At 35.1% G+C, this 72,089-nt stretch overlaps 5 protein-coding genes and 1 long non-coding RNA gene across 7 annotated transcripts; 1 reads left to right on the forward strand and 5 right to left on the reverse strand.

The window, feature by feature from the left end:
* Positions 1–8,158: 8,158 nt before the first annotated feature.
* Positions 8,159–12,405, reverse strand: LOC132606779 (pyruvate decarboxylase 1-like). The gene is made up of 6 exons (XM_060320414.1): positions 11,808–12,405; positions 10,902–11,065; positions 9,750–10,400; positions 9,535–9,652; positions 8,692–8,880; positions 8,159–8,608 (listed from the first exon to the last, which is right to left on the reverse strand). Exons 1-6 carry the CDS (start codon positions 12,324–12,326, stop codon positions 8,438–8,440), a joined length of 1,812 nt encoding a protein of 603 aa, XP_060176397.1. The 5' UTR covers positions 12,327–12,405; the 3' UTR covers positions 8,159–8,437.
* Positions 12,406–22,867: 10,462 nt separating this feature from the next.
* Positions 22,868–23,890, reverse strand: LOC132608158 (uncharacterized). Its single transcript, XM_060322235.1, has one exon. It carries the CDS (start codon positions 23,888–23,890, stop codon positions 22,868–22,870), a length of 1,023 nt encoding a protein of 340 aa, XP_060178218.1.
* A 232-nt stretch (positions 23,891–24,122) lies between these two features.
* Positions 24,123–27,333, reverse strand: LOC132606780 (uncharacterized). Of its 2 annotated transcripts, XR_009570068.1 has the most exons (3): positions 26,289–27,333; positions 24,856–25,067; positions 24,123–24,772 (listed from the first exon to the last, which is right to left on the reverse strand). It is a non-coding gene; the product is annotated as an uncharacterized LOC132606780 (long non-coding RNA). The 2 variants fall into 2 exon arrangements; XR_009570069.1 differs by having other exon boundaries at positions 24,123–25,067.
* Positions 27,334–38,383: 11,050 nt separating this feature from the next.
* Positions 38,384–38,704, reverse strand: LOC132608159 (uncharacterized). Its single transcript, XM_060322236.1, has one exon. It carries the CDS (start codon positions 38,702–38,704, stop codon positions 38,384–38,386), a length of 321 nt encoding a protein of 106 aa, XP_060178219.1.
* An 8,516-nt stretch (positions 38,705–47,220) lies between these two features.
* Positions 47,221–47,574, forward strand: LOC132608160 (uncharacterized). The gene has a single exon (XM_060322237.1). It carries the CDS (start codon positions 47,221–47,223, stop codon positions 47,572–47,574), a length of 354 nt encoding a protein of 117 aa, XP_060178220.1.
* Positions 47,575–52,029: 4,455 nt separating this feature from the next.
* On the reverse strand, positions 52,030–56,607 carry LOC132606783 (putative wall-associated receptor kinase-like 16). The gene is made up of 3 exons (XM_060320415.1): positions 55,649–56,607; positions 54,796–54,966; positions 52,030–53,823 (listed from the first exon to the last, which is right to left on the reverse strand). The coding sequence occupies exons 1-3, from the start codon at positions 56,565–56,567 to the stop codon at positions 52,634–52,636; spliced, it is 2,280 nt and encodes a 759-aa protein (XP_060176398.1). The 5' UTR covers positions 56,568–56,607; the 3' UTR covers positions 52,030–52,633.
* Positions 56,608–72,089: the final 15,482 nt, after the last annotated feature.

The raw sequence follows: 72,089 nt of genomic DNA on the forward strand, positions 1-72,089 counted from the left end.
CGAAATCGGGTTAGTCTCTCTCTCTCTCTCTCTCTCTCTCTTCCTCTGCTATCATATAATAATCTTGCATTAATTCGCGTGATGAAGCAGGGGTTAAATATTTATCCCCAAGGCAAAGAGGTTCCAGAATGGTGCAGAAATCAAGTAACAACTTCATCTATTTGCTTTACTATGCCGCCCACACACAATAAGGAGTATCAGTTTTTAGGAATGATTGCTTGGTGTGCTCGCAAGTTTGTCAAAACAGTCTCTCTAGGCGGCTTTAGTTTTGCTAAAAATGAGTCTTCAAGAAGATACTACTGGCCTTATGATCGTGCAATACCTGGCGGAAATGTAGAGTTATCATGTGTACAATACATATCTTCCTTACAGACACTTTTTTATGGGCACATCAAAGCTGGAGACAAGATACAAATTAGTGAGTGGGGTACAGAAATTACAGTAAAGAAGATATGGGTTCATCTGTTATATTTAGACAAACAAGGTAAAGTTACATCTCAAAATTGCAATAAGCTCAGTCACAGTACTCAATACAACCCAAATTCTAATAGTTCGACTAAAATAGACTATAACAACTACTAATTTAGCTCAATTAATCAACTTAGCCATTCCAGCTCCATTAGATAACATACTTGAAATGGAAAGCAAATTGAAGCTTAGAACACGATCTGTAACTTGATAATGGTTTCCAGTCACTTAGAAAAGATACGAAGTAACAGAAGGGAATGTAGAAGAGAGAGAGAGAGAGAGAAAGAAGAAATTGGGGTTTTAGGAGAGTAGAAGAACACGAGATAAGGGTGAGAGATTTACCGAATTTTCACATTTTCCTCATCTGTATTTTGGGAGTACTTATACTTGGCTCCATCAAGCAATCTGCACCCTCCATTCTCTTCTAATCTGAGCCGCACGATCACTTAACTAGCTTTTGAATGATGTCCTTAATTTCGTTAATGAGCTGATTAATTAAAATACCAAACAATGTCGTTTCTAGTCCAATTTATTATTAATGACTCAGAGGTCATTACAAGGATCTTATGTTAGCCCCAAGACATTAGCCTGTAACTAGAAAGTAAAGCGCTTGAGCTTGAGAAGCTTCTAGTCCAGCAGGTCCATTAAATTCACTAGAATTACATACCAAGTCGGCCCTTGGGTTTTGTTCTAGTGGTAAGAGCATAGTGCTTGATGTGTGAATTCAACGCATGTCACATGTTCGAATTTAGCTACAGACGAAAGCTGGATATTTAGGTAGAGAAGGATATAGACGGACGAACCCATTTTTGTCGAGTTTTAGACCATGAGTTACTGACCATATCGTGGATTTCTTGATTAAACGATAATAAGTGGGACTTGGTCGCTGACTTGAAAGAAAAATTACCTAGATAAATTTTTCAGCCACTCTTAAATGTCGTATGCATGGCCTAGACGAGAAAAATGGGGAACACTGGAAAACATACAAAGTTTATAATTGGAAAAATTTCAGAGACCTCCCTCTAAAGTTGTCTTCGTAACACACACCTCTATTGTAGTTTGAAATACTACGTTTACCTCCCTTCTATTGATTTTTTTTTTTTGTAACAAAAGTTGATTTAAATGGTAAAATTACGTAATGTTCCAAAATTGCCCCTCGGTGACATTAATTGTCAAATACTTCATCCATCCCAATTTATATGACACACTTTCCTTTTTAGTCAATCTAAAAAAGAATGACACCTTTCGAAAATTATAAACAACTTGACTTTAAAATATTTCTTTTACCCTTATTAAAATGATTTCTGACCATAAAACTTTTGTTGGCTTGTTTTAGACCACAAGACCACAAGACTAAAAACTATTCTTTTTTTTCTTAAACTTCGTGCCAAGTCAAACGCCCTTATATAAATTGGGACGGACGGAGTAGTAAGTTCTATAACGCATAATTTTTTCTGCTACCAAATGGAACTAATATCTATGAGCTACACGTCAGTTATAAAAAATGGAACTATTTTCAGTCTTAAAGTTATACAAAAATTCGGGTTTCTCAACCTCGGGTTTTATCGGATTTTTGGTTTTCTCGGCTTTTCCGGTAAAGTTTTCATACAAGACATATAACTTGTGCTTCAAATATTTCTTTAGTGTTAGTAAGATACAACTATCTAATTAAAGTAATTTTAAAATAACAAAATGTGTGATGAATAATGACATTGTACTAAAATATTCAACAACAAAAAAAATAATGAAATCGCATAAAACATATATTGCTAATTAATAAGCCATAATGAAAATGATCATAATCTAAAAGTGCTAAGTCATGATAAAATAAGTACGACTAATTACATGACTGACTAAATATTAAAGAAAAATAAAATTAAGTTATGCATTTTCATTGTTAAATGAATGCAAACTAAAGAATAGATATTCAAGATTATTGTCATTCGTAGTATTAGAATTCATTTTCTTTTGTTAGCATTAGTATTGATTTGGTTTAGATGTTGAACTTTATTTGAGTTACTAATATCTATGATCTATAAACTTATTGGACCATTCAAAATTCTAAGTTCAAGCTTGAAATAATATATTAATAGACAAAAGGAACTATGAACAAGTTTGAGAAATTATAAATTACATTACAAATAAATACCTTTATGTATAATTTTTTTTTTAAAAAAATTGTATACATGTATTATCGGGTTGGTTTGGTTCGGTTTGACTTTTTTTAGTTAAAACCAAACCAAACCAATTATGACTTCAAATATCAAACCAAGTCAATCTAAATCACTAGTCGAGTTTCTTTTCCGGCTTAACTCGGATTGTCGATTTAGTGCGGTCTGTCGGTTTTCTTGAACACACCTATTTTAGGGGTCATTTGGTTGGGGAACAAGTTATCTAAAATTAATTATTTGAGGATTAGTTATTCTAGAATTAGTATTCCATCCCCAACGGGGATAAAAATAACACTACAATCTCAGGATAACTAATCCAGGGATTAGTAATTTCGCGATTTTATTCTAACCAAACGTGAAATAAATTCATCTCAAATTTAATCCCGGAATTATTTATCTCTTATCCTCAGTACAAAACAAGGGCTTATAATTCATACTTTAATATTGCATTTCAATTCCTAATCCAGCAAGTGGAGAAAAGAAGAACAAACAAATGCTACTCCACTAATAGCACAGCCAATCCCACGCATAACAAGCTACAGTGAATTCAGACAAAGTAAACTTTTGAGAAAGATAGTGTCATTTGGGTTCAAGAAAACCATCAGTTCAACTTGTTTAGGCCCCATCAAGAAGAAAAAGGAAAAGTAGAAAGACAAGTGTCCACTCAAGTTAACAGAAAATTAAGTAGTAACGAGAGAATATTTAACCAAGAAATATTCTGAAGTAGGACCTCACTGGAAAAAATGGTGGTGCTGTCTTTATCTTTTGATAAACCAAAAGTGGATCTTTTAATTAGTTGCGTATTCCATGTCTTTGTGTTGCCTTTCATTGGACTCTTTCAATTCCCTCAAATTTCTATGTGGATAATGTGATACTTACCTCGTTTAAATATCAAACGTTGGGATTTATTTAATTAAATGTGTCCTAAATTATGGTCAAAACTCAAAATGATGAATATATGTTTCCATTTTAGCCAATCAGTCCTAAATATGGTCTCCTAAAATTTTCACACCAAATAAATTCCTTTAAATAAGGATTAGCCTGATTTGGCAAAAATTCGAACTAATAATACAAAGAAGAAATCAAATGGACTAGGCTAGTTTTACAGCCTTAAAATGAATATTTTAAATTCATTTTGTGATTAATACTTTTATTTTTCATGAAATAAATAAATGAAATTTATCTTTTGGTAACCATATATGGAACCATGGAAAATTGAAAGAAAGAGAAATAGAGAGAAAGTACACCAAATAGAAACAATTGGGAAAATGAAAAAGGAGATCAAAATATTGCAATTGATTGTTTTTAAATAGAGGCAATTTAGTAAATTATATTTTCTATTTATTATTTTCTTGAAGAAGTGAAAAGTGCTGAAACGACAATTTAAATAGGGCGGACAGAGTAATTACTTTAGTATGTATAAATTGTTGAATCCTCTAGACAGCCAAGTATACATATGCACTCTAAGTATATGTATTCACTTTCTGTGAAATTTTACATTTTTTGAATTTTCTTATTAAAATTACTGATTTCGTCACTGAGACTGTTGAATCTGCCGAAAGACCAAAGAGGAAAGAAGAATATTAATTAGATACATACATCCACATGTACAACTCAAGTCAATAGAAAAAATTACAGAGAAACCAAATTAAGGGTTTATCTTGTTGGAGAATAATTAAAGGCACTTCAACCACCCCACGCATAAAAGAAATTTCAGAAACATCAAACATGACATCAATATTGTTTGGACTTCAAACCTTTCGAAATTAGGACCTCATAAGACAAATATGAGATTCGGTCGTTGACACATTTTGATAAATTGTAAGTGGAGCTTTTGTATTATAAGTTGCTTATTCCTTGTTTTACTTCAATTTCCTTACCGAATGCCTACCAACATTATCTATGGAACCCATGTCCGGTCCTAAACATATGTTTTACTCCATTCATCTCAATTTATGTGACTCTTTCCTTTTTAGTCAGTCTAAAAAAAATTATACATTTCTATATTTAGCAATAATTCAACTTGAAATTTACCTATTTACCTTTAATAAAATAATTTCTAGTCACACAAATTTTTATGATTTGTTTTTGGCAAAAAATATGAACTAAATATACAAAGAAGCAATCAAATGGACTAGGCCAGCTTTACATCCTTAAAATGAATATCATATTTTCTTTATTGATTAATACTTTTTATTTTTCATGAAATAAATAAATGAATTTTATCTTTTGGTAAGCCTATATGGAACCTTGGAAAATGAAAGAAGGAGAAATAGAGAGAAAGTACACCAAATTGGAACAATTGGGAAAATGAAAAAGGAGATCAAATATTGCAATTTATTGTTTTTAAATAGAGGCAATTTAGTAAATTATATTTTGTATTTATTATTTTTCTTAAAGAAATAAAAAGTGCTAAAATGACAGTTAAAGTAGGATGGACGGAGTAGTTAATTTAGTTTATATAGATTGTTGAATCCTTTTGAAAGCAAAATATACATATTCACTTTACTATATATATATATTCATTCTTTGAGCAATTTTACATTTTTCGAATTTTCTTCTTAAAATTACTGATTTCGTCACTGGTCATGACACTTCTTAAATTTCAACATAGATGTAGTAAGACTCTTGAATCTATCGAAAGACCAAAGAGGAAAGAAGAATATTAATTAGAGAGAGACTTCCGCATGCACGACTCTAGTCAATAGAAAAAACTGTAGAGGAACCAAATTGAGGGTTTGTCTTGCTGGAGACTAATTAATTAAAGGCACCTCAACCATGCAAACATCGTTAGGTATCAACATTGTTTGAACTTCAAACCTTTTGAAATTAGGACCTCATGAGACAAAAATGGGATTCGGCCTTGACACATTTTGATAAATTGTAAGCGGAGTTGTTATATTATAAGTTGCTTAATCCTTGTTTTCCTTTAATTTTCTTACTAAATGCCTGCCAATATTATCTGCGGAACCGCATGTCCTGTCCTAATCATAATGTGTTACTCTCTCCGTCTCAATTTATGTGACACTCTTTCCTTTTTAGTCAGTCCAAAAAAAATGATACCTTTTTATATTTGGTAATAATCTAACTTTAAATTTACATATGTAGCCTTAATGAAATAATTTCTAGCCACACAAATTTCTAGGTTTATTTTATGCAAAAATATGAACTAATAATACAAAGAAGTAATCAAATAGACTAGGCTAGCTTTACATCCTTAACATGAATATCATATTTTCTTTCGAGATTAATACTTTTTATTTTTCATGAATAAATAAATAAATTTGATCTTTTGGTATTCATATATGGAACTTCGGAAAATGGAAAGAAGGAGAAATAGAGAGAAAGCACACCAAATAGGAACAATTGGGAAAATGAAAAAGGAGATCAAATATTGCAATTGATTGTTTTTAAATAGACGCAATTTAGTAAATCATATTTTGTATATTAATTTTCTTAAAGAAGTGAAAAATACTAGAACAACAGTTAATATAGGACGGATGGGGTAGTTACTTTAGTAAATATAAATTTTTGAATCCTCTTGATAGCCAAGTATAAATATTCGCTCAATATATGTATTCACTGATTTCACTCTTTGTGCAATTTTACATTTTTTTTTATTTTTCTTATTAAAATTACTGATTTCGTCATTGAGCATGACACTCCTTAAATTTGCACTGTCGAAAGACCAAAGAGGAAAGAAGAATATTAATTAGAGAGACTTCCACATGCACGACTCCAGTCAATAGAAAAAATTATAGAGGAACCAAATTGAGGGTTTGTTTTGTTGGAGACTATAATTAAAGGCACCTCAACCACCCCACGCATAAAAGAAATTTCAGAAAGATCAAACATCATCAGACAGCAAAATTGTTTGGACTTCAAACCTTTAGAAATTAGGACCTCATACGACAAATATGAGATTCGGTCTTGACATATTTAAATAAATTATAAGTGGGGCTTTTGTATTATAAGTTGCTTATTCCTTGTTTTACTTCATTTTCCTTACCGAATTCCTACCAATATTATCTATGGAACCCCATGTCCGGTCCTAATCATGATGTTTTATTCCATCCGTCTCAATTTATGTGATACTTTTTTCTTTTTAGTCAATTCATAAAAGAATGATACATTTCTATATTTAGTAATAGTTCAACTTTAAATTTACCTATTTATCCCTTAATGAAATGATTTCTAGCCATACAAATTTTTATGATTTGTTTTTGGCAAAAAATATGAACTAATAATACCAAGAAGCAATCAAATGGACTAGGCTAGCTTTACAGCCTTAAAATGAATATCATATTTTCTTTATTGATTAATACTTTTATTTTTCATGAAATAAATAAATGAATTTTATCTTTTGGTATCGCTAGGAATCTTGGAAAATGGAAAGGAGGAGAAATATAGAGAGAGTACACCAAATTGGAACAATAGGGAAAATGAAAAAGGAGATCAAATTAATGTTGCAATTGATTGTTTTAAATAGAGTCAATTTAGTAAATTATATTTTGTATTTATTATTTTTCTTAAATAAGTGAAAAGTGCTAAAACGACAGTTAAAGTAGGATGGATGAAGTAGTGACTTTAGTTTATATAAATTGTTGGATCCTCTTGATAGCCAAATATACAAATTCACTTTACTATATGCATTCGTTCTTTGAGCAATTTTACGTTTCTCGAATTTTCTTATTAAAAGTACTGATTTCGTCACTGATAGCATCAAGAGGCTTCCACATGCACGACTTTACATTGGAGATAATGAATGTCCCACGCTATGATGTATTCTCATAAGCTTTTTCTATGGGGTTTCTTTAATCTGAGATTCTCTCAATTCTCAATTTGTCATCCATCCATTTGATGTACATGCAATTTTGAAGTGATTCTTCAAAAATCGAAATCATTCAATATATACATGGTCTCTTTGGTTATAACACATGTCCAGCAATTATAAATTTGCTTCTGGATATATATATTTGGTTACATGTTTAGTTTACGCAAAACCAAAGCAATCGGAAGCAAGGCGAAATATAATTAAGGGATAATCGTCAAATATATTTCTCTACTTTTGTTTATTAGTCAACTTTGCCCTCTAGAGGAAGTGAGCAAATATCTCTCTACTTTAGTTTGTTAGTCAACTTTGCCCTCTATTAGAGGAAGTGAGCAAATATCTCTCTACTTTAGTTTGTTAGTCAACTTTACCTCTGTTAGCGAAAGTGGACAAATACCTCCCTACTAATATATATGACGTTTTTCGTTTCTCAAAATTCAAACTATGTGAACTTGACCAACATTTTAAAAAGTATTATATAATTTTTTAAATTGAGATTTTAATTTTAAAATATTGAGCTAAATCTAATCAATCACTTGACTCTCGAGAAACGTAAAACGAGCAATTAAGATTGATTACAATTTGGTTCGAGTTCTGCATAAGATTAAAAATATGATTTCGGTTCGTTTCAAATCCCTAATAAATCAACGAAATGTAGTTTAATTGAATATATGGTAACACAGCAACATAACAAAATAGAACTCATATAGTCATACTTTGGGTTCACCCAGATCATTATCACATAACAAGGTCGCAAAGCTTCATAGAAGGCATCATGTTAAACAAAAACTTCGTGAAAAGAGACAACATTCCCAAAATTGACAATCTTATGAACAAGCAACACTAGCAGAATACCCTCATGTGATACGAACTACTAGAAACTAAAAATGAGAAATAACGTGGGAACTTGCCAACTCGCAGAACAGTCACGCAGTGACCTGAAATTTGCTATGAACATTCAGAAATTTTACTGTGGATTTGGCGGACGACTATTAGCTGCGGAGACTCTAGAACCCCATTCAAGCAGCTCTTTGCTGGTGTCATCCTTGTGAACAATCACTTCAATGAAGCACAGGCAGTCTTTCTTGGCTCCAGTTGCTGTTTCAATTGCTTCCACAAGCTCCTCTTCACAACGAACCTACACAAGAATGCAAACACCGATGAAATAAAATTACTTAGTTGAAATCTTTTAACTCAACCAATGGTGGCGAAATTCCTCACCTTTGTTGTCCAACATTTTCCTTCCCCGTTGTGGATTGCATCGACAAGTCCAGTGTAATTCCAGTTCTTGATAACATTGTAAGGTCCGTCGTGGATCTCAACTTCAATTGTGTAACCACCATTGTTTATCAAGAAGATGATGGTCCTCTGCCCGCATCCTAGCATCGTTGATATATCCTGAGCAGTCACCTGCGAGTATTTTGCCATACAGAATGATTAGACCACAATGGAATTGATAAACACAACCAATTCATTGTGTTGAATTCAGTTCACAGCACAATCGTTTTTGGAATTTTTTTCATTTGGCCTGTCGGCCGAAATCAATTACAGCTAGCTAGCCAAATAAACAAACACATATACATCGATTATTATGTCCTTATTAGTAGGCGCATTAGCGCATTATAATTTCTTGTGCTCTGATTTATGTTATTATTTGCTACTTTCTGTACTTTGATTACTCTATTTTACCTGTGCCGCTTTCGTTATTTGCATTTCCATATCGCTTTGAATTCCTTGATTATCCTGTTTTACTGTGTCGCTTGCATTATTTCATTGCAATATCGTTTTGAATCTTTTAACCTTAACTGACTCCCTTTTTATGCTTCTATTGAGCCGAGGGTCTCTCGGAAACAGCCATCCTACCTTGGTAGGAGTAAGGTCTGCATACATTCTACCCTCCCCAGACCCCAAGATGTGGGATTTCACTGGGTTGTTGTTGTTGTTGTTGTATATACATCGATTATGTATATTATATGTATATTTATACTTAATATACAAAACCTAAAATTTGTTGGCTATTGTTTTTTTAAGCGGTCGAAAAATGTAATTATCCCATCTTATTACCTGAAAGCTACCATCACCGATGAAAGCAATCACCCTCTTTTCTTGTGCTGCTTGTGCATAACCAAGAGTTGCCCCAACAGACCAACCAATAGATCCATACTGCATTTGGAACTCATACCTGAAAGAAAGCCAAAGAATAACAAGTCATTATGATGAACACGAAAGGCATTACACACGAAATACTTGGCATTTCACTTTGTTATTTTTGAGCTTACCCGCATCCCTCAGGCAGTTTAAGCTTCTGGCAATTGAACCATGAATCCCCTGTCTCAGCAATCACAGCAGTGTCACCAGACAGCAACCTCTGAATGTGCTCAAAGAGAACATTGACTCTCAATGCCTCTTTAGGCTCACACTTGAGAGGATGTCCCTCAGGAACATAAATCCTTCGATAATTCTCGTGTGCAGTCGGGTTGTGCTTTAGCCTCTTGGCCAATGCCGAAAGGAAATCCTTCATTAGGACACAACCAAATGCAGGCCCATTCGCAATAGTCACACGATCTGGCTGGACAATGATTGCTTTCTCTTTCTTGAGAAGCAGAGAATACCCAACAGAGCTATAGTCATTAAAAATAGGTCCAGCAAACAAGTAAGCATCAGCAGATTCCACAATTTCAGCGCAGAAGGCCGTGCTCACTGCACCCCAATAAGTTCCAATGAAACGAGGGTGGTGTTCTGGAACCATCCCCTTAGCAGATGGCATCACTGCAACAGCATATCCACTTACATTCGCTAATTCAACAAATGCATCAGATGCCTTTGCGACGCGCAATTTTGGTCCTCCCACAATGACTGGTTTCACAGCTTTGTTTAAGAACTCTGCAGCTGCCTCCACTGCTGCTTCCAAACCCATCTTGTTACTCAATCTAATACCAGGAAAAGAAACCATACAAGTAAACACCTTGACCACATTAATTGCAAAACAGAACAAACACCAAAGAAGATGCTCATATGTCACAACTCACAACTTATATGACGCTGTTGTAATTCTAAAACAATCTACTCCTATATGATACTCTTTTTATTTTAAGACATTTAAAAGCTTGATGACATTCCATTGTACAACTCGTACGATATGAACACTAGATTGGAGTTTAACAAAGCCCCTTAATGGATTTAACCAATGACGCATGCCTTACCGTATTCAAAGATGAATTTGGATAGGACATTTTAAACTAAATATTTTCCACCGATAAAACACACAAATCAAATTAAATTAAAATCTTAAAGTTTCTGCGTAGTCAAATTTTATGTTGTCATTCAAAATGAACTGGAAGGAGTAATTTCCTTCATACAAAAGACCCCAACATACATGTGGAAAACAGAGCATATTAAGTGAATAAAATGAAATTCTAAAATATACATACCTGGGAGAGATGCAAAATGGAACAGGTTCACGGCTAAAAGTTGGGTGTGGAATCCCTGGCAAGTTACAGCTTACGCTTATATAAACCGGCTTACTCTCTTTCAACGACGTAGATATTGCTGTATCGATCATTTCGTGTGCATCCTCTAAGTTATTCACCACAGCCTGAAAACCCAAAACACAAAAACTAATAAATAAAAAGATGGAAACTTAATGTACCCTTCGGCACATCTAGTTTACCAACATGGTCGAAATATACACTAACTATACACTGTGTACATATTTTGTAAACTAGATGTCCGAATGGTATTTGGCCGTAACTTTCCCTAAAAAGATTATACTCATCAATCCACCAATCAACTAGTCTTCAATACCAAACATTTATATCAATTTTTCTCTATTACGACCCATTTCATTCAAATGCGAAGTACTCCCTCTGTCCCAATTTATGCGACATTTTTTGCTTCCCAAGATTCAAACTTCATGAACATTGACCAACCTTTTAAGATGTATTTTTTCACAAAATTAATATGAGAAAACTTGCAATTTATAATACTTTTCATGTAGTTTTTAAATACATAAATTTTAATCTAAAATTTTAAGTTAATCTAATTCAGTTCAGCTTCAAAGCTTAAGTATCACGTAAATTGAGACGAAGGGAGTATGTTATATGTATATTTAGAACAAAGTATACACTATCTACATACTGTGTACCTATTCTGTAAACTAAGACTGTGTACACTTTTTGTAACTAGATGGCCGAATTGGCTGTAACTTTCCCTAAAAAGATTATACTCATTCAATCAATCAACTAGTCAATACCAAACATTCATATCAACTTTGCTCTATTACGACCCATTTCACTCAAATCAGAAATACCCAAACATGTAACAAGCTAAGATTTTACCTGGTAACAAGTGACAGTTTGAAAGCAACGAAGTTCTTGACTGAAATCAGGCAACCCAATAGTATGATGAAGTACTCTATTAGTCCCATAATCATTAGAATTAGGTCCACCAACAATACAAATCAAAGGTAGATTCTCACTGTAAGCACCAGCAATAGCATTTAACACACTTAATCCACCAACAGTAAATGTCACAACACATGCACCAACACCCCGTGATCTAGCATAACCATCAGCAGCATATCCAGCATTTAATTCATTACAACAACCAATGAATTTAAGACCTGGTTCAGCTATAAGGTGATCTAGTAATGTTAGGTTGAAGTCACCCGGCACACCGAATATGTCGGTTACGCCTACTTGGACTAAACGGCGTGCTAAGTGACGACCTAAAGTGGAGTCTGATGAGTTGAATGGGATGGTTGGGGTGTGGATTGTAACGGCGTTAGTGGATGGTAAACAGCCTACGTCGTTGTGAGTGGGTGGACACGTGTCAATTGAACCGATCTTTGCATCCATGAGTACAACTTGAGTGTTTGAGAGAGTGGTGGAAATGAATGATGATTGATGAGTCTGACTACTTTTGGGTAATGTTCTTGGGTTTTATATGAGAGGAAAAGAAATGTTTAGGAGAAAAACAGGGGGCGGATTTGGGATTTTGCTGGTCTCGGTTAGTATTCCTCGGGGGCTGGTTAGTGGAAAATCGTTTCCACAGTTGAATGTCTGCTAACTTTTTTGCTATGAGAATTTTTCATTTTTTCCGAAATATTTATTTTATTTTATTTAAAAATTAGCGTTTAATTGTGAAAATTTTAAATACAATTTCATGTATTTGGAATTATGGCAATATTTAAAATTTTATTTTCACTTTTTTCACGTTTAATATATTCAAATAATTAAATATTCTTTGTAAAAATTTAAACACAACACAACTACAATTTCAAAATTTCAAATAAAATGAAAAATATTTAGTTTTTCATAGCCAAACGCCTACTTTGAAGGGACTAGAAAAAGTTGACTTGAGTTTTAGCAAATGAAAAGATATTTATTTGTATTATGAAAAAGAGATTCCAAGGACTAGGGAAAGTATCTGTCAAACGAAAAATCAAATTAGAGGACTAGGAATTGACGTTGTACACATCAGTAGTTTTTCAACTATAAGAGTATATTTATAATTATATTCACATGAAGACTAAATTTATTTTATTTCTCGCAGTTGAAGGGCAAATTTGAACCGTTCGCACTAACGAAACATGGAGTATTTAGAATCAAATTCAAGCGAAAGGTAGACTTGTTTTATCAGCCCATAATTGAGTGACATTTTTAACGCCTTTTCCATTGTTTTTTGTAGAGTAAATGTAAATTTTAACAAAGTGTGGTAGGAGCAATTGTTCTCCTTTACATTTTTACATGATGTGTATCTTGACAATTTTTTTTAACAAATGTGTTTGGATGTGAACCTTTATTGTAACAAATATTTTATCTTTTGTCAGTGCGATATGGAATGATTATATTCACCGAGAATCAAAAAAGAAAAACAAAAATGTCTCAAGCGGGAGAATCACTTAAAGGTAGAAAAAATAAATTAAAAATGGTAGGAAAAAAAAAAAACTTAAAGGTTATTTACCCTAGGCCAATTTTTTCACCATAGAAGAAGAATCTTGCGTTTTGTTCGTATTTAGTATTGAAAACCTTTACGTTTTATTCTCTTTGCTCCGATTTATGTGATATAGTTTAACTAGACACGCGTTTAGAAAGTATAGAAATACTCTAAAACTTGTGATCTAAAATAGGTCATAGTTGTGTGACTGAAAATCATTTCATTAAGGTAAAAGAAATGTTTTGAGTTAAAATATCTTTAAAAATAAAAATATATCATTTTTTTATATATATTAACAAAAAAAGTGCATCACATAAATTTGAACGGAGCGACTAGTAACCTAAAAAAAATACTAAATGGTGAATTGGTGATTGTCATCATTCCCCTAGAATTGGCTCGCCCAATAAACGCAATGTACTGCAAATCAGTATGCAAATAATGGGAGCTAGCCTTGGGTTAGCTTAATGGTTTTTGGTTAGGAGAAAACAGACAAATGAGATTCAGCCTGCTTGCTGCATACGTTGATGCACTTGGCAGCTACACGTATTCATTTCCTAGATTAAAGTTCACGAGTGACCTTCTTTCTTTATTCAAAAAAAAAAAGAAAAGTTTAAGAAAAGGAGGCTTTTTTTATTCAATTTAGTTTGATCTTTGGATCGCTAAAGATACCTTTTACCCAAAACCAATCACAGTTTGCTTTCTGTTCTATTCCTTTTTCTTTAATTGGACCATTGTCCTACCATCGTGGTTGGTTTTGTAGCCGTAAGATATTCATTTAATGTTATGCTCTTCTAGACTATTCGTCCTTGCACCCCAAGTCTCCAAGACAAACATGATGCAAACGCAAGTGCAGGAGTCACTCGCAGTGCCAATACGTTTGTGCAGGAGTGTTCATGAAAATTTTAAAAATTCGATTTATATTCAATTTTAACTAAAAATCGAACTAATATTACGTAAAATTATAGTTACTCACTTCTTCCTAATTTATGTGGTATTTTTTCGAATTTTGAGAATCAAATAAATTCTTTGACCGCGATCTTTTTATATGTTTTTCAAATATTTTAAATTATTACTCCTTTCGTCCATTTTTACTTGTCATGTATTGACTTGACACGTCTATTAAGGAGTCAAAAATAAAATGACAATTTTAGTATATCGCCCTAATTATTGTTAAGTAACCTAATGATTAAAATCAATAAAACATATTTTAAAAGTTGTGCATCGCTAAGAATTCCTTAAATTTGCAAACCCAATCATTAATAATAACGGTAAAATAGGTTCTCTCTCCCACCTAATTTAATTGTCTTAGATTGATTAGGTACAAAGTTTAAGAAAAAATGAGACTTTTGAATCTTGTAGCCCTAAATTAAATATGTGCGTAATGTACTAAAATGTCCTTTAAATCTTGTGGTTTTAAATTTGTCATTTAGGATGTTTGAATTGTCAACTTACTAAATGTAGAGAGAGGCACTCTTTTTGGGGACTGATCAAAAAGGAAAATAAGATACTTAATTTGAGACGGAGATAGTATGACATATATAGTAACTTATGTCTTGATTTTCTAAACTGGACAAATAAAATGGACAACTATTTTTAATATACAGGACAAATAAAAATGGACGTAGGGAGTAATTATTATGACTTATAGTTCTTTACTTTTTATGTAGTTTTCAAATATATAAATATTTTTTTTTAACTTAAAAATCTCGTATTATAGACGATTAAACTTAAAAAATCTAACTCTCGAAATCCAAAAGATGCGTAAAATTGGAGAGAAGAGTACTGAAGAATTAAATCAAACACACAATTTACAGGATCATTGAATTCGTTTCACCAGTCAAATAGTGCAATCACATGTTTTATGAAATGCGAACTACACCGAAATAGTGCCTTATAATCCAATTGTTTAGCTGCTTCACCAGTCAATATTGCGTCTTCTGGGGTTTCCACGAATCCTTTATCAATAATGGACCGTAGTCCAACAACTTTGAAAAAAATTCTTCATCTGTTGATACCAACTCTCAAAATTATTTTTACCATCAAATACAAAAAAGAGACATTTTGGTAAATATGAAATATCCTTATATATATATATATATATATATATATATATATATATATATATATATATATATATATATATATATATGACCGATCTCACACGAAAATTTGGTCGGATCTCACACAGGCTCTGATATCAATTTGAAGGAAATAAAAATACTTAAAGGAATAATATAAGCACACGTGAAAGACTCAACAATGGTTATATAGAAGAAATTTATCAAACTAAAGAAAAAAGGTAGGAGGCTTTACTTAACAACTCAAAACTCTTGAATCTCACTACAATGAAAATATGTGACACAGCATCCCTATATATAATACTAGAAACCAAAATAGACTAGCACCAGAAAACCTATTCCAATATGGATTTGATAAATAAATCCTAACTAGACATGAACTGAATAAACTAAATTCTAAACAACTTAGGTTTCCTACTGGTTTATTTCCAACACCACATGCACGACTCCAGTTGATAGAAAAATTATAGAGGAACCAAATTGAGGGTTTGTCTTGTTAGAGACTATAATTAAAGGCACCTCAACCACTTCACGCGTAAAAGAAATTTAAGAAAGATCAAGCATCATTAGACATCAACATTGTTTGGACTTCAAACCTTTTGAAATTAGGACCTCATAAGACAAATATGAGATTCGGTCTTGACACATTTTAACAAACTAGTTTTGGGCACGTGTGTTGCACGTGTGGCCCATGTTTATTTTGAACGATTTATACACATTACATGAAGACATTTGTGTTAAGTAATAAAAAACGTAACTGCACAAATTAGCAGCTCTATTTGCGGAACATTTTGGGTGTTTCATTGTGATTTCAACGATAATGTTAAAATTTGAATGTGTGCAATAAGCAATAGAAAATGTTGCTGCAAAAATTTGAAGATCAGTTTGACGAATATGCAGTGTGCATATAATGAGTTGCTCATCAATGCTTAGGTGTGTCGTTGTCACACCCCCAATCCTGATAGGGCATGATGGGCACCCGACCCTTACTTAGAGCCGAGTGAACCCGCTGCTTCTCGTTATACTCATAAATCTCACAGGACTCTTAAGTCATGAAATGAAATGCATAATGGAAGCTTTTCGAAAAACATTCTTTTCGTCTTTCTTGAGTCAAATAACATCTGTAATCATATGAATCTGTAAAGTAATGCATAATGATACATCAGCTTAAATAGCCGCTTACAAGACTGGCATACTGTATACGTGACTCTGTCTGCAAAGTCTCTAACACAAATCAATATACCATAACACACATACTCTGACTCGGCAACACTCCAGAAAGAAATGGAGCTCGCCAATCCAGCTGGAGCATCTTCTAGAAATATCCTCTACTCATCCGTATACACATGTGTGGCATGAAACGCAGCGTCCACAAGAAGGGACGTCAGTACGAATAATGTACTGAGTACGTAAGGCATGAGTAACAACATGACACAAATATGAAGAGTAACAAGGAATAAGAGAGATAACTTGTACATCTGAATGCCTCGTAGGGCGGATGTCATGTATGCTTAGCTTTTAAAAAAAAAACATTTCCATATATATACATAGTACCATGCCCGGCCATTAAGGCTCGGTGTCATATATATAGTATCATGCCTGGCCATTAAGGCTCGATGTTATCATCATTAGCCTGCGTCCAGGCCTCCCGTGTCCGAGACAATATCATAACATGCCCACTGCAGTGGTGTGCACATCTACGTGCCTGCCCGGCCGACTATAGCGCGGCGCGGTGTGAGAAAATACATACTTAAATATATAAAGCATGCATGAGAGCCAAATAAAAGCTATGAGTACATCGGAGTGACGTAAGGTCGGTAACCTCCGATTATATTATGGAATAATCATCGTCGCTTTGTCTCACATTGAAGGAAAAATTATTATAAGGTGAGACCAACAACAATGAATAAAATTAAGAAAGGTCAAAAGATAGCTCAATATTTTTATATTGTCATTGAAATCATAAACTTGGAACCTTTGAACATAAAATCGTTCTCATCATAGTCATCATAATAATGTAAAGCTCATGTACATGGAAATCTCAATGAATAAAATCATCTCATAAAAGCATTGATCTCATAACTTGAGACTTTTAGCCATAAAATCATCATCATCATAATCATCATTGAAAATATCCTCATTTTTGACATTATCATTATCATCATAAAAACATGCTCATGATGTTATCATAAGAGCTCACAGAATCATAAATCTCTGATTCGAAAAATATGGCATTTTGGGAAAACATCTATGAATTATTAGGAAATAAATTATGCCTTGGAGTCGTAAACATTTAACTTTTGAAAACGAGGAAGATATGGAAACATTTATGAAGCCATATTATCAGAATCATGCCTTTAGAAGCTCAATAAGATTATAAGGATCACAAAATTCGAAGACTTCTAGAATTTGCGGAACCAATGATATTATGAGTACGACACAAAGATTTATAACGAAAGGATCATGCCTTTAGAAAGAAGGGGACTAGCTTTAACATACCTGGAAGATAATTTCTCGACTTCCAACTTACTTCCTGTCTCGCAATTCACTTAATATTATTCGTAGCCTCGTACTCTACATATACAACCATTCATAGCATTGTTAGGTTCGTCATCATTCTTGTCTCAAGACTTTAATTAAAATCCTTCTAAATTCTGTCGAAATTTGGGTAGCACCTCCCCTGTTTATATGCCTAGCCCGAAATTATTATACCAACAACCAATCAATAACAGCAATACCAATATACTTCCTAAAACATCTCACACGATGTCTTCTAAATTTCTCAACTCCCCCATGTTGCTGAATTTTCTGGAAATTTTGAGAGCTTTTTTATGACCAAAAAAGAGGGATTTTGACCCTTTTATAAGTGGCAAAGTCGGTAGTACTGTAGCACCCTGTTTCTGCGTTGACAGTTCAGTTTGTAACGTCTATAATTCTCTACTCCAATGTCCTATTGATGAGCGGTTTGTTGCATTATAAACTAGACTCAACGAACTTCATTTTAGGCTTTTGTTTTGCCTTAAAACTGTTACGTCCCGTATTTTTATACATTGGGACAACCCGGATTAACTATGATAATTTAAGGCCAAGACTATTCCGGGATTTGAAGTCGGGACTTTTGACCTTTAATTTTATTTTGAGACATAAGTTATATATATGAAATTGTGGGCATTGAATACTTAGGAAAAATTGGGACCACAATTCATAAAATTAGAATTAAAAATGTTGTACAAGATGCCATTGTGGCCGTGTAAAGGAGAGGGGTCCCACATATTGTGTGGCCAATTTTAATTGGTCCAACACATTGTGTGGGCCAAAGACAAATAAGAGATATTTTGTGGGCAATTAAAAGATGAAAACCAAGTCATCTTTTCTCATTTCTACTTCAACACTTAGAGAAAAAGAAGAGCAAGAACTTGGAGGGCACAACTCCCCCATATCTCTCGGATAGCACCAAGAAAAACCAACCCCATTTTTTTTAGCTTCTCTAAAATTATTTCCTTGGTGTTAACCCACTAATTAGAGGTCCCTAAGTGGCGTGGAAGTATTGTTTGGGTCATCCAACCATCCGTTGTGTCAAATAGCAAACCCTAGCCACTTGTACAATTGAAGGAGAAAGGTAAGTTTGCTCTTGTTTTATGTGTTGTGAACATTTTTTTCATGTTATGGTATGTTAATATGGATGGAAATCATGAAATATAGCATGTTGGAAGTGGGTTGTGTGATGGGTGTTCTAGCCGTGTGTATGGGTGTGGTTATGTAAATGGGTGTTGTGATAAAATTGATGAATTAATTGTTTGTAGCATATTTGATTGTTGTAGGATGGAGAAGATAATAAAAATCATCAATACATGTATATATGTAGGTAATGTAGCCGTGTATAGCTCACAAATGTTTGGCCAAGAATGAATTAGCATCGCTTAGCATTTTAATGGTTGTTGTGATGACTTTTGTGTTGGAAATGGGAGTTTAATGTCCCAAATTGATATAGTAAGTGTTGCGGACTGATTTGGAGAACTTTGTGCATTTAATGCAATCTTTATTTATGAGAACCATCAACCTATGTATATGTATAGTGTGGATGAATGTGGGTCATAGAATATGTCGAAGATCGCATTAATATTGCTTAACGTTTTAATTGTCGTCGTTATGAATTCTAGTTGGAATTGAGCATCTAATGACTCAAGAATTATGTTGAGATGGTATGGGCTGATCTAAGGCTTATTGTGCGTTTGATGTAATTCGTTTATCTATGAAAATTATGTCGTTATATTGTGGATTGTGATACAAAACATGACTTGAAAATGAGGAATGTAAATAGGGGGCTGCTCACGGTTTAGGGGGCTGTTTTCGGCCACTTTTGGAGCAAATTGTTGGATTGTTGGAAATATTATGTGAATTGTTTAGAATGCCCTTGAATATTGTGGTAAGGATTTGGGTTGATAATTAAATGTGTGAGCGATATTGTGGCTTGAATGTAAGCCGTTGAATTGAATATTTGGAAAGTTGTCGAATGGTGTAAAAGAGAGCTATTAATGTTGTTTTGCCTTTCGAATTGATTATCGATGTTACTAGGTTGGTTATTGTTGTTGATTTTGAGCGAGTTAAATTCTCGGGATGGCCTATTTACAGGGGAAATGCTGCCGAATTTTTCGTAGAATTTAATGATTAGTTTGGAATGAATGGCTTAAGTGCCCTTAGCTAATGTTTGGTGTTCATTGGCATATTTGTAGACCTTGGGGAGCCCGAGGCGTAGTTGGGATTAACTTTAGATTGGCTAGCTTGGAATGCGTACGAGGTATGTAAAGCTTAGCCCTTCTTTCGTTTGGCATGCTTTAGTTAATAATAGGCTAGACTACTAGCCTTAAGGAAATCCTAAATTCGAAATCCGAGTTCGCTATGATCCTTACATATATTCTTTGGCATCCTTATGTATGATATGACGAAATATGAACTATTATGCCTTTGAAGGAATTGATTTCCAAATGTTGCACAATAAGTTGTTTTAAAGAATTCCGAACTATAAATGCCATATCTTCCTCCGAAAGATTCGGATTGCTTTAATACTTTTGTAAGAGTTTATATGGCATATGATGAATATAGGCGGGCCCGATTCGGGTAAATATCCTTCTTTGGGTCCCGCGACTTTCCTTTATGAAATTCGGAAATTTTTTTGAAAGAATTTGATATGACTACTATTCGATTTCCAAGTATGATTATTTTGCTTATGTTTGAATTTATGATAATGATTTTATGCATATGACTACTCACGACTCTACTCGTGCATTCTGTTATTCCTTTCGCCGAGTTCCGGGCCGGTTCTGTTATCGTGCGCATTTTGATATACTCCGGAGTTATGCTGTGTTTATGGTTCACCGAGCTACTCGCAAAAGAGGGTCGGGTTCCACTTATATTTGGTGTTATGCTGTGTATGGCGTTATGCTGTGATGTGATATGTGACGGGGATACGGAGATTTGAGACTTTCTGGTGTTATGCTGTGTTATGGCGCCATCGACGGGCGGGCGACCATATTCTTCTGTACCCTATGCATGACTTACATATTTGAAACTAAACATTTTGATATGATTGGATTTGCACATATGTTCGACACTTCTGTTTCGTTTATGTCTCAGGTTTGTTTTATGTATATTCTGCTTTGCATACTCAGTACATATTTCGTACTGACCCCCTTTCTTCGGGGGCTGCGTTTCATGCCCGCAGGTACAGACGCACAGTTCGGTGATCCCCCAGTTTAGGATATCCCTTTCAGCTGTTTGGAGTGCTCTTCTCATTTAAGAGCATACACTTTTGGTATACTTTTGGTTCGCTATGTATGTATATTTTCGTTCAGGGGTACGGCGGGGCCCTGGCCCGCCATATGATTCGTTTGGTCTGTTTAGAGGTCTGTAGACGTATTTGTGGGTGTGTGTGCCTACTTCTGTATAGATGTGTTTATATGATTCCATTCGTTATGGCAGCCTCGTCGGTGTGCATTTCGTATATGTTTATGGCAGCCTCGTCGGCGTGCATTTGTATATGTGTTTTGGGCCATTGTGCCATTTGATAGCCTTGTCGGCTTTTGATATATTTGACAGCCTTGTCGGCTTTTTGATATATGTGCACATGTTCGGCGATGTATATTCCGCCGCCTTTTCTGATTCTGATATAATGTTTTGTACGTGCAATCGCGCAAGATAATATTCGTTCTCAACTCTGTTTAAAAATGATGAATATGAAATCTGTATTTAGCTTTGCTATGATGATTTAGTTTGTATGTCCGTTTGGGTGCCCAAGTAGGGCACCAGTCGCGGCCCACGGGGCTGGGTCGTGACAAAAACTCCAAATATACATGGAGATATACCCCTCCAAAGTTGACTAAAAATCTGCCCACCATTCCTCAAATTTTCTTCAAATTTATTTTCTGAAATTTGCTTGACCTCGAAACCTTCCGAAACTCTCCATCCATGATATTTATCATTTATTATACATGATAATGGCCATGTTCTTGTGTTCCAAAATAGTCTTTCCTGATTACGAATTACGAGATCATAATCATCCTTTACTTAAACAATATACTTAATAATGCCTCGTTCCTCATACTCCAAAGTTGTTTTACTTAGTCGTAACTCGACATACTTACATTCAAATTTAACCAGTGCTTCTCCGAGGTACGGGGTGTAATAGTTGTTGTTCTCTAAACCTGAAAATTGTAACCATTGAATTTAGTTAGGGTTGGCCGATAAGTAAGTAGTGAATTTTTTTGTGGTATTAGGTGCAAACATGTTATATGAGTGTATCATACCTAAGACTTCCAGACGATGTTCTTTGTGTATGTCCCGCTTCGATGTTTTGGCTGCTCTGTCAGGACCAGAACTTTGGTCGTGGACATTGATATCCCTCTTGAAAGTGCAACGTACAATTGCCATGCGAGAATACATGTTGGGGCAAATACAAGCCAACGTTGGGAATTGTTTGACCTTGCCCTTTATTTATTGTCATTGCAAAGCAAAGTCGTACTGGAAACTGCTTCCTAATGAATTTGAAAGGATATCCTTCATTTTTCGGGGGATGACAGTTGAATTCGTGGAAGGAACACATGCTTAGTTGCGCAATGGCCACTTGTAATTTCTGCATGCAAGATATTCTTGTCGAAGCCTCTACATATCAGTCTTGTGTCATTGCATAATCCGTTTGAAGGGTCTAAATTCCTTAGTAGCATGATTAGTGCATTCTCCTTCAGAACTAACCTGTAGAAAAAAGGAAACTTTAAATTATATTCCTTTGTAACTGCATCTTTGGTATTATAATATGTATTCTATTTGTTTGAATACCTATGTGGGGAGAGACCATTTGGTGTTAAAGTATTTAGATATTCTTCTTGCTAATAGTTGTTGGTGTCATCTTCTGCAGAGTCAAAACTAATGAACCTTTTGCTTTCACCCGGGAACATTGTTATCAACTTCTCATTTATTTTATTAACATGCTCATTTCTGCTTGCTAGGATAGCCCGCGCTGTTACATATTTTGCAGCGCTTGCATTTTGTTGCAGCGATGGGAATATTTCGTTTATTAAGCTTTGTTCAGCGTTTCCATCACTACCATACTTGACAGTCAATTGTTCTGGGAGGGGGATCAAATTGTCTCTTATTGTTGGCTCTTCTCCGTTACCAACACGAAGTAAGAAGTCACTAAATGTTGGATCAGTTCTTGCTCTCATATTTCTAGTAAACTGGATCTTTTCCATCAAAGGCCAGAGATATGATTTCACCAAGCTTGCGTTAACTGTTTCTGCTTTTGTAGATTTTGGTACAACAGGTAATACCTGACAGAAATCTCCTCCAAAAACAATGTCTTTCCCGCCACAAGGCTTATCAATGTCCATTATATCTCTAAATCTTCTGTCAACTGTTTCTATTGTTTGTCGCTTGGGCATTGACACTTCATCCCATATAAGTAGTTTTGCTTTTCTAATCAATTTGGCAGCACCACTTTGTTTTGACATATTTGTCATGGATGATTCATTTGTTTGAAGGGGAATCTCAAACATCGAGTGAGCTATACGTTCTCTCGGTAAAATTGAAGCTGCTACGCCACTGGATGCTGTTGCCAAGGCAATCATACATCTTGATCTAACGTTGGCCAGCAATGCACGGTAAAGGAATGTTTTTCCAGTTCCTCCACGTCCATCGACAAAGAATAATCCAGCCCTTCCACAACCCACTGCCCGCAATATTATTTTGAAATCACGCTCTTGTTCAGGATTTAGACTTGATTGTGCGTCTAAATCTTCTTTCGGTATTTGCACGGACATTTCTTCAGCCACTTCTCTACATTCTGATGGGGCAACTTCGGCCAACTGTTGCTGAAGGCGGGGTAGGTCATATACGTTGATGCTTTTGCCCATACTTTCCAAATAGTAATTAATATCCTGTAGCATGCATTGAAGTATAGCGTCGGGTGAGTTGTTATGTATCCTGCTAAAGTCCTGACATATCCTCAATATAACTATCCCATAGTTTTCTGACATCGGTGGGGTTACAGTGAACCAGAATTATTGCAAACAAACTTCGTAGTGTGAAAAATTAAAGTTAATTTTTTGGAAGAATAAATATCATAGATATTTAGAAGAATATCTAGAAAGTTATAATGTAATATCTTTGATAGATATTGTATTAGGAAATGTCTAGAAATTCTAGACAATTAGATATTTATAGTTGAGGATAGAATTATCTAGAATAGTCTAGTGTAGGATCTTGGATAATTATCCTAAAGAAAAATCTAGATATTCTAGAGTAGTGGTAGGAGATAAAGATGATTAGATTTTTCTTATGGATATATCTAGAATAATATCTAGAAGCATCCCTAGACAAGTATAAATAGGAGTGACATTAGGCATTTGTAACCCAAGCCAAACCTAATTGTAAGTCATTCAAGCCAATTCAATAAAGTCTTCTTCAACCAAATTCTCCTTTTCATAACTTCCTCTTCTTTAGTTGAATCTTCCAATCTTAGTAACGATCTTGGGCTAGCAGAAGGTTTCTCCGATTTACTTTTCTTGTGCTATATTTCTCTACACGTAGGGCTGATGGCATTTTGAATAGAACAGCCTCTCCCAAGCATTCTGATATGTTGTTGTCCGATTCTAATAACCCTCTTTCTCTGGCTGCTTCTTTAAAGGTCTGACATTACCTTCCACTGATAGTGAGTAAGTCCTTAAATGATAATGGTCCTCTTACATGGTTTAATAATAACCGCTCATAATACCTTTCGCCTTTCTTAGGATTAGCTGCAGTATGTAATGAATGTTAATAAAGTAGTTTAATGGTAGATGTTGTGTATAAAGGTACATAGTGGTACTATATGCCTTACCAGTTGCAATGCGACCAATTATAGATCTAGTTTTTCTTTTTGTCCAAGCCTTTCCCTGTGGATTCCACACAAGTACTTAGGGAATTCTCTATAAAGGTATGTACATGCTTCAAGGTCTTTGGAGCACATCTTGAAATACTCGATCATCATGGTTTGCCTGACGCTATCCCACGGGATAATGTTTTGCAAATTTTGCTTCTTCCAATAAAACACTACATATTGTTAAACAGTTAGATATTGTATATTTAGCTTTGTTGTGTCTATTTTTGAAACAACTATTCGGCAACCAAAAATGATATCACATAAACTATTTCTGTGTATTGTCACTGAATACTAAACATTGGAAGTTACAAAGGAGAAAATAAACTTCCCTGTTAATTTACATCTGTAATGGTTTCTCCAAAAAATCATGTATGCGGTTCTATTGAAGTATTTCTAGTGCACATGAAACTCATAGCACAGTGCATTGTTTTAACTTTCACATTGAAGTGTGAATTTAGGTAACAATTGTCAATTAATTCAAGAGAGTTAACTTGAACTTCTGAAGATGGTGGATAAAACTCTACTCTGCTTACTATCCTAAACAAATATATATGTTAATTTTGTATGCCGGTTATGCGCAAACGGAACCAACATTTTCATTATATGGCCCAACATAATCATTCTTTGAGTCTAGCAGAAGATGTAGACATAACGTGAGAATCCATACACTTTAAATTTTTATTCAATTGCCCATGCACTTTAACTTTAATGAAAATCACATGCTTAAATTATGGTATGTGTCAAAATATATAAAAATTAATTGAAGATAGAATTTCATAATAATAGAAAGACTTCACCAGGAATTTAAGCATAAGTATCTGCATATATTGTTGGAGTTAATTAGTTTCAAGGCAAACCAAGCATTAGCATAAAAGTAATCCCATCCCAATTAAAGGAAATCTATATCAATTTACCAACCAAAGTAGGATAAATTTGTGATTGCTTGCTTTTAAAACTACTTGTATTTGGGGGAAAAGTGACCGGCTAGGAAATTTCGAACAACGCTTTCTGTGGTTGGTGACTTGGTGACCATATTGGGAAAATCTCTCCCAGATGATAATAGCTTTGCATTATGCGTTTATAAATACCATAACTTCATCTGTTCTTGCAAATGAACAGATTTTGTCAGTCTTAGACATTTTATACTGTCGTTTTGAATTATTCCTTCAAATTAAAATAGCACAAATTCAAATAACTGAGGTTGTGAATAACGTTTGCTCTAACTAATATTGATAACCAAGGGTATTGAACATGCCGTAGTTATGGAATGAAAGTGGAGGACTTCTAATTATATACCTTTACCTAAAGAAAATATGTCTATTTAATTAGATATTTTTAATAAATTTTGATTTTTATGAATCTCCATATTTGTGCCGCATAAATATGTGTACCTGAGTGTTTTCCAGGGAGATGTAGTTGTAGGCTGATGACTGGAGGTTGCATTTCACTCAAGTTGAATTCATAAATTCTCCAAAGAGCTTAGGGAGGGGAAGCCCACCGGGCACCTTGGAAAGTTTGTATCTCATCAATTACTTTTGCTCCATTATCAGACTCAACATAAACGACACACCTATCATGACCTTTATCTATATACTTGTAAAGATACTTTATTGCTTTTACTCCAGAGCAGACCTCGACATTAATGTGACAATTGTATCTTGTAAGCAAGTAAGGGCTATAAGTGTTATAGCCCGTATTTTGTACGTTTGAATATTTTAAAGTCGTCGTGGAAAGTTAAGGGCGAGACTATTTTCAAAAATTATATTAATGTACAAGTTGTTAGGAATATTATTTATGACTATTATTAGTATGAAAATATTATGAGAGGCTAAGGGCAAGAAGAGAAATTCGCAAAATGGGTCATGGAAATAATATGGAAGGCTAGAGGCAAAATGGTAATATTGAGGAAAGTCGAGGGGCAAAACGAGAATTTCACATAAGTTTCTTGAAAGTTCAAAAAGGGCCATATTGGCCATGTGAGAAAAAAGAAAAGAAAGAAAAAGAAAATAAAGACAAATAAGTCATCTTTGCTAGAATTTTTAAGAAAATTCTGGAAATGGGGCATTTGCCCCTCACATGCCTACAATAACTATATATATAGATAAGTGGGGGCAAACAAGACATATCATTCATTCATTTTCCAACTCTAGAACCTTGAAGAAAAAAAAAAAAAAAGGAGAAAGAAGAGGAAAGGGATTCGGCCATATCCCCAAAAAAATCCATCCCTTGAAAGATTGATCAAAAAATTATTTCTTCTAGCCTTTCTACTAATTTGAAGGTCCTAAGTAACATGGAGTAGTTGTTGGAACAAGCAAACCATTCTTTGTGCAATTTCAACCCCTAGCCGAAAAGAAGATGAGTGGACAGGAAAATATGTGTTCAATCCTCTTTTACACATGTTATAGATGATTTATGCATGTTGAAGTATATAGAAATGGATGGAATTCATGGTATATGTGTGTGTTGGTGTTGTAGCCGAATGGAATGGTGTTGTGTAGAAAAAAATGAATTGATTTTATTTAGTAGTTGATTGTTGTTGTGTGGATTCTATGATGAAAATTGAAGTCGGAATCGTTTGTAGGTTGTTGGAGAAGATAATGTAATTTTCATATAGTTCTTGAATTATTGTGGTTAATGTTGTTAACATGTGGAAGGTTGATGTAGTTAATAAATTTGGAAGAAGGAAATGGGTTGTCATTGGTTTTGTTAAATTTGGAAGGTGTTGGATGGAGTAGTATGTGTCACACCCCATTTTAACCCGTGAGAGTTAAATTTAGAAGTATGACGTATTGGAGATTCCTGTTTTTCGCGCAATGAACTGGGATGTCGAAGCCTCGAATCTACGCTCGAACTCGAACGAACCCAAAACAGAATGGAATTTAAACAAGAATCCCAGATTTAGAGTAGGTAAAGTAGAAAATGTTGAAGGTAGTAAAGTATCCCTTCTTTGATGAATCAAGCCAGATATATTAAAAAAAGGAGTAGGGATTCCTTTTCTTCGAAAACGTTCAGTCCTCAAAAATCTGAAAAATCCCCTTTATACTCGAACTCGAAATAAAAGAAACCAAACAGAAATAATGTTTTGAGATTACAAACTGAGGTCAAGAAAAACGAAAAATGGTATTCCCCCTTTTCCAAAACTAAAAAAAAATCAGTAGAGATAGCACAAAGATGAGACTAAAACGTAGTGGAAAGGTCAAGAATCCCCCTGAAAACCTTCAAGACCAGCCTCCTTATAAGGTTTAGATTCGGGTTTAGGAAAGGAGGTATGGAGCGTGTGGGAGCAGATGGTGAGTGGAAGGAGGCAAGGAGCAGAGGACAAGGAAAGGTGGAGGGAGCGTGAGAGAAAGGGGTGTGCAGCTGTGAGGGATGGAGAGAAGGAGAAGATGACAAAGAAGAGGGAAAAGAAAGAGAAAGAGGATTCTGTCGTTTGAATTGGGGAAGAATGAGCAATTTAGGGAAAATGAAGTCAAAAAGGAGGAAACATGTGGAGCCCCAAAAAGAAAAGAAGGAAGAAATTAAGATGAAAAGTTACGTGTGGAACCCAAAAAATAGGAAAAAGGAGAAAGAAATCAGATGGAAACTTTGAGAAGGATTTTTAAATTTTTTTATTTTATTTTTTATGGAATAGGGAAAAAAGGTAAATAGAATTATCAAGAATTTGTCCCTTTTAAAATAATATTTTGACGAAATAAAAATTATAGCGCGTCGTTTTAAAATACGAGCTTCAAAATGAGTCCAATATTGATATACTTCCGAGAAATTGTTTATGAGGTGAAAATTGTTGATCCTTTCTCCTCTATTTAATTATTCTTGGGCTTCTAATTTAATGCAACATATACTATGTAAAGACAATTAATAATTAATATGTAGAAAAAATAAAGATTTTATAAAGTATTGTCTTGTAATTAATTTAACAATTCCAAACCCAAAAAATGAAACGATGATGGACATTTAAAATCTGCGATAAAGTAATGCTCGCGATGTTGAAAATAACAGTAGCAATAATAATAAATAAGAAAGAAAAAAAAATAGTGAAAATAAAGTATTTAGCTTGTCAGTAAATTTAGAAATCCGAGTAAGCTAAAAATAAAAGAGGGACAAAATTGGGTGTCAACAGATGCCCCTCTTCGACCGAAGATGATGTAAGAATCTCCGGGCGAAGAAGTTGACGTAGTAGCCAATTTTGTTTGGACCAATGAATATGAATTTGTAAGAAAGTACGGTTTAGGAAAATTGATGGAAAATATTGTGAGGACCGAAGGAATTATGGAAAATTATGGCCGAATCTCAATTTCGAGTTGCCTACATATCTCGGGCTGCACGAGAATCAGGTCATGTGTAGTTCGAAAGTTTTTGTGGATTCATAATCTAGCAGGGGGTTGTAGACAAGTGACGAGACGTTCAAAAATGGGACACGTGTTTATAGCCTCCTAATTATAAATGTGCTGCACAACACACCCATAAGTAGGACTCTACTAGACACGGTGTAAATTCTTCAAAGATGCCCCAGTGTTAAGTTATGGAAACACTGGGGATGTAGAAAGGAATATGAGATGGTGAGAAGAGTAGATTTAGTAGAGTTTTAGCGGTGGATGTGAAAGAGAATTTTAACCTACATATCACGTGTTTGTTGACATAGGCGGAATTGAGTTCGGGAGTAGATTCGTGACCTTTGCTTGTGAGTTTGGTATTCCTCTTTAGCAAATTTGCCCCAGTTCACTGCGTAAGATAAAGTTCCACGTTGTGCTATGTCCCTGCAGGTTGTATTTTCTGCCAAAACTGGAATTCATGTCAAAATTAGTAATAAAGTTAAAAAATGTAAAACTATAAAGAGTGTAAATGATAGTAAATATGATTGGGGGAATGAAAAATGAAGCCGTGTGGCCAATGTTGTCTCTGGTTGTCTTCAGGGACTTGAATGAATGCGTGATGCGTATGCTGAGGATGCGATAATATCTCTAGTTGCAGTTGAAGATGATAGTGATAAGGCCTCCGGCTGTCTTCCGGGACTCGATGATAAATGATATCTGCGAAATTTAAGGTGAATTCGTTAAAGTAGGTAAAGTAGATGATGAAATAAAGAAATGAATTAAGGAGTGAAGTAAGTGCATAGCCGTTTGGCTTATGCGAGTGAGGCCGTATAGCCATGCGATGTCTCCGGTTGTCTTCGGGGACTTGGTGATGCGTCTCCGGTTGTCTTCGGGGACTTGATGCTGTGTCTCCGGTTGTCTTCGGGGACTTGATGCTGTGTCTCCGGTTGTCTTCGGGGACTTGATGCTGTGTCTCTGGTTATCTTCGGGGACTTGATGCTGTGTCTCTGGTTGTCTTCGGGGACTTGATGTTGTGTCTCCGGTTGTCTTCGGGGACTTGATGCTGTGTCTCCGGTTGTCTTCGGGGACTTGATGATATTCCTGTAAAGTTCAAGATAAAATCGTTAGAGTTGATGATGTGTAGCCGTCTGGCATATGCATATGAGGCAGTATAGCCAAGTGATGCCCGGTTGTCTTCGGGACTTGATGATCTGTCTCTGTTTGTCTTCAGAGACTTGAATGAACATCTCCGGTTGTCTTCAGAGATTTGATGATGTGTCTCCGGTTGTCTTCGGGGACTTGATGATACTTCTCCGGTTGTCTTCAGAGATTTGATGATGTGTCTCCGGTTGTCTTCGGGGACTTGACAATAATTCTAATGACGTGCGATTCTGATTTAATTCGCCTCCAACTTCGTCAACCTACAAAACAGGTATATAAAGTCATAAAGTTATTGTGATAAAATAAAAATTAAAGATAGGGTTAGAAATAAAGCCGTTTGGCTTTTTAGGCGAGGCCATATTGAGCCAGATGATGCTTTTCTGCCATGATTGATAGACTTGACTGTTGATCTCGCGGTCTTAAGTTCCTGCACTCAAAGAAAAATTCTTAGTTTGGGAGGGGGAAGTTGATTCGTGTTGACTCGAAGCTTGACGTGGTTGGCGCTCCATTCGTCTTGTTTGTTTGGATCTTGTGATCTCTGTTTAAGCCTCGGTAGATGAACAGTAGTGAAAGTATTGAAAGAAAGTTTTCAATTTGAAAAATATATACGTGAGTGTAAGCATGCAAGTTGTAAAATATTCTGCCAACTTCGGATTGTGACACTTCTAAAGTAATTGGTTCATAATGCTTATTGTCTGGTAGCCTTAATCTTGTCGATGCACAACTGTTCTTTCGTCTATATTTTTCCAAAATATGCCCCAGTTTTGGGTTCAGAAAAGCATGCTAAATTTATGATGCGGTGCGACCGAACCTTGTATAGGTTGCCTACGTATCCCTCCAAGGAATCAGGTCAGAACGTAGTTCGTAAAATACATAAAGTGGTCTGAAGTTTTCTAATAAAGGGACCGAACCCGACGTGGATTGCCTACGTATCCCACCAAGGGAATCAGGTCAGCGTAGTTCTGTTATATAAATGGTAAAAGATTTGTTGGATTTTATCTAGGTGTGACGGATCTATATGTTGATAGTGTACGAATCCCGCCGAGGGAATCAGGCCCTGTGTGGTTTTCTTTGATTTTTCTGTTATAGCGTAACCGAACTTTATGTGGGCTGCCTACGTATCCCCCATGGGAATCAGGTCAGCGTAGTTCGTACGGATAAGATATTTTTTGGTTTTTTTTTTTTTTTTTTTTGTTGTAAAGCAACCGAACCCTTTGTGGGCTGCCTACGTATCCCACCAAAGGAATCAGGTCAGCGTAGTTCGTATGCATGCCAATGGGAAAAATTCTAACCTAGTATGACTGAGTCCCTATGTGAGCTGCCTACGTATCCACCGAGGAATCAGGTCAAGCGTAGTTCGCATGCATGCCAATGGGAAAAATTCTAACCTAGTATGACCGAGTCCCTATGTGGGCTGCCTACGTATCCACCGAGGAATCAGGTCAAGCGTAGTTCGCATGCATGCCAATGGGAAAAATTCTAACCTAGTATGACCGAGTCCCTATGTGGGCTGCCTACGTATCCACCGAGGAATCAGGTCAAGCGTAGTTCGCACCTAAAGGAAAGGTTGCAAACTAGGTTGTCTAACCTAATGTCGTACTTTGATTTCTTCTTGAATTGCTAGCTTTTAGGCTTATGTTATCACCTATCGGCTATTTCAATTCTTTTGAGTGGAATCTTGTCTTGTCCCCTAGCTTCTTTGTTACTCTCTCGGGATGTATGTTGTCTTATTCGTACATTTTATGTCACAATCGTAGAGTTGACAGTTTTGATAAATAAAGTAGAAAATAGATGATTAAGGAAAATCAGAAATGCATTCATAGTTTTTGCAATTCAAGCCTCCACAAGATGAAGCAAAACAAACAAAATCTTGGGTACGGTTCAAGCATCAATAAAAGAAAACAAGTTCACTACATGTTCAGTCTACCAAGACTCCTGGCGAGTCAGGGACGGAGTACAAGTCCAGTTCCTCAGAGTCTCTCCTGGTTCTGCACCCTGGATGGTTGGTGTCTCAGTAGTTGTTGCAGCAATCTTCACTGGCACTTGTTTTCGGATCATCCCCACAGGCACAACGAACATTGATGAGATGCCTCTCTCCATCTTTTCCAATTGGCGCAACGGTCTCCTTCCGATTCTTAACTTTTCGATAATTATCATGTTCACGTTGGCGTTTTCGTGAGTAGGCAAAGGGATGGGGATCCATATCGGGTCGAGCTCCAGTGAGCTGGATCGCTCCTTCCTTAATCAAGGTTTCGATTTTGTTTTTGAGGCCATAGCAATCCTCAGTGGCGTGCCCAGGAACTCCAGAATGATATGCACAATGCTTGGAACTATCAAACCATTTTGGAATAGGATTGAGAATTTTTCCTTCAATAGGTTGTACCACGCCTGCCGCTTTCAGTCTTTCAAATAGTTGAGCCAAAGGTTCAGCAAACCGAGTATAATTACGGGTGTTTTTTATGACAGGATTTGGACGGACTTTATGTGTGGTATGTGGTCGATTTTGGTAAGTGGGAGCTTGGAAAAGTGGGTTTTGATAGTGAGGTGCTCTAGGTTGGCAATAGTTTGCTTGGGTGTTGTAGACAGGGTAATGGAATAGTGGAACTTGGTAGGGTTTGGCGTAGTGGTAAGGATAGAAAGGCTGTTGTGGATGGTCAGAGTATGTAATGGCTTGTTTTAGCGGAGTAATTGTAGGTGGTGGGTTAGTGTTGATGGGTAAAGGAATGTAAGGAGTATGACCTAGTGATTGGTTTGGTGGGTTGACGGGTGGTGGATCAGGAGTAGCATGGGTAGTGCAGGTTGGAGGTAAGTTGTTGTGGGTAGGTATAGTGTTTTGCGGAGGAAAATGTTCAGGGGCTGGAGATTCAAGTGATGGAAAACGAGGCGGGTTTGGTGTGACGTTCCTAGGTTCAGGAGGCGGACTTTGGAGTGTAATAGATGAGTTGATCATGTTTCTAACCCGATTCAGTTCTCTGCGTAGATCCTCAATCTCTTGAGTTAGGCGGGCGATATGTTCATCCTGTTGGATAGTATTGCTATGTTCAGAAGTCTCAGGGGGATCATTAGAAACCATGATGTTTTCCGGACCAGTCGAAATAGGTGCGGTAATATTTGCCTTTCCTTGAACAACCCAGCTGCGTTGAGGTAACGATGATGTTTTTGACCTTGTGATGTAAGGATGGTCGGCCATTGAGTGTCAACACGAATCAACTCTCTGTTTTGGGAATAAGATAAAATAAACATACAGTATAGATGATGTTAGTTTCATGAACATATCTAGGTAAAGTCATGATCACGTAAAGTCAAGTAAGGCATGTAGCAAATAATTTATCAAAGAGAGTCAAACGAGTTGTCAAACAGATGTAAACGATTATATAAAAAAATAAAAAAAATAAAAAAAAAACGCGTCCTAATATGCATCTGACCTCTTTGTGCCAGAGGTAGGCCTAACGTTTGTTTGAAGGGTAAAGTGTGCCATAATATGTCATCCTGTTGCTTTGATTAATTAAACAGATTCTATTTCCCCAAAAATAAAGTACAAAAAATTGTGTAACATTTATTACATATCAAATGAATACAACAAGAAGTGTTTCCTAATCTAAGTAAAGTAAATAAAATTTCTGTGCCTAACTTCTAGTTTCTATTTTTGATGTCCTTGATCTTCATCATTTGTTGTACTCCAATGCAAATCCATACCTGTCATAGAAACGTTAATCATCCTTCCCTCCTAAAGTTTAATTAATTAAAGCAAATAGTCAATATTTAGGCACAGTTATCCTTCAAACATGCACATAAAGTATGATTGGTGTCACTTGGGGTCGTGAACCCGCTTGGACGTTTGGGTAAAGTCATCTAATGGATTTAATACACCAAGGGTATTAAACCTCCTAGGTCATGAAATGTATGTTCTTAATAAAGGGTGTTGGTTTAGCTCTATCTTAGGCTGACTAAGAGTTGGCTTCCTATGACACAAGGTTCTCCCAAGCGGACAACTTGGGAGTGGAAAGTCCGTGGCCGTCGACTGCACCGCTGATCGACTAAATCCACAAGATCAATCCAACTAAAGGGGTAATTTAGTAGTGAACGGGCGCGAACCGCGAAGCCGTTTTGAGTGTGTGAATATGTGTGAGTTTTCCAGGAGTGGAAGAAATATGAACGGAATGACAGTTTATCAAAGCAATAACACATAAACAGTATATATCAAACAAACAGTTTATATCAAGCAAACAATTAATAGCATGTAAAAACAGTTAACAAAACAAATAAAGTAATTAAAATAAGCACACAAAACCTATTTAAACTAAGTCCGTTATGGTTAGAACCTAAGTGAGTCCCCAGCAGAGTCGCCAAGCTGTCACACCCCATTTTAACCCGTGAGAGTTAAATTTAGAAGTATGACGTATTGGAGATTCCTGTTTTTCGCGCAATGAACTGGGATGTCGAAGCCTCGAATCTACGCTCGAACTCGAACGAACCCAAAACAGAATGGAATTTAAACAAGAATCCCAGATTTAGAGTAGGTAAAGTAGAAAATGTTGAAGGTAGTAAAGTATCCCTTCTTTGATGAATCAAGCCAGATATATTAAAAAAAGGAGTAGGGATTCCTTTTCTTCGAAAACGTTCAGTCCTCAAAAATCTGAAAAATCCCCTTTATACTCGAACTCGAAATAAAAGAAACCAAACAGAAATAATGTTTTGAGATTACAAACTGAGGTCAAGAAAAACGAAAAATGGTATTCCCCCTTTTCCAAAACTAAAAAAAAATCAGTAGAGATAGCACAAAGATGAGACTAAAACGTAGTGGAAAGGTCAAGAATCCCCCTGAAAACCTTCAAGACCAGCCTCCTTATAAGGTTTAGATTCGGGTTTAGGAAAGGAGGTATGGAGCGTGTGGGAGCAGATGGTGAGTGGAAGGAGGCAAGGAGCAGAGGACAAGGAAAGGTGGAGGGAGCGTGAGAGAAAGGGGTGTGCAGCTGTGAGGGATGGAGAGAAGGAGAAGATGACAAAGAAGAGGGAAAAGAAAGAGAAAGAGGATTCTGTCGTTTGAATTGGGGAAGAATGAGCAATTTAGGGAAAATGAAGTCAAAAAGGAGGAAACATGTGGAGCCCCAAAAAGAAAAGAAGGAAGAAATTAAGATGAAAAGTTACGTGTGGAACCCAAAAAATAGGAAAAAGGAGAAAGAAATCAGATGGAAACTTTGAGAAGGATTTTTAAATTTTTTTATTTTATTTTTTATGGAATAGGGAAAAAAGGTAAATAGAATTATCAAGAATTTGTCCCTTTTAAAATAATATTTTGACGAAATAAAAATTATAGCGCGTCGTTTTAAAATACGAGCTTCAAAATGAGTCCAATATTGATATACTTCCGAGAAATTGTTTATGAGGTGAAAATTGCTGATCCTTTCTCCTCTATTTAATTATTCTTGGGCTTCTAATTTAATGCAACATATACTATGTAAAGACAATTAATAATTAATATGTAGAAAAAATAAAGATTTTATAAAGTATTGTCTTGTAATTAATTTAACAATTCCAAACCCAAAAAATGAAACGATGATGGACATTTAAAATCTGCGATAAAGTAATGCTCGCGATGTTGAAAATAACAGTAGCAATAATAATAAATAAGAAAGAAAAAAAATAGTGAAAATAAAGTATTTAGCTTGTCAGTAAATTTAGAAATCCGAGTAAGCTAAAAATAAAAGAGGGACAAAATTGGGTGTCAACAGTATGTTGATTAAATTGTTTTGAAAGTTATTGAATTGAATTGAATTGGATGTTGAAGTGTTGCTAGAATAATTGCTAGTATTGTTGATAGTTTGGCCGGGTTGAATTCCCGGATTGTTGTTGATTTAAAGTTGGCCGAGTTGGAATCTCGGGGATGGTGTATTTACAGGGGAGGTGCTGCCGAAATTTCGGCAGACCATAAGTGAATGTACTTGAAAGGTTAAGACAAGTATATGTCAATGAATCTAACGATAATGTCAATCTTCTTGCATGTAGATTAACAAGTTGGACGAATAAGCGTAGCTAGTAAGGCGTGGCACAGGTATGTTAAGGCTTGTCCCTTTTCTTCCAAAGGCATGATCCTCAAGTCGTAATGTCTCAAATGTTTTTTTTATATATTTTCTTTACTTGCAAAAGCTATAAGTCTATGACTTCAAGGTATAAGTCTTTTCCTAAAAGTTCATAATTGTTTTTCTTCAAAATGCCCATATTTTCCGAAAACCAAGTTTTAAGAGATAGGAAACTCTTATGACTAAGATGATGAATATGATGTTATAATGACAACGATGAAGTCAAATATGAGAAAATGTCTATGATAAATATGTTAACGATATGTTCCTACCATGAATATGACAATATGAAAAGGTTAAACTATTTCTTGACATCTCAACTCTATTATGGATAATGACTACTTTAAAGGTTCCAAGTATATGAAACGATGCCTTATGATCCTGTTTTATGTTTTCTCATGATGACACTCTTCATTGATAGTCTCGCCTTATAATACTAGTCCCTTCAAGGTGAGACACGACACCCATGACCATTCCATAATATAATCGGAGGTTACCGACCTTACGTCACTCCGATGGATACATGATTTTCTTTGGGCTCTCATGCATGCTATATATATGTATATGGGGAAGATGGGAAAAAGGGCAGAGCGCTATAGACGTTGATATATGTATATGTATATGTATATGTATATGTATATGGAGAAGATGGGAAAAGGGCAGAGCGCTATAGACGCTATTCACCTGATCAGTTGGCACTGTATGACATGATATCGTCCCGGATGCGGGATGCCCGGACGCGGGATATATGGGCGAGCCGACGTATTTCGGCGCTATGACATGATATGATACGATATGATATGATACGATACGATATGATACGATATGATATGATATGATACGATATGATATGATATGATATGATACGCTACGATATGATATGATATGATACGATACGATATGATATGATATGACATGATATGACATGATATGATATGATATGATATGATATGATATGCTATGACTAGATAAGCATGCATGACATCCGCCCTAAGGGGCACTCACATGTACAGGTTACTCCTTTATCTTATGATATGCACTATATTCCTATATAGTTAATACTCGTATGTTCATCTCTTATTATGATATGCACTATATTCCTATACAGTTAATACTCGTATGTTCATCTCTTACTATGTTGCTATTGATCCGTTACATACTCAGTACATTGCTCGTACTGACCCCTCTTCTTCGGGGGCTACGTTTCATGCCGCGCAGGTACACCCAGATGAGTTGAAGCTAGCATAGGAGATGTTCCAGCGGAGTTGGTAGGCTCCACTTGTCCTGGAGTGCTACCGAGTCAGAGTACATGTGCTATGACGCTTTGTTCGAAGTTAGAGACTTTGCAGACAGAGTCGTGGGTATCGGGAGTCAGTTTGTATTATGATATAAATGTTACGCAGTTATAGCTTTTATTTGATTTGAAAGCAACAAAAAGAATATTTCAGTAAGCTTTATTATGTGTACTTGACTTAGAGGTTCAAAAGATGATCTATATAATAAGAGTCAGCGGGTTCGCTCGGCTCCGGATATGGGGCCGGGTGCCCATCACACCCTAGTAAGATCGGGGTGTGACAATAAGGCACAACCCATTGGTTATTCATTTCTATTCCGCGCACACTCTCTGTCTTTCCATCACTTCTTCTTTTGTAAATAGGTTATCCATCCTTTGCTTGAATTGACTTGTTGCTGATAGGGTGGGGATAATGATATTTGCATTGGCCGTTTTGCATGCATGTATTTATTGGGCTCTTGTTCCCATATGGACCATGCATCATATTCTTGACTACTAATTCATGCAAATGGGATATTGAGATTTGTCAGGAATCTCTGCAGAAATAAATTGGTCATATTGATCTGCAGATTTAATATTGTGGCCTTCTTTTAGTATGAGCAAAAGGTGTATGTGTGGTAGTCCTTGTTTTTGGAATTCTACCACAAATACATGTGCCGCAACAATTGCAAATATTCTTTTTTGAAAATTTGGTCTTTTAGATCCTGCAATTTCGCTCTAAATACTCTTGTCACCAAGTCGGGTCTATCTTGAGGAGTTTGACCAGCGCCCAGTTCTCGTTGGATCTCAACCCAATCAGGATTACACGTCATTGTTATGAAAAGATCAGATCTTCCAAAATGCTGAACCAAAGCCATTGCGTCCATATACCGCCTTCGCATATCTCTTGGGCCCCCAATAAAAGATGCCGGAAGTAGTATTCTTTGACCAGTTTTATCTCCTCTGTATTCTCCCGCCATGACGCTATCAACAATACCTTGATAAACCTCTCTTCTAAAATTTGATTGTTCATTTCTGAAATATTCGAGCCTAGTTGTTTCAAGTTTTATGTACATGTCAACCACAAATTGTTGCAGTAATCTTCCACATAGCAGTATTATGGTCCTCTCTCCTTCCCGTACTTGTAACTTACAACAGTAATACTCTCTAGAGGAAACCGCGCCTTTTGTCTAGCGGTGCACATCTACAAGTGTTAGTAATATTATTAAAATAGTATGTTAGTTATAAAATTTAAATAAAAGAAAAGTGTAAGTTTCTGCAATTGATAAACTTATGGCCTATTCTCAGATGTGTTTTGTATTCAGATATATGTATGTTGTAGTTGTATTGGCTTGTCTTTACATTCCTAGCAGCAGTATTTTGATCCTCTCTGATCCTCATTATTTTTCGACAATGTCATTTTTTAAGGGTTGTTTGAAATATACCAACAAACCACACATTTATACCCCGCCAATTTAATCATTAGGTTGTGAATGCAACAGAGTCGAAAGGGAATCCACAATTGTAGTAGTACAACTCTTAATCATAATGGCTTGTTGGTAATAGCTTGAATGAGTAGAAGTCATATCAAAATTACCACAGTACAATATATTCCCTCTTTGTTAATTTTTTTTTAACTTTTGAACAATGTTAGTGTAATGTAACTATAATGTTGCCGAAAGTGTGACACGTTACCTTGGTCCTCGTTGACAAATATTGCATCTGCTGATATAAATGTTGGAATATCATTGGTGAGAGTTCTGGCATGGTCATTGCTTGTGTGATGTTGTCTTTTGTTCTGCTTCCTTATTCCTTGATGCCACCCGCCTTCGCCTCTTGGGAAAATTAAAGGATGTTGCAGCGGATCATAACAGCCATAATAGTGCTTGACTCTATGTATGTTCCCCGAATGTTTGTGAACAATGATCTCTCGCTCAAAAGGTATATTTGGATTGTTTCCTTCTATCCAAATTGCTGCAACTTGATCTACTTAGGGTGTGTTGTACACTCGTTGATCCAGAGAGGCATTTGCAGCAATTCGAAGTTGGAGATTTTAAAAGGTGGAATGGTCTTTTAGTTGGCGAGAGATTTGTGCATACGGGTTTCCATCCATTATATGTTTGATCTTTCTCATGGTTATGTCTGACAAGTTACCCTCTTTTACTTTTTATTTCCTATTAGACTACTCGTTGTCCGTATCAAAAAAGTATAGCTGGAAATAACAGGGATTCTTATCATGTGGTACCAATGATGGAAGATCGTGATATATTTGACCCTGTGCCCTAAAAGCGTACACTCCTTTTCTTGAAGATGCTATTTCCTTATCAAGGGTAACCCAGAATGATGTAAAACCAAAGATGTTGTTGTATGCGCAGACCTTTTTGCGGAACTCAATAGCGCCTTCTGTATCCTTCACAAACATTTCATATAGTTTTGCAGGAGCTTCAGTGCTTGCCAATTTGATATATCCGTTTCCACAACAAAATGTTGGAGGTTCATGTTGAAACCTTTTAGCGGCACAGTAAATGCAATCCGGAACCATTTTCAACTCATGAACCTGTGATAATGATAAGTTGTAAGCCAAACCTCTTGCATATATATATGGTCGGAGATACTTTAAATTACTGATTTCAAAAAGGTAGTAAATATAAAAGTTATCTGATATATGAATATGTTTTTCATTTGATTTACCTCCAGCTTCAGTCTCTTCAGATAAAGCTCTAAATAGCCAATTAACTTTAGGTTGCTTCTTCAAATGCAGTTCTTCAACTTGTAGATCTATTATCGGCCGGGTTGATACTATATATTTTTCCACCCTTCGCAACGCGCTAAGCAATTGCTTTTTCTCTATAATTAGGACAACAATTTATTTATTTAGTCACAAACGTATATGTTTCGTGTTTACGTGTGTATGTGAATGTGATGACCCATTGGGTTCGGTCCCACAATAAAAAGAAAAAAAAAAGAAAAAAGAATGTGGTGACCCATCATGAGCCACGTATCAATCTTTATTTTTCCTGCAATATATGAGATCTTACCTGTGTAACTTGCATCATTGGTTGGGTGGTTGACATGTTCATCATCTCTGTTGGTATACATAAGGGATTTTCCTTTGTCACCTATTGAATTTGTTATGCCAAGGGAAATGATTACGTTGGGTAGATAATGCTCATACGATATTTAATACGTAGTTGGTACGTGTATTTATAAGCATCAGATTATAGTAATGATAGAAACACAAGTCACTTAATTTACATGTAACAACATGAAACTATAAAAGCATATTATTTTACTGGTTTTTTAGTCATTTGGATTTGGCGACATACAATTGTTTGTTATTGTTAGTAATATAATACTATCTAACTTGTAGTACTTCTTAAAAAAGATAAGACATGTATTGTCAAGGGTGCAGTTTGGTCACAAACCGTATGAGATCTTACATGTATAGCTTGGCTGTTTTGGTGTCTGATTTGTTGTTCCTTTGGCATGTTGTTGAGTTTGGCATCCACCAGCGATGGATTTGCCTTTAACGCCTGTCATATAATTTGAGAAGAAGTGTAAGATTTTATTTTGACCAGCGTTAGGAGTTAACATATTAGATATACCTCGATGTTGGTCGTTTAACATTTTAGGTATTGCCAGAGTCCAATTTAAGGTAGTTGATGACACCTGTCTCCTAGTCTCCTAGAAAGCCTATGTAATTTTCCACCGATCTATAACATGGTGGTAAACGTGTCAACCGGTCCAGTTTAACCGGTTCAAACCGGTAACCGGACCGGTAAAACCGGAACCGGTTAACCGGTTCCAGTTAACCGTTTATTTCTTACCGGTCCGGTTCTGATTTTTTTGAAATCGGAACCGGTTAACCGGAATCGGACCAGTTAAATCGGAATCGGACCGGTTAAACCGGTGAAATTAAAAAAAATAAAAAATTAAATATAGCCGTTGCGGTGCTGGGCTTATGGACGTTATTGGACCTTTGGCAATGGTCCATTTGCAAAAATGGCCATTGCCAAACGGCCATAAATTAATTCCCCCCCCCCCCCCCCCCCCCCCAACCCCCCAGACTTTTTTTTTAACACTTTAACCCATTCCCCAACCCTATATAAACCCTTCTTCATTTTCATTTTAATCCACACCAATTCACTCTTCTCTTTCTCTCAAATCTCAATCTCTCAATTATAGTTACTTTGCAATAATTAGCCACTTTAAATTTCTCTCAAATAAATATTATAGTCTTATTCTAGTTTCAATTATTAATTTTACAATTATAATATTGTTGGTGGAGTTGGTGATTTTGCAACAATCCGAAGTAGCTTTGGTGGATTTACAATTCTAGCCGTCTTCACTTTGTTGGAAATTAATCCGGCAATTTGGTACCTTCGTTCCAACTCTATCTTTATTTTTCACAATTTAATTTACGCAATTTAATTCTAGCAATTTAATTTGTTGCAATTTATTTTCTTGTGATTTATTTAATTGTGATTTAAACTAATTCTATTTAATAATGGCAAAGAGATTTAGACGTGGTACCGGTAGTAGTAGTGGTATTGTTAGGGGTGGGCTTAATGAGGAAACATTTGTGGAAGAAACACCTAATTTAGGTATTGATGTTGGTGGAAATAATTCACTTTTAGGTCATGAGGCAATGCAACAACATTTTACCGACACTTTTAATGAAGATAATGATGATGATGAAACACAACCCCCCGAAAATCCCATAGGACATACATGTTCTGCACAATCACATACACAAGACAAACCGCCTAGAACTCGTAAGCCAACAGCTAAAGTTTGGAAATTTATGACTAAGAATAGGGAAAACCAATCAGCTACATGTACCCTATGTGGACAAGTATTTAGTTTTAAGTAAGGAACTGGTAAGGATGGTGGAACGGGTACACTAAATGGTCATATGAGAAGCAAACATATATATATGGATGTTTGGGGAGAGCAAACGGGTTCAAATGTGGGGGTATTCAAATGACGATAGACCCACGAACCGGTAGAAATTTTAAGTATGACAAGAAAAAAGAGCGTGTAGAAATAGCTAAAATGGTAGCTTATGATTGTTTACAATTTTCCTTTCCCTCGGGTTTGGGGTTTGTTACTTACATTCAACGTTGTTATAATCCGTTATTTGAGGGTATTCCTAGAAGTACTTGTAGAGCCGATGTTATAGATTTGTTTAAAAAATATAGATTTTATTTGCGCCATGTATTTAATTCTTTAAATTGTAATGTTTGTCATACAGCTAATTTGGGTCTCAGTCTTAACAAGTTAGATTTTTTTGCTATTACATGTCATTGGGTTGATGACAACTGGGTTATGCAAAAAAGAATTATAGCTTTTTTATATGATGAAGGAAAAGGTCGTCACGATGGAAATTTTTTAGCGGATTCAATGTCTACTATTATGAGATTTTTTAACATTTATAGAAAAACACTTTGTATTGCTTTAGATAATGCTTCTAATAATACAAAGGCAATAGGTCTTATAAAAAGAGAACTAAACCCTCCGTTAAGAAATATTTTTCATGTAAGATGTAGTTGTCACATTTTAAACTTAATTCTTAAAGATGGTCTTGTGCATTTTGAAGATTCTGTTCAAAAAATTAGAGATGCGGTTGCGTTTCTTTTTTGTAATGCTAATAGGGGAAGAATTAGAGATTTTAAGAATGCTTGTGTGGAAAATAACCTTAGACCTAGGAAAATTCAAGTAGAAATTGAGACTAGGTGGAACTACACTTACATTATGCTACAACAAGCATATGAGTATAGGATTCCCATACAACAAGTTCACAACAAATAAAATACTGATAGTGATAATTGGTTAAATTTTTCGCATTGGGAAGATGTTAAAGAATGTGTTGAACTCTTAGAAATTTTTTATAATGCAACTCTTGCTTTTTCTAGACAATTCTATCCCACGGTAACCGGAATTTTAGCCTACTTAGCGGAAATAGCTAGAGTTTTACAAGAGTATAAATATAAACCCGGTTATCAAGTGGCTATTTTTGAAATAATAATCAAATTTAAGAAGTATTTTTTCCCATCCCAACTTTATTTATATTGGGTTCTCTTTTAAATCCTTGTTTAAAAGTGTCTTATACTAAAAATTTGGTTAGTCAAATTTATTCATTTTTAGAAATTGAAGAGGGAGTTCAACCATCTTTAGCTGAAGCCGAACTCGCTATTGATGATGAGTTTAGAAAAGTTTTTACTCATTATTCTAGTTTGGAAGAACGTGCTACACCCGTTGCTCCACGCCCTACTATTTCTCAGAGTAGCAAAAAGGGCTTGTCGGGTTTAAAAATTTTACATTCACAGCCAACTTCTTCTTGTATTGCAAACTTTGATGAATATAACTTTTATTTGATGCAGCCAAATGTAGATATCAAGGAACTGGATGACTTGGACGTCTTAGCATGGTGGAAGAAGTACAAGGCAAGTTTTCCGGTACTTTCAAGAATGGCTCGAGATATCCTTACGGTTCAAGTATCAACCATGGCTTCGGAGAGCGCATTTAGCCAAGGAAGACAGCAAATTGAAAACCATAGACATTCATTATCCGGCTTTAGCTTGCAAGTAGTAGTGTGCATTCGCGATTGGATAAGATCGGAGCGACGCAACCAAAACTTAGAAGCGGAGGAAGGCGAAGAGGAAGAAATTGAAGATTTGATAGCTAGTGGACGGGACCAAATGGAAGACTTTGAAGATATTTCCATGACCGAATATGATGTGGGGGAAATTAACGAAATTGTTCAAAATTGGTGATTTTATTATTCTACTATTTCTGTACAACTCATGTATTATTTGCAATTTAAAAAAAAACTACAACTTGCAAATAAATGTTATCCAAGAATGAATAAAATATATGGCTCATTGAGCTTTCTTCTATTTACTTGTGTTCATATTAAAAATAAAAACTAGAAAGTTATATACTTGAAAAATAACTAAAATATATTAAGAATATACTTATAATGTATAGTATACTATAAGTATAACTTAAACATATATATATATATATACGTATATTCTTACTATATTTTAGGTATATGTAGTATAACACTATAACTTAAGCATATAACTTAATATATATATGTATACACGTATATTTTGTATTGCTGACTTGCTGTTAGCCTGTTAGTCAGTAAATATTTAAACTTTACTTATAAACTTGTATAACATATGTAAATATACCTACAATATACTAATATATATATATATATATATATATATATATATATATATATATATATATATAAAATACAAAAAACAAAACAAAAAAGGTTTTGGAGACTTTGAACCGGACCAATTCCGATTTGAGGTTTCAAACCGGTAAACTGGAAACCGGCCGGTTCCCTAACCGGTTACCGGTCCGGTTCCGGTTAACCCGGTTAACAGGCTTACATGGTGGTATCGGTAGTAACATTTTTCTCCACTGATCAATTAACAAATAAAGATATTAAACAAATAAAGATATTAAATACCTATAGTGTAGGGTGTGTAAAGAAATTGATCATGGGCCTAACTCAACCTCAAAAGCTAGCTTATGAGGGGAGGATTGCCCAAGTCCATATAAGGAGACCACCCATCTCATTAACCACCGATGAGGGACTTTTTTCATTCTTCAACACCCCATCTCACGCCTAAGGCTGGACATCTGGAGCGTGGGCAATTTAATTTGGGGGCCTAACATCGGGTGAGATGGGTCCTGCTCTGATACCATATAAAGAAATGGATCATGGGTCTAACTCAACCTCAAAAGCTAGCTTATGAGGGGAGGATTGCCCAAGTCCATATAAGGAGACCACCCATCTCATTAACCACCGATGAGGGACTTTTTTCATTCTTCAGAAGGGTGTACTGCTGCCTTTTTCAGTTGTATGGAGTTTATATTTTCGGAAAAGAGTGTAGGTGATCTGTATGGAAGAAACAATGACAAGATACTGATTGATGAGTAAATCACTAAATGTCATTCAATCAGATATGAGAAAGTAGCTTTATTAGTAAACCGATGTCCAGTGAAGTTGCTCGTTGACAGTAGTAAATTAACTTTTTGATATTAGGGAGATAAGCAACATCGGTAGTTAGACATAGAGAATAGCAAAAGACAGTCTATTAGAAAATGTAGTAACTATTTCTTTTCTACTTTCTTTTTAACACGCATTGGATGTTGGTCTGCAATTTTTTCTTTAATCTTCCTGGTCCTCCTGCTTCTTAGCTTTATTATCGGCCTTTCGATCTCACTTTTGGCCGGGCCAACATCTTTTCCAACCTTATGTATCTCTGCAGCTATGTGATTCGTGTTATCAATCATCGGGTGCTCTGCATTGGTATTTTTAACTTTCCTGGTCCTCTTGCTTCTTAGCTTTATTATTGGGGTTTCAATCTCTATTTCATCTGCAGTGTTTTTGGTTTCATCATGAGGTATGTCACCAGCTAGCGGATTGATCGTATCGGTCATTTGCTGGGGCTCTCCATTGTTATCTTTAACCTTCTTGGTCCTCTTGGTCCTTTGTTTTTTTATCAGTGTTTCAACGTCGCTTTTATATGCTGCAATTAATTTTTCAACCTCATGTATCTCCGCAGCTATCAAATTCATTTTTGAACCTCCTGTTGCAAAATTTCGATCAATCTTCACAAGGATACTGAATTCTTTTCCCTTACTCAATACCAACTTCGGGTAGTACCCAGAATCCTCTTTCTGTGGCATCAAAAAGCCAAAAATATTAGTGAAAACTGATAGATAATGTAAATATGTAGTCATAGAATATTTTGTAAATCTTCTAATTTAGGTTAGTATATTTTGTATCCTAATAGGACATTGTAACTATGGTATATTTACCAATTTCATCAAGGAGAATAATCACGGAATTAATCTCTTTCATGGTATCGGATACTAGGGTTTTCTTTCCTCCTCTTCCGCTACCCTAATTTTTTTTCCGTCGTCCCCTTCCTTCTTTTTTCGCCTTTTCCGTCCACCTTCTTGCTCTCTTTCAATGGCAAACACCAAGTTTCATCCTGCTATGGCTGTCTCCAACATCAAGAATCACATTTCTATCGTTCTTGAGATGGAAACGGATCATTATTCGGCTTGGGCCGAATTATTCAAGCTTCATGCCCAGTCTCACCGTGTCCTTTCCCATATTCTCCCGACCGGAAAAGAGAAAGCTCCTTCCTCCAACGAAGAAAAGGAGTTGTGGTCCACCTTGGATGCCATGGTACTTCAATGGGTGTATGCAACCATCTCCACGGACTTATTGCATACGATCATTGAAGAAGATCTATCGGCGAAGGAGGCTTGGGATCGCCTCCGTAATATTTTTCAAGACAACAAAAACTCCCGTGCCGTTGCATTGGAACATGATTTCTCTCATGTCAAGTTGCGGGATTTTCCAAACGCTTCGGCATATTGTCAACGGCTCAAGACCTTGGCTGATCAACTCAAGAGCGTGGGGGCTCCGGTGACCGACAACCGCCTCATTCTTCAAATGGTGGTTGGCCTCACCGAAGCGTACAAGAATGTGGGCACCTACATCCAGCAAAGTAAGCCTCTTCCATCATTCTCCGAAGCTCAGTCAAGTCTGTGCCTTGAGGAAAAGGCGTTGGCTGAAATGCATGATGACTCGCCCTCGGCTATGATGGCTAATTCCCAACGTGAGTTTGATGACTCCACTCCTATGGAACATTCTGGTCGTGCACACCATCATAGGGGCAAAAATAACCACAAAAATCGTGGCTCTAGCGGCGGGAAAAATAATGGCGGTGGTCGTGGTTCTGGCAGCGGCAATGCACACCGTCGCCATGGTGGTCGTGACCGGCAGCAGGCCCCCATGCAGCAGTAGTGGCAGCAGTCCTCTTCACCACTACAGCAGTGGCAGCAGTCCTCTTCACCGTGGCCATGGGGGTGGATGCCGCAATGGGCTCCCCCTTGCCCGTATCCCACCCAGCAGTGGACTCGGCCACAGCAGCAGTGGCAGCCGCAGGCACCTTCTTCCGGTGGCAGGTCAATGGCCCAACCTGGAATATTGGGCTCGCGACCACAGAAGCAGGCGTTTGCAAAACATAGGATTAAGTTATGCTCATTGATTGTTTTTTTAAGTCACTGGTGATTTACCTTCACAGATGTTGAGCGAACATATTCCTTTACGTCTCAACCAAAAAAGAATTGCGCAGCATCAAACAACGTAATACTTAGAGATTGTTCCTCAGCAGTGACATCAAACGTAGGTGCGGGAGCCGGGAGTCACTCGCAGTGCCCATATGTTTGTGCAGATGTGTTCAAGAAAAAAAATCAAAAAATCGATTTATATCCGATTTTAACTAAAATCGAGTTAAATTACATAAAATTGTACAAATATTTTGACTGGTTTTACTTTGAAATTTTTTTCTGGTGCCTTTATAAATTGTCCAGACATTCATGATGCTTTCTTGGGTTGTATGTTTTAAACAATACTATTCCAAAAAAGTTGTGTTTGATATACTAACGAGTATAGCTAATTATTTCTAATCGAATGTAGCACAATTGACATGATTGATTCGATTTAATTTTAAGTAAAAATTAAGTCAAATCGAATGGTTTCCACTACACTCTGCTTTTTCATTTCAGATTTATTAACATAATTTTTTAACAATACCTTATCTATTCCAATTTATGTGATACACTTTTTCTTTTTAATTTATTTAAAAAATAACTTTTAATTTTTAGGCACAAATTAACTTTAGCTTTCTCATATTATCTCTAATGAGATAATTTATAGTAAAAAAACTATTTTTCAAAAGCTTTTTTTAAAACATGCTTAATCAAAGATCATATAAAATAAGACGGATAGAGTATCATATATTGTTTGTACGTATTTGGGAAAATTAATATTAAGTACAGTTGCTTCTGCATCTATTGATTTAGAAGTTTAAAGCCATCTACTTTAACCAGACGTTAGGATCATTAATAAAATTGTGTTGGATAAGGTTCGGGCTCGATAAGTGGTTTAATTAGAATCCTACATTGGAAATCTTAGTTTGGGTACATCCTGCGATGAAATTATCGACCACGGCCCATTGATGATATTGAATCTATATTCCCGGTGTTTGTTCAGGACCGATATTACTTTGGTGTGATGCCGAGCTTTCCTGGGCCGAAGCAATCAGTGCGTCCCACGGAGTCTTCATTCCCGATCGTAGCTCTCTTCCAGTTGTTGGCACTCTCGCCGACTCTCTAGCCAAAATGCTAGTCAACCTCGAGCCCAGTGTCCACTCCGCAACACTGCGCAGTGGGACTTCACATTATTGAATAGTCACTTCTCACTGAGTATTTGTACTTTTACATTGGGGAAAAAGTCTTAGCCTTGTATGGATAAATAGGCCTTCTTAGAACAGAAGAAAGGAGGCCGAACAAATAACGGCCCTCTCTCATTCTCTTGTAACCCTAAAACGTTATTATTGAATACATGAAACTGTCTACTCGCTTTCTTGTTCTTGATCCTTTATTTATATACCTGCATTTATATACACTTCTCAGTTTGACCACAAGAAAAAGGGTTTTGATCGAATATGATTCACGTCCCCCTTTCATACAAATTTTCCCCAATTTGGATGCTCTTGAAGGGGCCATTCAAATGTTTTTTGGAGGTATATATTACTCTATTAAGATAAAAAGTTAATTTTTCAATTTAGCAGCCTGAAAAGGAAACAAATTAAGCTACACAAGCTGAGTATTGTCAAATACTTTCACCGTCTAATTTAAGTGTTTTTCTTTTTTCTTTTTTCTTTTTTGTCAGTCCTAAAAAGAGTGCGTCTTTCTATATTTACTAAGTTGACAATTCAAAATTCCTGCATGACAAAAATAAAACCACAAGATTCAAAGGACATTTTAGTATATTACCCATATCTTCATTTTAGGATTACAATATTAAAAAATCTCCTTTTATTTTTTAAACTTTGTGCCCAGTCAAACTAAGACATTTAAATTGAGACGGAGGGAGTATTAGCTAATAGTGTTACAACTCATTCTTTAAATTTCTAAATTAGCATGCCTTTTGTTGGGTGTGCATAACAAAGTCCAACATTAATAGCTGAAAATAAAAGTAAGTTGTTGATAAAGCATTGTATACTCTTAATTATATTTTTTATTATTTTTCCTCCAATTTTTTCTTTCCTTATTCCCTTTTACCATTAAAAATAAATAAAATTAATCATTGCATGATGAAACTCAATATATTATGGGAAAATTTCAGACTGATACAAGTTGGTCACATACATTGCAAAAACAATAACCCAAAACTTACATTATAAAAAATAGCCCAAAATATACAAACATATACAGACACTTATACCAAAATATACAAACATACACAGACACTTATGCAAACATATACAAACATATAAGAAGACAGATAGAGAGAAAAGTTTGAGTCATTTTTTTGTAAGAATTAAATAAAATGAGTCAATTTTGATAGCATTATTGCTCCAATTAACATACAGTGTAATTTTCTCATATATTATCATAGATCGTTGCTAAATTTGATCGCCAAATTAAACATGAAAATTATGAGCAGCATCATGTATATTGTTGTTCAAATAGTAGGTTGGTACATATAATTGACTTACAAAATGTAGGCTGTCAGTAGTTCAGCTGGTTGGCTAACTTTCATCGTCTTGTTAATGAGGTTTCGAATTCTCAACAGTAAAAAAAAAAAAAAAGACTTACTAATCGATAACCAACATATTTGGATCCGTTCCAAAACGGCTAGTTGGTAAATATTTTACCAATATAAAATTATTTGTTCTTGTAAAATTTGAAATTTCTACAGAACATAAACACTAATTCCCAATTTCCCATCTCCCTCAGCAGATGATCCCTCCACCTACAGAGATTATTTGCAGTGTTTAGTTTCTACAGAACATAAACACTACTTAATTAGTGCCAAAAATATGTTACTAATACTGATTTGTGATGTTACTTTCCCCTAAACTGTTTGAATTTGTGTCTCCTTTTACAAAATTGTGCACTGTGAATAGTTGTTTACTTGAACTTTCTGTCTGTTCACCCAGTGCATTGTGAAATAAGTGAGTTTGTGGTTACGTGTGTAAAAGATTTTAAGATTTAGATTTGAATGCCGATTGGCGCTACACTGACCTTTGTACTTTCTTTTTTTGTTGTGAATATGTGATTGTCAAACTAGCATTAAACTGGCTTAAGGTGAACTTTAACCATCGAGTCTGAGTGATATGTTTTTGTTGGAGGAAATGATCTCTTATGAACATTTACAAATTGAATAGAAAAAAAATGACCTTTTCAGATCACTTATGCGTAAAAAATGAAAATATAAAACAAAAAATAACTTTGTAAAGGACTACAAAATCGTTTTTTTTTTTTTTTTTTTTTTGTAGTAACATGAAAACAAATTCATCTGATTAAATTTTCAATTGCTAACTTCTTGTGAATCTGCGGCAAACTCTAGATTGTTCTGGTAGAGTCAGAGACAAACGTATATTTCCAAGGTCAACAATCAATTCAATCCCTCTTGTTATAAGATATACGTTGAATTCCTTTTATCTGCACGGAAAACAAGAGATGACACATCGAAGACCAAAGCCGTTCATCTTGTTTGTACTGTTTATTTAATCCTACACTCTATCAATTGCCCTTGTAACAGGAGTGTTGAACACTAGCTCCTTTCTTTCGTGTATTTTGTGACAGCGAGATTTTCATTCTTCTTATGGAGCGTATTTTTGATGCGTCCAGGCACTTATCGGAAGTTTGTGTTGAGGCCAATAAGAAAGTTGCTGAAGTCAATAACGATACGTTGCTTGCATTTCTGAAATTGATATGTATACTTTCTTTGTCAGGGATGAGTGGATGATAGTGTGTTTACCCTCAAGGAGCACCTAGAAGTTTTTTAATTCTTTAAGTTCTGTAATTGCGCCTAGAACATTGTTAGTGCTTATAGGAAGTGTCTGCAATATGTCACTAATCTACCATAGCACTACAAAAGAACAGGCATTCTGCTAGAGACACAAATCCTGATTTGAAATTTTAAGGCGTTTGGCCATAAAAATTATTCACTTTTTTTACTTTTAGCGTTTGGCCATAAAAATTATTCACTTTTTTCCGGAGTTGTATTCTGGAATACCAAAAATAAAAAAAAATTGTTTTTCAAATTTTTTTCACTTTTTTACACTATATTTCACCAAAAACTATAATTTCAAAAATTACGACCAAACACAACTCCAACTTCAAAAATTCCAAAAAAAGTGAAAAAGTTTTTGGTATTTATGGCCAAACGGCACTAAGTTTCTACTTCTCAAATTCTTTAGATGTTATGAGTTGCATTTTAAGTCATTTTTGTTGGGTTTGGTATTATTAGTGCGAACTAGAGAATGAAATTGAGCAATGATTTATCTGTTTATATCACAGTTTTTATCAATGAGGGGAAGTGTTTGGCATGCTATTCTATGACTTTCTTAATTTATTCTGTTATCTGTCCGTCTACTCTGTTAGTCACTTTTTGAGGTAAGGTTGGTTTTGAATAATATGTATGCAATTTGTTTTAAATGATTTGACTCTTGGAAATCTTTTGTCTATTTGCAATATGCAACAAAAGTAAAAGAAACACATATCATCAAAAGGTCCTGTATATAAATGTAGAAAGATCTCCAGCACTGTATCTTAAATATATCTGAGTTAATTACTTATAGTTGTAGCTGTTTATTTCATGCTTCCAGCACTAAAAGAAGAAAAAGGAAACCCCTGAAAGCAACAAAAAAAAAAAAAAAAAAAAAGGTCTGAATTGAGAGGAAGAAGGAAAAGAACCTACATTAGAACATTCAATATGGAAGAGACACAGGGATGGGACATTAACATACACACAATCTTATGACATTATTAGTGGCCTAGATTTTGGTTCAACTTGGACTGTATGAAGGACCCATTATACGAGAACTATCTGAATTGGGGCTATTTCCATAGGAGTTGATTTGAACTGGGTAAAGATCTGACAATTCATCCTGACCATTCTCTTCCTGTCCATGCTGATGATTAGACCAAGAGATTCCAGTTAACTTCCTCAAACCTTCAATTTCAATAGCCACTTCCTTCATTGTAGGTCTATCTTCTCCATGCGGCTGAAGACAGTTCTTCACCAATTCAGCCATCTTTTGGAGTTGCTCAAGATTCCCTTCCCGCAAAACACGATGATCAATAATATGAAACAAGCTATTCTTATTCATGGACAACACAAAATAATCGCCCAAATTCTTGTCCTCTTCGTCTCTATCCCTAATAATAGGTTTCAACCCTGTCAAAAGTTCTGCCAGAACTACTCCAAAGCTGTAAACATCACTTTTCTCCGTCAATTGACTTGTGCGAAAATATTCGGGATCTAAGTACCCTGATGTCCCCAGAACTAATGTAGCCACATGTGTTTGATCTAGAGGAATTAACCTTGAAGCTCCAAAATCTGCCACTTTAGCTGTGTATACACTATCTAACAATATGTTGGCAGACTTAACGTCCCTATGAATTATCGGCATGGACGCAAATGAGTGAAGGTAAGCAAGTGTAGTGGCTATCTCTGCTGCAATTCTCAAACGGTTTTGCCAAGTTAACCAACCCCCTCCACGTTGGTTGTGAATGTGCTCATAAAGAGTTCCTTCAGAGACATACTCATAAACCAATAAAGGAACTTCATCTTCCAAACAACACCCAAAGAGCTTCACCACGTTTCGATGGTTGATTTGAGTGAGAATAAGCACCTCATTGATAAACTGCTCAATTTGATTCTCGTCCACAGTTCTAGATTTTTTAATGGCAACTATACGAGTATCACGTAGCACACCTCTATATACAATCCCGTTGCCACCACGACCAAGAATTTTTTCATTGGCATAATTGTTCGTAGCTTTCTTGAGCTCCTCAGCAGTAAAAATTTTTGTTGCTTTCACACCACCCTCGTTAGTGGAGATTCTATGTTTCAATAACAAACCACCATTTTGTTGGAATAATTTATCTCTGAGTTTAATCAATTTTCTTTTCTTGATGCTGAAATAGAGCCAAGTTATCACTGCCACTAGGGAGATAAAGCCAACTCCAGTACCTATGTAAAAATTGAACTTTCTTTATTTGTCCATATAGACTAGCTAGATCAAAAATACAGGATTTTACACATTCATTTTACTGTTGATTGTACATGCTAACAAATTGCTAGTCCTAGTGGCTGTTTCAAACACATGAAAGAAGTGTTGTATTATTCAAACATAGTCCCGATTTTTGGAGGAAAAAATTGAACAGTTCATGGTCTTAGATTATAATAATCATATACCCCAAAATTTGGAGTTATTTTATTTCTTTATTAAAAAAAGGCAAAATATATAAACAGTTCCTCAAACTTAGCCTCAGCTGACAAGTATGCCCTTTAACTTTGGGTGTGCACAAGTAGGCACCTCAACTTGTCTCCACTTTGTCAGTTGAACACTCTTAACTTACAAAATAATCATTTAGACACCTTAACTTGTGTAAAGTACACCTCGAAAAGTTATGCGTCACGTCAGCATTTGTGTTTACGTGTTCAACTTTATACAAGTTGGAGGTGCCTACTTATGCAATCCCAAAGTTAGAGGGCATACTTGTCAGTTGAAGCCAAGTTTGAGAGTCTGTTTATGTATTAAGCTTTAAAAAAAAACATAAGAATATTGGAAATCAAAAGTACTGCTTTGCCACATATGTGGTGCGGGGATAATGTACGGTCATATAAGAGAAAAATGTAAATCTAATTTTGGTTAAATCTCTATATTATATAAATGAACAAGAGTGGGACGAAGACAGCAACAAATAAGTGCGCAAAAATAGTTTGAAATAGACCTCCAAGCTTCCCAGTCATTTTGTAGCATAGAAAATAATATATGAGATTATTTATAACCACACAAATATCTATTGACAATTTGGACCACAAATTTCCAAAATAAATAAATAAATAAATTCAACTCTATGCCCAATTAAACAACATCACATAAAATGTTACTGAGGAAATGTTAGTATTTGTAGTTATGAAAATTTCCAAGATAGTTACCTATAGAGAACTTGATCCAAGGAAACTCAGAGGAGGGAGCAATACAACCATGGCCATCCTTTTTGCCATCACCGGTATATCCATTAGGACAAGAACAAATATAACTCCCGGGGGTGTTTGTGCAGTTCTTTTCACAAGAATTGGTGCTTGGATCGGCACATTCATCAATATCTGAGAAAATCAAATAAATGTATCACCGTTGTATCAAAGAATGAGAGTTGATGATCGAAAGAAGCATAAAGTAACTTTCACTTCTTGTAAAATGTTTTTTCATTTTATGAAAATGAAACAACTGAAAATCATACTCTATGGGAAAAGGGGTTAAATTTTCTTTTATACAATGCGAAATTGAGTAACCTTTTTATTTACTGATTTTTTTATCTAATATTATCCCCGCTGTTAGAAGAGAGTCTTGTTTTTGCCATTAATCCCTAGCGAAGTTCCCATCCATCCTAGCACATCCCTTACTTATTCCTCCCTTTGTCACAATTTATGTACATTTTTTCCCTTTCTAGATTCAAATTATGTGAACTTTGATCAACATTTTAAAATGTATTGTAATCATATTAACATGAAAAGAATTGCAACTTAGAGTACTTTTTGAATATCTAAATTTTAATTTTAAAGTATTAAGTTGATATAATCCAATTTAGCTTGCAAGATTATTCGAATTGACCACATAAATTGAAACGAAGGAAGTAGTATTAATTCTTAGTATATAATTATCAGAAACTATTTTCTACTCAGAAATCAAACACCGAATTTTAAAAATATATTTTCTGTGGATATATATCTGTATTTCCTAAGATTTTTTTTTTCTTGGTTTTGTATGTGCGTGCGGACATCGTCCTACCTTGGCAGCCTGAAGCGAGATATGGATTGCCCAGAAAACCCGATTTACAGCTGCAGCGGTAGCCTTGAAAATCAGTATCGGAATCAACACACTGGCTATTTTCTCTGCAAGCATAATCCGCGCTGCCTTGAACTTGCGCGCAAGTAAGAGTGCCGATGGCCCAGTCCAGCACAATGGGCACACTAGCCTTAATCCTCTTATAAAAGTTAATATCACGTAGATCCTGTAGGCCTCGAAAATGGAAGCGGTCTGCCTCGCCTAGAAATGCATACCCGCATCGACTAAACGACCAAACATTGGTGTGGTTTCCTGAGCTAGACATGGTTGTGTTATAGTATTTCAAGCCCTTGGGTATATGTTTATGGCAGCAGCCCTTCCCCATACATACTCCTTCCATCACATCGCCTGTGCTAGTACAGCTGGTGTTGCAGCCATAGTCAAAGTTATTAGGCCCCGTGATGGAAACAGAGTCATCGCAACCAACTACAGTAAACCTGTTCAGCGCCGAGAAACTATATGGAGTTGATTCTAAAAAGCTGGTCCAAGCGAGAAATTCGGCTCTCACAGCTCCAGTGGAATTGTAACATCTCCAACCGATGACATTGGAGATGCGCAATTCAGCATCGGAGATATCATAGACCTCAATGTTTCCTATGAGGGGTTTCGCAGAACCATCATTAGACATGTTGCAGCTGATCACGAACCCCAAATCATAGGCGCAACCTGAGCCAATACCGAATGGGTATGGAACTGTAACGTTCCCACACTGCTTACGGCATCCTGGTTTTGTGACATTAGCAGCTTTAGTAATGGTGGTGTTGGTGCTATTAATGGTGTTTTGGGCCGTGGCTAATGTCAGTATTAGCACACAAGCGTGAAAAAAAGCAATAGGACTCCAAATCACTTGTTTTAGTTCCATGGTTTTTTTGAGAATTTCCAAGATGATGCAAACTAGTTCGACCAACTTACTGATATATAGTAATACTAGTAGTATGGTATGCCGTGCTTTGCACGGCCCAACACGAAAAGGAATTTAATAAGACAATTTGTTTCTAGCCTAATTTAAAATTTTCGGTAAATTGGTAACTCTTAAAGTAACATATTATACCTAAGCATCGTAACTGAGTGTCACTAAACTATAACCACATAAATAAAAGTATCATATACAATTATTCTAATTTCTTTACATAAAATTGAGAGTTACAAAAATTAAGTAGATCTTTTAAAGATTGATGCAGGCCACCATTGATCATCTCAAATCATCTCTAGTCTTGATTGTAGATCGCAAGTCACTATAACAACAATTTACATTTTCTTTGCTTGTCGATCTCTTTATTTATACGGAATCAGTACTTTAATTATCATTTTGATATTCATCTTCTCTGATTCTGTTATTTTCTTTTGGTCATCCATCTAAATATTTTATAATAACTTCTACTGTATTGTATTGGAACTAATTTGATATTTTAATTCTTACCCGGTTTGGCATGGTGTATGTTTTGTTTCTGGTTGGCTTTTCATTGTTCTTTCTTTTTATAACTTTTGGAAAGGAATAATCACAACGAAGTCTATATATAATTCAACCCCCCCCCCCCCCCCCCCTCCCTCCCTTATCCCTCGTCGTTGGTTGGTTTTTGGTTTCTTAAAGATAATAAAAGGAACATTTCTGTGTTAATATTATCTCAGACTTTTCTAAAGCTTGTAGAAGATCCTACTAATTGATTACCCTTTGCATTTAACAATAACTTAGAGACTGTTGTTTTCACTATTTGAACTTCATTATATGTGTTTCAGAAGGAATTTTGAGTTGTCAAGAAACAAAATCATTATATGATACTGCCTCTATAGCAAATTGAGTTTTTGTCCATGATAGCGGAAGCAAATATCTTTATAGAAGTAATTCATGCATAATTTAGTGAAAAAGCTTACAACGTAGAGCGGTATTGGTAAAAATTTTTTGTTAATACCTTTATGTTGACATTGTTGTATTTTTCTATTCACTTATTTCTGTTTAAAATAAGTCTTGAAAAAATATTGAACCGAAATAATTTCCACTCAACTACAATATTATTTAATATTAATTTATGATAACATGTAGGGGCACATGTTACGGTCATAAATAACTCAAATATATACTGTCAAGAGAGTCTATGCAAACAATCAAAATTAGGAAGGAAATATTAACACCTTTTAATTAAGAATTAATTTCATCCCTGGACATACGACCTTACATATCACAAATTATGGTTTAAAGAATCAACCCCATTTCTTTATTATTTATCAAGTGTATGGTACAAAATATTTCTATATATTAACACCATAACAAATGATTAGATGTGGAATTTGAACATAAAGTCAGAAATGTTGAGTTCTGATCGGTGTTGTTGAGTCTTTGAATGTGTGAGAATGAAATAGTAAAGAATTATTGAGATCAAATCTTAATCCGCAAAAACCTTTCCACCTAACAAAATATTTATTTTGTTTCTCCTTATTTTATTTTACATTTGAAACCTGATTTTATTTTGAGAAATATTTATCATTTGATCTAAATGCTTGTAATTTAAAAAGTAATCTGACATATACAATTACATGTAAAATTCAGTGACAAGATAATATTCATACTTTCCCGTAAAAATTATATCACATAATTAGGTTCTGTCAAAAATAATAAAAGATTTTAAAATACAAAAGAAGAGAAGGTCTAAGTATATATAAGGAGAAAATGGAAGATGAAAAAATTACTAAAAGCAAGAAAAAGACACCAAGAGCTTGTTTGGCTGGGCTTAAAAAAAAACAGCTTATAAGCTGCTTTAGATAAGCTAAGTCAAACGGGCTCAATTAATTTTTTGGGCTTATTTTAAGCACAAAATGACTTTAAGCTGGCCAGCCAAACACTTAAAAAAACTGAAAACAGCTTATAAGCAACTTATAAGTCAATCCAAACGGGCTCCAAGTAAAGTAGTTAATGACAATCCACAATTTATGACGGAGCACGTGTCACCTTTAGCCAGGGAGACATTGGCCCACAACTAAGAGGGATAAATCAAGAACTAAAATAAATGTAATGCATGAGGTACAAGTTCGATCAGCTATGTTTGTCCCATCAACTCCCATTTCTATAATAGACTAGATGTCGTATGCCTGTGCTGCGCACGGACCCAACATTTTAGATTATAGTGTATTTATGTATGTAGTTATTTTTTTATATTGCTTGATTTTTTAATATGGGGTCTATTTTTTTATTTTAACATGAGTTGGAGGTGGATGACGATACCACCTTCAATGCTCGTGCTGGGCACGGACCCAACACTTTGGATTATAGTGTATCTATGTGTATGTAGTTTTGTTTGGGTAGTGATAATATATTTTTATATTGCTAATAAACAGACACACGCGCGCGCGCGCGCGCACACACACACACACACACATATATATATATATATTATGTTGAAAACACGATTAATATAACATTGCAGTTTGTGCTCCGTATCCAAAATCATATTATATTAGTGTTTGCAACGAATACAAAGTTTGCAAAAATTTATTAATACTTTTTAAAAGAGAAGACTTGTTTAAAACGAAACTATTTTCCTCTCTTTCAGACAAAATAATAGCAATATTTAAGCATCAGTTGATACTTTAAATTTTAATTCAATTAATTTAAAGGTGTAAAATATTCTATTGTTAATGTTTGTAGATTGGACCTAAACTATACTTATTATTTTTATCAAATTTTGATTTGGATAATTCTAATTCAAATTATTAAATTAATTTTACATGTTTAAAACGAAACAAAGTAGAAATTTGATTTTCTATTTAAACGAAGAACAACTTTTTATTTTTTTATTTTTGGTGAATATTCTTGGTTTAGCTCATTTTACTTGTCATGTTGTCTTTTGCACTTTTTTTTTTAAGGAAACGTCAATTAGAATTAGAATTTGACTAATTTATCTTATTTATTATTTGATCTCCATTTAATATTATTTTTTCTTTTACGACATTAATCTCTTTTCACATTTATTAGAGTAAGAATAAAAAATAAAATATAAATATTTTAAGTATATTTATTTTAGTAAATATAACAAATAAATGACATGGTGGAATAACAAATACAACAGTTAAATATCTAGATTAGATCTCAGGCTAATATAAGAAAAGAAAGGAAATTGTATGGTTTGACTACTTAATCTTTTGAAGAAAAGCAATAATATGGGATCCACGTTTTTTGTTATACACTAATTTTATTTGCTCCCGCTAATGAGTTGATACGCATGTGACAATGAATCCACCATTATTGACTTAATGAGAATACTTTGGGAATTACATGAATATTATTTAATTTTTTAATATGGGGTGCACTTTTTTTTAAATATGGGGTCCACTTTTTTTATTTTTTATATTGCTTAATTTTTTTAAATATGAGATCCACCTTTTTTTTTACATGAGTTTGGAGGATTTTTTTTTATATATTTTTTAATTTTTTTAACATGGGGTCCACTTTTTTTTTTTTAACATGAGTTGGGGACGGACGACGATCCATCCCCAACCCATGCTTATATATAGTATAAATAAAAGAGTAATACTCTCTCCGTTTCAATTTCTGTGAATCTATTTGACTAGCCATGAAATTTTAAAAAGTAAAGAAAGCTTTTAAACTTGTGGTGTAAAATGAGTCATATATATTTTGTGTGGATATAAATTATGTATAAAGTTAAGTTGTTTTCAAATATAGAAAAAAATTATTTTTTTTGGCATGAATTAATAAAAAAATAGGTTTATATAAATTGAAGAGGGAGTATGATTTTTCATATTAGTAATCAAATGCAAAGACTTGCGGTCACTCATGCCTAAGGGGCCCACTTCACCACTAGTTCAGAAGAGTCAAGAGGGACGACCTTGACTCCTAGCTCTGTGGATAAGAAGATTCTGGGAACCAAATTAAAGCCAAGACTTATAAAAACGAGTCTTGCAAATTTGTCATATTATAAAATTCTAGTTCTAGTCTAGCTATATAGAAGCACGGGTGGATCTTCGTCCGTTCCACCCAAAAAAAAAAAGAAAAAAAAGAAAAAAAAAGGTGAATCCCATATTAAAAAAATAAATAATGTCAAAAAAAGTGCACCTCATATTAAAAAATCAAATAATATTCATGTAATTTTCAAAGTATCTCATTAATTCAATAATGATGGATTTATTGTCACATGCATATCAATCCATTAGTGAGAGCAAATGAAATTATTGTACAACAAAAAATATGGATCCCATATTATTATTTTTCTTCAAAAGGTTAAGTAGCCAAATTATACATTTTTTTTTGTATTAGCCTAAAATCTAATCTAGATATTGAACTATTGTATTTGCTATTCCACCGTGTCATTTATTTGTTATGTTTACTATGTTAGAAGCACGGGTGGGTCGTCGTCCGTTCCACCCAAAAAAAAAAAAGAAAAAAAAAAAGAATGAGCCCCATACTAAACACCAAGCAATTTTTTTTTAAAAAAAGTGGAGCCATCATCTCCACCCATATTAACAAAATAAAACAATATAAAAAAAAGGTGGATCCCAAATTTAAAAAACAAATAATGTAAAAAAAAAGTGCACCCCATATTAAAAAATCAAACAATATTCATGTAATTTTCAAAGTATCTCATTAAGTCAATAATGATGGATTTATTGTCACATGCGTATCAACCTATTAGTGGGAGCAAATGAAATTATAGTACAGCAAAAAATATGGATCCCATATTATTATTTTTCTTCAAAAGGTTAAGTAGCCAAATTATACATTTTTTTTTTATATTAGCCTAAAATCTAATCTAGATATTAAACTGTTGTATTTGCTATTCCACCATGTCATTTATTTGTTATGTTTACTAAAATAAATATACTTAAAATATTTATATTTTAAAATAAGATAGAATTTATATTTTTTTATTTTTATTCTTACTCTAATAAATGTGAAAAGAGGTTAATGTCGTAAAAGAAAAAATAATATCAAATGGAGATCAAATAATGAATAAGGTAAATCAGTCAAATTATAATTTTAATTGACGTTTCCTTAAAAATTCATGCAAAAGACAACATGACAAATAAAATGAGCTAAATTGAGAATATTTACCAAAAATTAAAAAATAGTAGTTCTTCATTTAAATAGAAAATCAAATTTCTACTTTGTTTCGTTTTAAACATGTAAAATTAATTTAACAATTTGAATCAAAATCATCCAAATCAAAATTTGAAAAAAAATAATAAGTATTTTACACCTTTAAATTAATCGAATTAAAACTGAAAGTAACCTGATGCTTAAATATTGCTATTGTTTTATCTAAAAGAGAGGAAAATAGTTTCCTTTTAAACAAGTCTTCTCTTTTAAAAAGTATTAATAAATTTTTGCAGATTTTGTATTCATAGCAAACACTAATATAATAAAGTTTTGGATACGGAGCAAAAACTACAATGTTATATTAATCGTGTTTATCAAATTTTTACTTTTTTCGTATTAAACATGTAAAATTAATTTAACAATTTGAATTAGAATTATCCAAATCAAAATTTGATAAAAAATAATAATTATTTTACACCTTTAAATTAATCGAATTAAAATTGAAAGTATCAACTGATGCTTAAATAGTGCTATTGTTTTATCTCAAAGAGAGAAAAATAGTTTCCTTTTAAACAAGTCTTCACTTTTAAAAAATATTAATAAATTTTTGCAGCCTTTGTATTCGTAGCAAACACTAATATAATAAAGTTTTGGATACGGAGCACAAACTACAATCTTATATTAATCGTGTTTTGAACATAGTGTGTGTGTGTGTGTATGTATATATATATGCATAAAAACAGTGTAAAGTAATAATGTCAAAAAAAAAGTGCATCCCATATTAAAAAATCAAGCAGTATTCGTGTAATTTCCAAAGTATCCCATTAAGTCAATAATGATGGATTCATTGTCACATGCGTATCAACCCATTAGTGGTAGAAAATAAAATTATTGTACAGCAAAAAATATGGACCCTATATTATTGTTTTTCTTCAAAAGGTTAAGTAGCCAAATCATACAATTTGTTTTTTTATATTAGCCTGAGATCTAATCTAGATATTGAACTGTTGTATTTGCTATTCCGCCATGCCATTTATTTTTTATGTTTACTAAAATAAATATGTTTACTAAAATAAATATACTTAAAATATTTATATTTTAAAATAAGATAGAATTTAATTACTTTTTCATTTTTATTCTTACTCTAATAAATGTGAAAAGAGATTAATGTCGCAAAAGAAAAAATAATATCAAATGAAGATCAAATAATGAATAAGGTAAATTAGTCAAATTTTAATTTTAATTGACGTTTCCTTAAAAAACCATGTAAAAGACAACATGACAAGTAAAATGAGCTAAACCGAGAATATTTACTAAAAATAAAAAAATAGTATTTCTCCGGTTAAATGGAAAATCAAATTTCTACTTTATTTCGTTTTAAACATGTAAAATTAATTTAATGATTTGAATTAGAATTATCCAAATCAAAATTTGATAAGTATTTTACACCTTTAAATTAATCGAATTAAAATTTAAAGTATCAACTGATGCTTAAACATTGCTATTATTTTATCTCAAAGAGAGGAAAGTAGTTTCCTTTTAAACAAGTTTTCTCTTTTCAAAAGTATTAATAAATTTTTGCCGACTTTGTATTCATAGCAAATAATAATATAATAAAGTTTTAGATATGGAGCACAAACTAAAATATTATATTAATCGTGTTTTGTATATATATATATATATATATATATATATATATATATATATATGCATAAAAATAGTACAAACTTATGTATGTTTATTAGCAATATAAAATATATATATTATCACTATCCTAACACAACTACATATATATATATATATATATATATATATATATATATATAAATAAACTATAATTTAAAATGTTGGGCCCGTGCGCATATGCCGTCTAGTTTAAGAAAAAAGACTAGCTAGCAAGTAAATATTCCTCCGGTGACTACTTCCAAAGAGGACTGGGTACAGAAGAATAGTCGTTTCCACGTACCAAACATCATTTTAAGTTAGCTGTTCTTGCTGGGCCTAGAAAATTGATACATCTAACCAATTGAACTTGAAAGGTGAAGGAAACGACACATAAGTAATAATTTGTCCACGCCACTAATTCCTAATACTCAGGATTGCGGTGGAGCGGTGGAGTGATAGTTATTTCTTTTTCCTTAATCAGAGATTTTGGGTTTGAGCCTCGGGTATGGAGTTGTATTTGTTAGGGAGGGCTTTACCCCTAATTTGGGACTTCCCGACTAGAATTGGGATTTAATCGGGCCCCAATGCGGATACCGAAAACTGGAAACCGGGTGGGAACCAAAAAAAAAAAAACTTCAATCTTCTCTTCTCCCCCAAGTCTATTACTCCACAACTCTTCGGCCAATTTGCAGACTTGGAACTTGGAAGATGAAAGCATCTCAATGAATACACATTTAATTATATTTTGCAATAATTATTGGAAGTAATTCCAAGTCCAAAAACGTTACAGACTACCCTAATAAATGCCTGGCAGATACAGGGAATTCACCCCAACACCAATGACTTCCCATTTTATTGATATATATATATATTTATTTATTGTAAAGTAAATTTACTCTTTAGTACAAAAATATAATAGGAGTAGTATTTGAATGAAGGATATGTCCTTTAACTTTTGATGGACATTTTCGTAATTCAATTTTACACTTAGGATTGTTGACACCCAATTTTGTCCCGCCTTTCTTCCCAAAACAGTTATTCGCGCTTCTAATATTTTTGATAATTTAAGAACGATTATTTATATTTTATTACAATTTAGCTTTCATTAATGTCGTCTTTTCCATTATCCAACTACAGTCATTGGTTATTATCGCTATTATTACCGCCATCATCATCATCATCATCATCATTATTATTATTATTATTATTATTATTATTATTATTATTATTATTATTATTATTGTTATTATTATTACGACTGTTATTATTATTATTAGTATCATTTTCATCATATTGCCCTCGCTTAATACTATGATTCTCATGATCATTTTCCAGCTTTCCTATTTAAGCATCTTACGCGAAAACGCATCGCATTTATTTTACTACTTATTTTCAGACTTTATAAATGTTATCGCACGACTATTACGATATCGTGTAATCTTATCTGAGTACTAATAAATATGTTTAGCACACGGTAACATATGATTAACTAAAGAATGCAGACCATCCCATTAATGTTTTTCGACCAGCCCATTACCAGTCAGCCCATCTAATTACCCCAAAATATTCAACAACCCGACCCAGCCCATATTCTTTCAGTAGCCCACTACCTACTGACCCGGCCCACGAAAACAATTATACTCGGTTGCCCTAACCTAATCTCTTCCAGCCGCGCCTCTCTTTTCTCTTCTTCCTCTCTCTCTTTAACGACACAAACAGTAGGTTCACAGAGCTCTTTCATAAATACAGGCCATGCATGGCCATTTTGGGGAAGGGAATTAATGATTCCGTCCTTCCCCATCCGGATTCAACCGTTGAAGAGAGGGTAAGTTTGTTTTCTTCCCCCTCTTTTCTGCTTTTCATCTGAAAACCCTTAATGGGTTTTGTCTCCTTCTCTTTTTTTTTCTGATCCGATGACATAGCAAGGCATTTTTACGTTTTGATTTGAATGGAATTGGACTGAAAATCCCGCCCAAATTTTTGAACCCCAGCAAAACCCTAGATGTTTTCCTATAAATAATCGTTTCTTTAGTCATTTGAGAGAGTTCTTTTTTTAGCCGCCTCAATCCCCCCTAAAAATATTAACTCACTGCTTCTTGATATTCGAAGTATCGAATCGTTTCTTTTATTCTCATTTTCGCCCCTGTTACTGTTTCGAATCCGAGTGCATGCAAACTCGGAGGTTGTAGCTATTTCGAGTGTATATCGGAGACCCCGCACCCACTTCGCTGCACCCGAAGAAGGGGATTGCGAGGAGTCTCAAATGAGACTCGATTTCGCCGCGAGATCAAACGATTTCATTGCTCCATTCCGTGTTCCTAGTTCACCGAATTCGGCTGAAATAAATCCAGTGACGATCAGGATTAACTTCTCTATTCGAACTTCTCTTTCTCCCCTCGGAAAATGACCAAGCCGATGCAATATAAGGAGGAAAAAAAATGAGAAAGACTGCTGCGTTCTTTTAGCATATCTTATATTTGCTTAATTTAATTATGTTTGTAGGTGATTATTTTAGCTACTTTAGAATAATTAATCTAGTGGGGTTAATTGGGACGTTAGTTTATATAATAATGGAAATCTTTCTTTTTAGTTCATTTCGCGAAATATTTTAGTATATATTTAAAAGGGAAAAACGGACGTTAGCTTATATAATAATGGAAATCTTTCTTTTTTTAGTTCATTTCGCGAAATGTTTTAGTATATCTATAAAAAGGAAAAACGGACGGTAGTTTGATATAATAACGGAAATGTTTTAATTCATTTTACGAAGTATTTTAGTATATCTTTGAAAGAAAAATGGGCATTATTTCTATATAATAATGGAAGTATTTTAATGCATCTTTTTGAAAGAAAAAAAATAAGTTTTCAATGTTTTCAAAGCCTTCATTCTCGCCAAGCGCCTAAATTAACCAAGAAAGGTCTATTTATAAAGTTATTTTTTTTCAAATTTGCACTAGCCATTTATCTATCTTATTTGTTCATTCAATATATTTTTTTAAGCTGTTAAAATCAATTAATACCTAGCCATTGAGTTATTTCAAATATTCATAAAACGTTGTACAATCTCACATTTTCGTTAGTTTACTTACAACTAAAGTCTTTTATGCAAATTATTATCTTTCTACAAGTCTCATTTTAAATAGCATTATTATATTTCCATTTATAACCTTAGCAACACTTACAAGCTATTTTCTTAAATATTTAAAATGTTATATTTGCATTTTTAGGCCTTAATTAATTAACCTAAGTTTGGACGGTAACCGTGTTTAACTGATCTTAATGGATGTCTAGAACCCTTACCTAGAATCACACTAATTAAGTAGACCATTAACAGAGGTTTAGTTTAGCTTTACCTTAGTTAATAAATTAGGTGTCCTAATTCACCGTTAAAATAATTAGGTGGCGACTCCTTAAAATAAACAAATAGGAATCACCAATATGTTGTACTCCGATTTGACCCGTTTAAAATGGGGTATAACATCTTGGCGACTCTGCTGGGGATTTTAGGTTCTAACCATAACAAACTTAGGTTAATAATTAATTCGTGGGATGTTTGGTTGTTTTTCTTTATTTTGCCTTTATTGTTGCTTTATTTGTTTCTTTTATTTGCTTTTAAGTGATTGTTTTATTATGTGAAATTTTCTATGTAATAATATGTTACTGCTTTCCCTAAACTGGCATTCCGTTCATATTTCCTCAATTTCTGGAAACTCACACTATCACACGTACACGCGAGGTGTGTTTTGCGCACCCGCAATTTGTTTTTTCAAAAATCCAAAAATTTAGGAGAGTTGGCATATGCGCGGGGTGTCCGAATTTCCGGTGACCGCGTAGCCTTCTCACTCTAGTAGTCCGCTCGGGAACCTTGTGTCTAGTAAGCCAAATCTTAGAAAACTTAGGATAGAGCTATGCCACCAATTCTATTAGGTCATGCATGCATAAACCATAGGTGGGTCGGTCCTAGGTATCGACTCCACAATTAGGAAACCTACCAAATTGTCGACGGGTTTCATAACCCAACGACCAACAGGCATATTATGTGTAACGTGATGATGATAGAAGGATCCAAGCCTAATCATGACACGCCGAGTTTGGAAAATCATTTCTTTTCTTTTTTGTAGGATGAATTTCGTCCCGCAGATCCCCAAAATTAAGATGGTCAGTGGCGTCCCGAGCAAGCTGAGGGTATGGTGGGAAGATTTGGACCTGGGTAGTAGGATGGCAGTCACGAGGATGTTAAAGTTCCTCCCTTCGTTATTCCAGATCACTCCCGACAAACATATAGTTAGAGCTTTACTCCAATTTTGGGATCCAAACCGAGTGGTCTTCAAATTTAAGGATTTTGAACTCACACCCACGTTGGAAGAAATAAGCTATTTCACGAACTTAAAATACCAAGGGAGGGGTCAGATTATCCCGCACAGTCAATCGGGAAAGAAGTTTCTCCGCTATTTGGGTTTGAAAAACACTAAGGAACTCCGATGCTTTGAGAATAATTGGGTCTCTTTGGATTATCTATATAAGAGGTATGGACGTCAGGATGGGTACAAGTTGTTCAAGAAGGAATTGTCGTGCACTCCCGCTCATTGGCAAGCTAGACGACCCATTGTATTCGCTGTCGCCTTACTTGGGATTTTGGTATTCCCACGTGAATACGGCAAGATCAGCACTTGCATATGTTCTGTGGCTCGAGCACTCTTTGAAGGGGTTGATGGCGCGCAACTCACTTTGGTTCCCATGATTTTGGCAGAAATACTCCGGGCTTTAGGAAAGTGTATACGGGGAGAAACAAGTTTCTTTGAGGGTTGCAATCTTCTCCTCCAGATGTGGGCAATGGAGCATTTTTACCAAAGCCCGAATATGGCTGATATATGCTTTAGTGAGTCAAACAAAATTGGTAATTTTTATGAAAGGACGAAACCGTTCATATCTCCAGTTGGCACTCACGATTGGTATGAGTTCTTGGCTTACCGAACTGGTGATCAAATCCAATGGAAGTACCCCTTGCTATCACGTACCACGACCTACATAAGAGGTAGGAAGCTTTACTATATTGAGCTTATTGGGTTGAAAGGCCTCCAGCCATACGCTCCGGTACGCGTGCTTCGACAGTTTGGTATAGATCAAGTAATCCCTCTCCAAACGGATATGGTTGGTTCTGAAATCCTTTTTGGGCCAGACTTCAGAGTTCCTAGAGCTGGCCAAATTCTCGATGAATGGGTTAACATGGATCCGATAAGCATTGGGGCTGGACTGGCAGGAGGTATCCCACAATATCATGCATGGTTGCAAGAAGACTATGGTAACATAGAGCCTAGCCCAGCAAGTGAATCAGGCTTCGAGGATAAAGTGAAGACGATTTGGATAAGACATTCTCGTTTGGGGGCCATGATTGTCACTCCCGAAATGTGGACTCAAATGGCGAATATAATGCAGTATTTGGGGAATGCGGAAGCAGGGCCTAGCAATGATGGAGCATCATCTTCCGTTCAGCCGCCAGCATGATCAAATGCAAAATTTTTAGGCCAAGTTTTAGGATTGTCTTTGATGTATTTCAGTTTATTATCTCATTAATGTACTCGTTTTTTTTTTATATATTTCAATGAAACTTGGTCTCTTTATTTCCAAACTCAAAGTGTCTCAATTAAATGGCTTGGATCACTCTATCATAATCCCGAATATTTGGCGTTAGGCTTACCTCTGGCACAAAAGAGGTCCCATGCATAATAGGTCGCGCTACGTTTGCTATATTTCTCTTTTACTATGTGATTTGTTTGCTATGCAATATATGTTTCTTTCAACGTTATTTGCCAAATGTTCGCATTATTTTATTTAAAGCAGTAATCATTCGCACTATACTAACGCAGTTTTCTTCATTTTTGAAGGTTTTCTTTTATTTTGATTATTTCCCCCAAAGGTTGATTCGTGTTGACTGCGAACTGGCAGATCACCCATACTTCACAAGGTCAAAGGCACGAGCATCCGACAATATGAATGATTCAGGTGCATCTGAACAGACTAGCTTGGGACTTATCGCCATTCCGAGAGACGAACCTGAGGCTTCGGGAGGAGGGAATGATGAACTCATCGCCCAATTGATGCAGCAAATGGCCAACATGCAAAGTGAAATTGAGCGACTGCGAAATCTCACCAACCTGTCCATTACTCTCAACACTCGTCATCATGAGCAAAGAACAAGTGAGACAATCCCACCATCCTTTTCGCTTGTTGACTCGCCCGCTCCACAGCCCTTTCCCTCAAACCCTCCACTTCACACAGTCAATCCAAGCACTACCAATTCACCCCCATCCCGCAACAAACTAACCTGCAACAAACCATCTCACAACAATCTAATCCACAACAAGCCATCCCAGCACAGATTAACTCACAACAGACCATCCCGCAACAAACTAACCTATAACAAACCATCCCGCAACAATCCAACCCACAACAAGTTAACTTTCAACAGGCCAATCCGCTACCTTTCACCACTCCATATATTCCTCAGCCTTCAGTTATCCAAACTACCCCACTTACCCAAAACTACCAAGCAACTCAACACATACCATTGGCACACATCGCTAACCATAACACACAGTATGTGCCACCGGTATATGTAGTAGAAGCTCAACCTTTCACTACCCAATTGCAGACTGTGCAGCATCCAGAGGCTGATCCTTATGAGGAGATGGAAAGGGAAGCCAGGGCGAAAGCAGACGAAAATGTAGCAAAGGAGATTCGTAGTCTGAAAGAAGCATTTAGAAGCATCCAAACCCACAAGGGATGTGAAGGACTGGAGTACGAGGATCTGTGTATCCATCCCGATATCGAGTTACCTGCTAGATATAAGGTGCCAAAATTTAATATGTTTGACGGAAAAGGAAATCATCGGGCTCATTTGAGATCGTACTATGATAAACTTGTTGGAGTAGGGAACGATCAAGCCATAAGGATGAAGTTGTTTATAAGGAGTTTGACAGGAGAAGCGCTTGATTGGTACACATGCCAAGATCCGCAGAAATGGCATAGCTGGGGAGAGATGGCACAAGAATTCATGGATAGGTTCATGTTTAACACTGAGACTGTCCCCGACAGATTCTATTTGATGAAGTTAGAGAGGAATTCGACAGAAACTTTCAGGGAATATGCTATGCGTTGGAGAGCAGAAGCCGCGAAAGTCTGATACGCTCAAATTATACCTATTAATGGTATAACGCGGACGTTGTCAAATATAGTAACCCAACAAGGTTAGGGTCGAATCCCACAGGGAATATGGTGTGAAAAGGTTACTAAAATCGTAAGATGCTAAGTCTAGGTCTAATGTCTTAATCCGATGATTTTTGTAAAAGTTGGTTTTTCTATAACTAATTGCTATCTATTGCTTTGGTGGAAATTTATGGTAGAAGAAACTAAGGTTGTGTCCCCGTTAGATAGGGTGTATGCTCATGGGTATTGATCTTGATATACTTCTAATGGATCTTATATGAATGCATTTAATCTCTACATGAATCTCTACTATTTCCCAATAAATAAAGATTATCTCTTTCTATGATTTTCCCAAATATAAGAAAGTAACTATGAAGAACGATTAATCATGCCAAGTAAATTCTTCTTATTCCTAAGTGAATTTATTAAACCAAGTTTAAAGCTTTGAGTCCTTGTTAGTTATTCTTACCAACCATAATTATTTTCCCAAATAAATCAAGGTTTATGGCTTTAATCAATGTTTGTAACCATTAATTATAAATGAAGAATGAACAATAACTAAACCCTAATAATCCATTATGTGTATATCAATCACAAACCCAATCATAAAACACCCATCATTGGGTTCACAACCCTAGTAAGGGAAATTAGCTACTCATAGAGAACAAAGAGCAATAAAAAATAATGAGAATCATAAAGCTTACAATTGATTGATAGGACTTGAGGAATTACTTGCAATTGTTTGTAATCTCCAAAAGAACTCAAAAATATTAGTACTTATGCTAAGGAATATAAAAACTGAGATCTGTCATAAACACTGCGTACAAGAACCCTAAAATCAGGTATTTATAAGTGCCAAAATCATGAGAAGTGAAAAGACACATTTGCCCGTCGGGCTCGGTTTACGCTCCATTTTACGGTCCGTAAAACAGTTCTACGGACCGTCAAATTACTTCCTCTCATCCGTCAAACATCACAGCATTTTTACGATACAACTTGACGGTCCGTCAAATACTTTACGGTCCGTATAATTGTTCCGCAGAAATGGCTCGTCGATCATTGCTCACTGTGACCACTATACGGTCAATTTGACGGTCCGTATAAGGTTTTTACGACCCGTCTAATTTCTCCGTCAAACTGCCTCTTCAGTGACTCTTATTTTCTCCACTTTTTCAACTTTTGCCATCAAAACACTTAATACCTGAAATCCACTAAAAAACACGTAAAATCACGTAGAATTGCTTAAAAACAAGTAACACTTATAGCCGAAAAGCATCGATTGTGGTGTAAAATCACGCCACATAAGCACACCCAACTTAAAGTATTTTCTTGTCCTCAAGCAAGCCATACAAAACAACGACTCAATCTACACCTAGATATCGTAGAATAACAATGTCTACATTGGTTTTGACTCTGTACTACCGGCATGCATGTTTTTCTTCAGAGGACCACCCCAATTTTCTATTT

The sequence above is a fragment of the Lycium barbarum genome, chromosome 8 (assembly GCF_019175385.1).
Source record: "Lycium barbarum isolate Lr01 chromosome 8, ASM1917538v2, whole genome shotgun sequence".
NCBI lineage: Eukaryota > Viridiplantae > Streptophyta > Magnoliopsida > Solanales > Solanaceae > Lycium > Lycium barbarum.

Excerpts from the sequence above, each read along its gene's own strand:
- LOC132608160 (XM_060322237.1), top strand. The coding sequence starts at position 47,221 with ATGGTGGTTGGCCTCACCGAAGCGTACAAGAATGTGGGCACCTACATC.
- LOC132608159 (XM_060322236.1), bottom strand. The coding sequence starts at position 38,704 with ATGGCGGGAGAATACAGAGGAGATAAAACTGGTCAAAGAATACTACTT.
- LOC132606783 (XM_060320415.1), bottom strand. The coding sequence starts at position 56,567 with ATGGAACTAAAACAAGTGATTTGGAGTCCTATTGCTTTTTTTCACGCT. Across the intron at positions 54,967-55,648 it reads TCTCGCTTCAGGCTGCCAAG|ATATTGATGAATGTGCCGAT; the intron begins GTAGGACGATGT and ends TGATTTTCTCAG. Across the intron at positions 53,824-54,795 it reads TTGGATCAAGTTCTCTATAG|GTACTGGAGTTGGCTTTATC; the intron begins GTAACTATCTTG and ends ATTTTTACATAG.
- LOC132606779 (XM_060320414.1), bottom strand. The coding sequence starts at position 12,326 with ATGGATGCAAAGATCGGTTCAATTGACACGTGTCCACCCACTCACAAC. Across the intron at positions 10,401-10,901 it reads CCATTTTGCATCTCTCCCAG|ATTGAGTAACAAGATGGGTT; the intron begins GTATGTATATTT and ends TCCTGGTATTAG. Across the intron at positions 8,881-9,534 it reads TCGGTGATGGTAGCTTTCAG|GTGACTGCTCAGGATATATC; the intron begins GTAATAAGATGG and ends AAATACTCGCAG.
- LOC132608158 (XM_060322235.1), bottom strand. The coding sequence starts at position 23,890 with ATGGGCAAAAGCATCAACGTATATGACCTACCCCGCCTTCAGCAACAG.